The sequence below is a fragment of the Nelumbo nucifera genome, chromosome 1, assembly GCF_055504915.1.
Source record: "Nelumbo nucifera cultivar China Antique chromosome 1, China Antique-T2T, whole genome shotgun sequence".
NCBI lineage: Eukaryota > Viridiplantae > Streptophyta > Magnoliopsida > Proteales > Nelumbonaceae > Nelumbo > Nelumbo nucifera.
Genome location: NC_142649.1, coordinates 68,823,532 through 68,895,620, shown reverse-complemented (window position 1 = coordinate 68,895,620; position 72,089 = coordinate 68,823,532). Strand labels below are relative to the sequence as shown.

General features: G+C 38.8%; 2 protein-coding genes across 7 annotated transcripts; one reads left to right on the top strand and one right to left on the bottom strand.

Moving 5' to 3' along the window:
* Positions 1-36,163: 36,163 nt before the first annotated feature.
* Positions 36,164-42,661, top strand: LOC104594079 (coiled-coil protein). Of its 4 annotated transcripts, XM_088902356.1 has the most exons (7): positions 36,282-36,706; positions 37,443-37,564; positions 38,287-38,378; positions 41,138-41,298; positions 41,595-41,709; positions 42,098-42,217; positions 42,339-42,661. In XM_088902356.1, the coding sequence occupies exons 1-4, from the start codon at positions 36,354-36,356 to the stop codon at positions 41,156-41,158; spliced, it is 588 nt and encodes a 195-aa protein (XP_088758482.1). In that variant the 5' UTR covers positions 36,282-36,353; the 3' UTR covers positions 41,159-41,298; positions 41,595-41,709; positions 42,098-42,217; positions 42,339-42,661. The 4 variants fall into 4 exon arrangements, with proteins under 4 accessions (XP_010252511.1, XP_010252510.1, XP_088758482.1 ...); XM_010254209.3 differs by lacking the exon at positions 41,138-41,298 and having other exon boundaries at positions 36,164-36,706; XM_010254208.3 differs by lacking the exon at positions 41,138-41,298 and having other exon boundaries at positions 36,238-36,706; positions 41,595-41,681; positions 41,767-42,217.
* A 1,818-nt stretch (positions 42,662-44,479) lies between these two features.
* On the bottom strand, positions 44,480-66,835 carry LOC104594080 (serine/threonine protein phosphatase 2A 59 kDa regulatory subunit B' gamma isoform-like). Of its 3 annotated transcripts, XM_010254212.3 has the most exons (4): positions 66,787-66,835; positions 66,348-66,545; positions 64,664-66,166; positions 44,480-45,240 (listed from the first exon to the last, which is right to left on the bottom strand). In XM_010254212.3, the coding sequence occupies exons 3-4, from the start codon at positions 65,933-65,935 to the stop codon at positions 44,851-44,853; spliced, it is 1,662 nt and encodes a 553-aa protein (XP_010252514.1). In that variant the 5' UTR covers positions 65,936-66,166; positions 66,348-66,545; positions 66,787-66,835; the 3' UTR covers positions 44,480-44,850. The 3 variants fall into 3 exon arrangements, with proteins under 3 accessions (XP_010252514.1, XP_019052739.1, XP_088758479.1); XM_019197194.2 differs by lacking the exon at positions 66,787-66,835 and having other exon boundaries at positions 64,664-66,064; positions 66,348-66,778; XM_088902353.1 differs by lacking the exon at positions 66,787-66,835 and having other exon boundaries at positions 66,348-66,739.
* Between the last annotated feature and the right edge of the window lie 5,254 nt (positions 66,836-72,089).

The window sequence follows — 72,089 nt, the reverse complement described above, 5'->3', positions numbered from 1 at the left end:
AGCTTCGGGAAAGGCTGGTCGAGGTAGGGACAGCGGGTTACTGCAAGGGATTCAAACTCCACAAGTGGTTGACCCGACATGAATTTTCCCAATTCGACCTCAGCCCCATAACCACATCGAAGATCACCAAGGAGATGGCCATTGAAGCTGCCAAAGATCAGGACTCAGAAGCGGAGAGTGATGATGACCTGCTTGACGAGGAGGAGGAGACCGGTACTGGTGAGGATCGTATGGAGACAGATCCTCCTATCGATGACTCCAGTAGGGATGGAGAGCCCCGAAGTGATTGAGTGCCTCTTTTCTTGGACCCCCCTACATACAATGTATATCCCGGGCCTCCGAGCTCGGTTGTAGTTTTTGTTTTTGTACTTGAACCTCTATATCAATGAAATACAAGTGTTTTACAATATGTGTGCAAATTTTTCTAAGTGTAGATTACTTCTGAGCTGGCAAACTAAACCGAATGGGAGAGAATTTTTTCTAAGTATAGGTTGCTGCCGAGTTGGTGAGCTCGACACTAGTAGGAATGATCTAAATGCCATTGTATGCTAGGGCGATCAGACACTGTAGGTTACATACCCGATCTGTCTATGCCTGGGTCGCTTATTTGCCTAAATGTTGGTTATACCTAAGTGCCGAGCTAATGAACTGACTCCATGTGGAATTAACCTTATGTTGTTGTACACCGAGGTGAATTAGACACCGTAGGGTTTGCACCCGAGCTGTTTATGCCCCAAGTGATTAAGAATTGTCTGCCTATGCCGAAGAGGCGGCTAGGACTTGTCATAGTGCCAAGGTCTTTGGTCAGCTCGACGCCATAGCCCTTTGGCTTCTGGGAGTGACTCGCAATCCTCTCTCCAGTCAGTCATCTTTTTCGACCTGTTCGGTGGTCACATAGACTTGAGGAAATTTTGCCTTTGAGTTGTAGGTTCATAAGTAGTACCTTCTTAGGTTATCAATATTTCATGCTTGTTGTACCTGATTCCCTTCCAAATTCTCGAGCTCATACGTGCCTTCCCCAAATACCCGCTTTTCTCGGTATGGACCTTCCCAATTCGGTCCAAGCTTGCCAACGTCGGGCTCAGGTACCATAACCTTCCGAAGAACCAGGCCGTCGACCTGGGCGTTATAGTACCAAGCTACTCTTTGTTGGTAAGCTGCGGTTCAAATGTAAGCCAGGTCTCGTACCTCCTCTATTAAGTCTAGGTTGGTACGAAGCTCGTCATCGTTCGCCTTGTCATCGTAAGCCTCTAACCGTAATGTGGGTACCTTGATTTCCACCAGGATCCCCACTTCTGTGCCATACATGATGTTGAAAGGGGTTTCACCTGTGGCGATCTTAATAGTAGTTCGGTAGGCCCAAAGGACATTGGGCAGTTCGACCACCCACAATCCCTTGGCTCGGGCTAAGCAAGCTTTCAACCCGCGAAGTATCGCTCTGTTAGTCACTTCTGCTTGCTCGTTCGCCTAGGGGTGTGCCACCGAGGTAAAATTTTGTTGAATCCCCATTTCGGCACACCAGTTTTGAAACTTAATATCTTCGAACTGCTTCTCATTGTCGGATATCAGCACTCGAGGTAGTCCAAAGTGACATACTATGCTTTTCTATAAGAAATTCTGTATGTTGCGAGTTGTGATCGTTACCAAGGGTTCGACTTCCACCCACTTCGTAAAGTAATCTACTGTTACCACCAAGAACCTCCTCTGCCCTGTTGCTAGCAGGAAAGGACCAAGGATGTCGATTCCCCACCGCGCAAAGGGCCACGGGCTAGTGAGGTATTTCAATCAGTAGTAGGTTGATGGTGAATGTTGGCATGCCTCTGACACCTGTCACACTTTTTGACGAGCTCGAGTGCATCTATCTTCAACGTGGGACAATAATAGCCTTGCCTTAACACTTTCTGTGCGAAAGCTCTGCCCCCCAAGTGTCCGCCGCACAAGCCTTCATGGGTGTCGCAAAGTACATGCTCAACTTCCGAGGGTCGCAAGTAGCGCAGGTAAAGGAGCGTGAAAGATCTTCTATACAATTGTCCGTCTATAAGGATGTACTTAGCTGACTGGAGCTCTACCCTTCGGGCCGTGTTGTGTTCTGCAGGTAGGGTCTCGTGGAGCAGATAACTCACGAGCGGGTTGGTCCAACTCGGTTCCGCTTGTGATACGGAAGTGACCTCTTTTGCCCCCCCGAATGCTGGGCCAAGGTAAGTCCTCTATGTACATAGTTTGCATGGTGTTGTTGCTCGTGCTAGCTAGTCGTGACAAGGCATCGCCTTAGTGTTCTCGAACCTCGGAATTCGTCTCATGAAATAGGAGATGAAGCTGCATAGGATTTCTCTGACTTTGGCCAAATAAGCTGTCATAGTGGGGTCAAGGGATTCGTATTCACCAATGACTTGGTTAACAACTAGTTGTGAGTCACTACATACGATGAGGTGCTTTACTTACATTTCCTTTGCTAAGGTTAATCCGACGACCAATGCTTCATATTCTGCCTCATTGTTTGATGCCTCGAATCCGAATCGGAGAGCATATTCCAGCTTCACCTCGCTTGGGCCGTATAGTATTAGTCCTGCACTGCTTCCCTGGTGGTTGGATGAGCCATCGACGTTTAGGGTCCAGGGCTCCTCGTCCCAGGTCGGCTCCACTCTGACCAGGACTAGCGCCGCACTAGTTGAAGATCCCGTCGTGTGATTGAGCTCGGTCAGCTCGGGGGTTGTTGTGCTGAACGTGCATTCTGCTACAAAATCAGCCAAGACTTGAGCTTTGATTGCTGGCCGAGGCTCATACCGGATATCGTATTTGCTCAGTTCGATGGATCACTTCGTTAATCTCCCAGATACCTCGGGTTTGCATAGAATCTGCCTTAGGGATTTGTTGGTGAGAACGATGATAGTGTGGGCCTGGAACTACGAGCGAAGCTTTCGGGCTGCTATGATTAATGACTTTTATTTACGGGCTGCTAGAATCTGCCTCTGAACCTCTTTTATTTTGCGGGGTGGCCTCATAGTTAGAATAACTTTTATTTTATCTAGGTTGGCCTCAATGTCACATCGGTTGACTATATAGCCTAGAAATTTGTCCGAGTGACTCCGAAGACGCACTTATTTGGATTTAACTTCATGTTATATTTTCATAAAATTTGAAAAATATTCTTTAAATCATTCAACAAAGAATTTGAAAACTGGGTCTTCATGACCATGTCATCAACATAACACTCTACTTTATTGCCGATTAACGACTAAAAAATCTTATTTACAAGGCGCTGGAATGTTGCCCTAACATTTTTTAATCCGAAGGGCAAGACCTTGTAACAGTATAACCCGAGCTCAGTTATGAAGGCGGTCTTCTCTTTGTCAACAGGATCCATCCTAATCTAGTTGCAACCAGAATAGGTGTCCAGGAAGCTCAGCAACTCATGCCCTGAAGTTGCGTCCACTAGGCGGTCGATCTTGGGTAGCGGGAAGCAATCTTTCTGGCAGGCTTTATTCAGGTCAGTGTAATCGACGCATATGCGCCACTTGCCATTGGCTTTTTTTCACCAGAACCGGGTTGGCCACCCAACTCGGGTAATGGACTTCCCTGATGAAGTCTGCCATAAGGAGCTTCCCAATATCTTCATCGACTATCCTCCAACGTTCCGGGGTGAGGTTGCGCTTCTTTTGCCTTATTGGCCTGACTAAAGGGTTGGTATTAAGTTTGTGAGTTATAATTTTTGAATCAATTTTGGGCATTTATGTCGCAGACCAAGCAAAAATGTCTAAATTTTCAAGTAAAAAACTTACTAGCTAGGAGCAAAGTGGTTCGTTGATCGAGACACCGATTTGGAGAGTCTTGGTCGGTTCGTCAGCAGAGACTGGTATCTGGACCTTCTCCTCTTTTGGGGCAGCTCACTCGTCAGTATACTCCGCTGGTTGCTTGAGATCGACATCCTCTTCTAGTTTTGCTTTTCCTTTTAGAGTAGCCACGTAGCACTTGCGTGATTCGAGATGGTCACCTCGCACGACTCCCACTCTGTAATCAGTCGGGAACTTCATCGCCAAATAGTAAGTGGATACTATCACACGTAGAACATGCGTGATGGGTCGACCTACTATGCCATTGTAGGGGGAGGGAGTCGCAACTACCAGGAACGTGTGCTCAAATCGCACGATGTTTGGCCACGTGCCAGCTTCCACGGGTATTGTGATTCAACCAAGAGGTTTGACCTCCTCGCCGTTGAACCCTACCAAAGGAGTATCTGTTGGTTTCAGGTCGCTCTGTTGTAATTGTAGTTTGTCGAAGGTCTCCTTGAAGAGTATATCTGCCGAGCTGCCTGAGTCTACCAAGATGCGCTTTACCTCGAAGTCATTAATTCGTAGCTTCACCACTAGGGTATCATCGTGAGTGTACTGGATCCCGCGTGCATCATCCTCAGTGAAGTATATTGGTTCTTTGAGCCAAGGTCACTTTGGCGGGTTTTCTTCTTCGTTCTCTAACTTGTGAACTGAGGTCCTTTCGGCTGCTGACGTACATCCAGCGATGATGGACCCGCCGGTGATCATGTTAATTACCCCATGGATTGGTCTTTCCTTTGGCAACTATCGCGGTGGTTGCTCATTCTGCCTGCTGACCTCGGGGCCATTCCTCCTTTGGTCCCCCTGTCGATCCACCTGCCGATCTGCTTGTTCCCTTTCTTCTCGCAAAATAAAGTTCTTAAGGTATCCGTGGCAAATAAGTTCCTCGATCTCATCACGGAGATTCCTGCAATTCTCTATGTTGTGTCCATGATCTCGGTGGAAATGGCAGTAAACATTTAGGTTTCTTGTTGCTGGGTCTCCCCTTAGCCTGGGAAGCCATTTGATGAAGGAGGAGTCCTTGATAGCCATTAGGATCTCTCATCTCTTAGCGTTCAAAGGTGTGTAGCTCGTCCTCTCCACAGATGGGGTCCTGGAGCGCCGACCTGACTTGCGAGTTCACGAGGGGGACCGGCTTCTTGAGTTGCTTCTTCCCTTGCTCGGGGACTTGCTTTTCTTCTTTTTCTGTCCACCATTGCCCGTTCCTTCATTCTCTCTCTTCCTCTTTTCCTGCGGTGGGTTGTCGATCTTTTGATTGATCTTCTCCTCGGTACCGATGAATTGATCTGCTAACTTAAGAAATTCGGTGATGTCCTTTGGTTTGTTAGCTACCACATACCACTTAAACTCTTTGTGGGTGATTCCTTTCTTGCTGCAGTGAGTCGCACTGCCGGGTCGAGGTCTGGTATCTGCAGGAAAGTGTCGTTGAAGAGCTTAATATAGCTTATGATCGATTCTCCTTCCCTATGAACCACATTTAGAAGGCTTTCCTGCGATTTCGGACACTTCTTGCTAGTAATGAAGTGCGTGGTAAACAAGTCGACAAACTATGACCAACTTTTGATGGAGCCCAGCGCGAGATTTCGGTACCAAGTTTGAACTACCCCCTTAAACGTAGTAGAGAAGGCCATCAGCCCCAACTAGGTGCATCTGAGACTGGAAAGATTCCACATGGTTATAGGAGTCAAACGACCCGTCATACTTGTCTAATGGGGGCATTTTAAAATCTTTTGGCATTGGAGTTGCCAAGAGCTTGGGAGACAGAGGGGATGACCGACAAAGTAGTGGAGGCGTAGTCTTTGTAGCCACCGAGCTTGCTTCTTCCTTTCCTTTGGTTTGCTCTTCTCATGGCCTGACTTCGCTGGCGGGTTTTTCTTGGCCAAGGGGCGGCGTTGTCACTGCTGCTTCTTTACCGGCTCGGCATTGGTGCTGTTGACTTCAGTCTGGTCTGGTACTTCAGCCTTGTCGCGAGGTAGATCCTGGTTCCTTGTTGGATTCTGTAGGTTGTGGGGCTCTAACTAGCTATCACGAGGGACGAAGAGGCCCTATCTCGAGTTCGCACCTCGAACCCCAAACTAGTTATCTGCTCACGATCCATCATTTTCTTGTTGTGAGTATTGTGGCGGATTGGGTTGACTATCACCGGACCTGTTTCTGAGATTTCCTTGCATGGCTGGAGGAGTGTGCTGGCCGTCTCTCCTCCCACGGGGCAAAACCTGACTCCTGAGAGGAATCGGTACTTGTGAGGTCTCTTCGCCCCGATGAGGAGATCAGCTGATGTTCTGGTTAGTTCCAAGCCGATTCGGGTTCTAGCCCTGATGGGGCCCTGGGTGTCGAGGTAGAACCGGCTACTGGTTTGGCTGTAGTGGAGGGAACTGGTGTTGATATTGCTGGTACAAATAGTACTATTGGTATTGCTGGAACTGTTGGACCTGCTACATCTGGATCTGAATAGCCCGGATGCACTGGAGGAGATCATGAAATTGTGAATGCCCAATTCTGGTGGGAACCACGGATGGCTCAGAGAAAGTTGCGCCTACCATTGGGGGAAGTGGGATGCTCGCTTGTGTGGTGCTCGGTGATGAGGACAGTGATGGGACTCCGGACGCTGTGAGCGGAATAGTGAACTGGTCGATGCATACTATAGGACCTTGGGGAAAGGTTGATTGCTGGGATTTTCCGCCGGTGACATTCATCTCGACACTTTTTTCGGTGTGGATAGAAGATACCATTGAGGTTGAGATTAAGTTTGAAACTATAAAGAGATAGGGATGACCTTTCGATCGTATTCCCATAGACGACACCAATTGATGGTGTGCGATCTGACTTCTCCTAGCTGGAGGGCGATCCGAACTCTAATTGACGGTAAGTTGGATCAATCTGCAAAACACTGGATCAGGGAACCCGGGGTAGCTAACCTGGCGAGGTCGCTCCGATGCTTAAGTCAGTATTTATGCTATGAATGCGAGCTGAGTGCTTGAGAGCTTGAGTGCTAGTGAGTAGAGTAATCACGCGTACATTTGCCTTGAGGTTTCATGTCTTTATATACTAGAGTAGTCGTGGGCCTTACGAAAGAGCTCCGCGATCTCTGGGTTGTGGAGATAAGGTTTGTTCCATTTTTTAAGGAGAGCAATGTGTTGATAAGGTTTATCGTCTTCCTCCGATTCAGGCGGAGCCGAGACGAGTTCTTATCGTGATCTCAGAAAATTCAGGATTTGTTGGCTCATTGTGATCTCGAGAGATTCGGGATCCGTTGGGGGAGGCCTTTGGAGTCGGTTATGTAGCATTTTGGCTCATTAGCTCTGAGCTGGAACTTTGATTGGGTGTCAAGGTGCCTCTACATCGAGGTGGGTTTTGGGCCGAGGTGGCTGAATACCTGAACTTTGAATATTGCAAACTGAGCTTGCTTGGCTGAGTTGTCATCATTCGATCAGATCGTGCCTATGTGTCCCCTTTTTACTAGGTCGTGCCAAATCACCCCTCATCAGAAATCAATAAAATGACATTTTTACTCTTTATTATCTTTATAAAATTACTAGACTGTAACATACGGGGAAAATGAGATGGGATGTTCTATGAAGTTCTCCCTTCATTGAAGCAAGATATCCATGATTCCCCTCCAATCCTACTTCTACTTTGTTGTCCAATGAGACATTGTCATTGTGAAGGCACTTGACCTAGAAGGAAACAATAAAGTTGTAAGTTTTAATTATTTACAAAAGGTGCAAGAGTCTTGGTTATTCAATTTCAAGGTTTTAAGTTCAATACTAGCCATTGGACCGACTGTGGAAGTTCTCACTCATCCAATAAAAGCCCATCAGATTTTTAAATCTAGAAAGAAATAAATCTTGGCAAAGTACTTATGGAGAACTCATCGGTGGTGAAGTGGGTTGGCATTGCTTGGGATTGTTCTCTTCTGTTATGTAGAGCACACCCACTCTTTCTTCTGTAGCCATATTTATCAAATCTCCTGTAGTGGAAACTACTAGAGGTGCTTTTGGTTTTCCTCTATATCTTGACTCTTGAGGTATTAGGAATATTCTTGGGTCTTCTCAGAAATTAAAGAAAAATTTATGTTCTATACAAGTGAAACAAGAGAAATTACAATTACTATCTAATGTAAAACATGCATACATACAAACACACACAATGCATATACCATAATGTATAATTAGGTAAAATGCTTTGTATCAGAAATTGCAATTCCCATTATGTGATTCTCCCCTTCTCATAATATTGCATGCAGGCACAGAGGGATGAGAGATGAGAAAAGAAAATTCAATAAACAAAATTAAGGGAAAAGAAAGAAAACGAGAGAGCACACAGATTACGATTGGGGTTTGGTTTAGAATTAGAGGCAAAGTTGGATTTTTTTTTCTAAAAAATTTATCAACACATTTATCATGGTCAAAAGGTTCTTCAAATAATTGAGGGGAGGTGTTTGTATGATGACATCACCCGTGAAGGAGCCCTTAGGCCGTGTTTGGGAGTGCTTAAATTAAAAAAAAAAGTGCTTAATTATTCGAATAAGCACTTATTTGCATTGGGCACTCAACTTTTTCAAGTGCTTATTTTTTATTTTATATTGGTTGTTTGGTAGTTTCTTCTCTAATAAGCACTTAAATAAACATTTGTGACTATTTTGTCTTTCATTTTCTTTCAAAATATACCACTTGAAAGCACTTGTATAAAGGTACTTTTACAAAAGCACTTTTAAGAAAGTACCCTTACGAAAGCACTTTTATGAACACTTATAAAATTAATTTTGTAAAAATATTATTATTTTAAAATACTTTTGTAAAAGTATTTTTATAAAGTACTTTCATAAAAGTGATTTAATAAAAGTGCTTTCATAAAAGTGCTTTCGTAAAAGCACTTTCATAAAAGTGCTTTGATAAAAGTGTTTTCATAAAAGTACTTTTATAAAGTTCAACTAGGGATAATTTTACAAGTGGTATTTTAAAATTCAACTAGGTATAGCTTTGGAAGAAAAAATTGAATAAGTGCTTAGACAATAAGCATTTATAAAAAGATGAAAATTTAGGCATAAAAAATTAGGCCTTATTTTTAAAATAAGAACTTATTCCGGGCTTATTTTTCAAATACTAATAAGTGTTTAATGGCCCAAATAAGCATTTATTTTAAATAAGCACTTATTTTTAAGCACTCTCCAGCATGGCCTTAGTCCTTTTTGAAAATGGAGAGGTTTCATTATATAGGGAGGTTTAATTCTTTTGTCCTTAGAATTAAAAGCCAATGGTGCCTTTTTTTCAATGTTCCGTCAAGGTTACCCAACCAACCTCATCTGGTTTGTTGGGATAGGGTAAACTCTGGGCCTCTTACTTATTCTGGGCTATAGAACGGAAGAATGACGGTTCAGCCCAAAGTACAGTTGGAGTAGGTGCTAGCTCGGAATTGATGTCAAATCACGAGTAGGCATTGGTATATAGCATAGGGGTTTTTGATATTTTGAATGTTTATAGGTCTGTAGTGGAATTCAATAATCTACATTGGATCTGTCCGTACTTTTCTGCTATAGAATACATTCACTACCACATCGGTTGAATTTATAAAATATATATTAGTTGGGTGGCATGCATGTAAAATTTACACGCAAATAGGAGAGAGAAAAATAAATAGAATAAAATTTTGGGATGATATTATAGCTGTTTATAATTATGGGGAAATAAGAAAGAAACATAAAGTTGAGGAAAAGCTCTTATTCTGTTCTTGTTTTTTTGACAAAACCAAGCAGCAAATGGCTCATTGTCAACGTCTTTCTCAAATAATAGAGCCAATGGCTCATTGTCCCAAGGCATCAAACCAAGCCCAAACCAAAGCCTAATCTGGCTAATCAGTGATGTTGTTATACATGATTACATAGCACAAGTAACAGAAGATGGCTTTAATTGGTTTAACCTCTTAATACTGTTTGGATTTGTTGTTATTTATTTATTTAATAAATATTTAATATGACATTCATCTTGAAAATAAGAAAAATAGTTGAAAAATGTACTTTGATGTTTTATGAAGATTAAGAGACATTAGACACGATTAGGCATTACATAAGCTGAATAGTGAAAAAAAAAATGTCTTGGTGATGGGGAAAACATTAAAAAAGAATTCTCAACAAATGATTTCGCACAAATCAAGACAAATGTATATTTGATAAATGATTTAACTAGACAATATTTGAAGGGAAACACCTATGTGGCACTAAGTTGGCACCATTTTTCAGATAAACAGTAATGGAACCAAACAACATCTAAATAAACAAGATCCTTTTAAGAAAATAAAATGGAACTAAGTCTATGGCCTGGTTTGTTTTTTCTGCAATTTCATTTGCATTGGTGCAAAAGTATAGCATTGCAAATTCAATTATTTTTTGTTTCAGCTTTTGGATTCTTTTGTTTGTTTGCAATGCAGATACACTGAAATAAAATTTGAATCAAAATGAAAGTGAACCAGAACTTGCATTCTTCTCATTTGCACTTTGAGCCGTTTGGTTCGTAAGAATAGAGGTCTGGAATCAGAATTAGAACAAGTCATTCCAATTCTAACTATTTGGTTGGGTGGAATTGGAATCTCATTCCCATTCCAAGTGAAATGACATTCCCCCATTTGAGAGAATTGCCATTCCCTCCCCCTCCCTTGGGAATAAAATCTAATTCCAGCTGATTTCAATTCCCAGTCCGATTCCTGTCTGAATCAAACAGACTATGGGAAAAAACCATTTTGATCCAATTTCAAGAGATGTCAATTCTGATCCCAACTGTAAACCAAACAGACCTTTTTATTTGTTTGCTTAGATTTTCATTTGCATGCATTCTCATGCATTTGTCCATGTGTATGTGAATTGTGAAGTAGAACTGAAAACATAAATGGCCTATGGATCAAAACTTAAATGCACTTGAGTCCAAGGTACAAATAAAACATAAAAAAATAAAAAGAAAAAAGAAAGAAAAGAAAGATGAACTGATATGCATTCAATGAGAATCTTTTTTGAATGTTATTTGCTTTATTTAACAAATTATCAAACCAGCGAAGAAAATCATGTTTTTGAAACTAGAATTCAATTACACATTTTTTGTTCCAAATTTGTAAAAAATAAAGAACACTATACAACCAAAGCCATGTATATATATATATATATATAGATATTAATCATTGATTGTACCCAATTTTACTGAAATCACAATAAAGAAAACAATTCATTATTCATGTTTCTTTGCCATCAATCCTTTAATTTTGAAAACTAAAATTCATATTTTATATGTTTTTTTAAATAAACATATAAATATCTTTATTTCTTCTCCCTTACACACAAGGCATGATCATATGCTTTTTTCAGAGCAAGTTGGTAGGACCCAAAGTTTGAGCTAAGAAGTGGGCTTACTTTGATTCATCTTAAGGCCCAAGGTATCTTATTTCATAAATCATACAATAACACGGTTTTCATCACACTTCACCACAATTTAACACTTAGCTGCGAGCGAGCAACCACTCATGTCTTTATACTGCAAAATCCAAACTATATCTACAATCTATTAAGTGCTTAGGTCCAAGTTTAGTTTTAATAAGAGATTTCTTTAAAAGTCGGACTGATTTTAGTTGGAAATATTGGTTTGCATGCTTAAATGTGGAATCCGTTACTGAATTGGAAACAGTAATAAAAGTGGAGTTGTGGGAGGAGGGTTGCTTAGCTTGTTCTGAACCTGATTCCTGATAGCTGATACTGACGATCAAACCAATTCAGGAAACCACCCATCAGCTTCAGATCAAACGACTTCTCTCTATTAAATTAAGGGCCCATTTGGTTTGCTCAGAATGGGCTATTCGGATTCTAACTGTTTGGTTGGGCAGGATCAAAATTTCATTCCTATTTCTGGTGGAATGATATTCCCCCATTTGAGATGGCCATTCCTTCCCCTTTCAGCTTATTCTAATTCTCATTCCGAGTCATGTCTGAACCAAACAGCCTATGGGAATAGACCATTCTAATTTTAATTCAAAAAGATTTCGATTCTAGTTCTAACTGCAAACCAAACATACCTTAAACTAAATAAACTCAATAGCAAGCAACACAGCTGCATTTGGAAATCAAAAGGGTGTGAGAAGGATGGATTATCAGATCTACCACTTTACACTTTTGAAGTGCAGGCCATTCCGAGTTTCCAAGAGGTGGTGGGTCTCGAGCTCTCAAGTGCTCTCTTTCGTCGCCCACAATTCTGTCTCAAGTATTTCGAACACGGGGCCATAATGGAGGTCTCTGAGTCATATTTAGATTCATGCCACTTTGCAGTGGCGATCGAGTCCTGCTGCTCTCATCCACCTTCCACCGGCACCGTACTCACCCCATTCATGATCACTTCAGATGCTTAGTCGTTGCTGCTTTGGATTGTGCTTCATGATCTGCTCTGTGTTTTCATTAAAACCTTTCATCAAATTAAACAACCCAACTCTGTGCTTTGATTTGATGATGTATGTACTTCTGATGACTTCTCTATTTCAACTCTCGTTTTATCTTGTGTGTGTGTTGTTATGAAATTTGTCGAGGTAAATTGCTAGTGAGAATTAATGCAGAGATCGATTAGTTCTCTCTCTCTCTCTCCACATTTTATATATGCAGAGAGCCGTCCAGCGCCTCACGCGAGAGTTCCTTTTCCTTGAATGATGAAGAAAAGGAGAGGCTCTCAACTCTGCAACTCAAAGTCAGTGATGAAAGAGATTTTTTGACTTTTTTTAGGATGAAAGTTAAAACTTTATATGTATTAATATTGTCTTTCTAATTTTACTTGGAAGGAACAAAAACCGTGTGAAGCTGGATGTGATTCCTATTTTATAATACGAGGGCCAAAATCTTTGACCTTTCGGGATTGACCAAAATGCCCTTACTAGTGGAGGAAGCGGATTCACGGTTTCCATTGGCATTTCGCATCTTTCTTAGTTTGTTTTGGTCACTCTAGAAAGAAATTCAAGGTCGTTGTAATAAGCCTTTAACTTCGAGTCTAAGGTCACCGCCATTACAGAAGTGGGATCTCCGCCAAACAACCCCCCCTCCCTCCCTTCCAACTGTTACTGCAGGACGGTGATCCAACGTTTCACTCAATTCTTTCTCTCTCTCTCTCTCTCTCTCCAACTGTAGCCATTTATAATAACCATATGAAGCACCAACCCTCTCCTCTCCGTTTACATAAGACCACCACCAACACCAAGGCCCCCTTAAACCCTTCTGCTTCCTCTCTCTCTCTCTCTCTCTCTCTCTCTCTCTCTATTTTCATCAAACACACAAACACACAAATCAGATATGAATCGCTTTCATCTATATCTCCTTGTTACCTTTCTCATCCTCTCCATCTCTCCCTCAATTCATGTCCTTCGGACGAGCTTCACAAATCTCCACACTGGGAATGGCAAGCAACAAAAGGTCTTCGATTATTCTTCAGTAAAACCTCCGGCCTCTTCTCACCAAGCCAGAGATATGGAGTCGGAGAAGCGAAAGGTGCCAACGGGATCAAATCCGTTGCACAACAGGCGATAGTTTTTCAAGTAGTCTCAGAAGATAGAAGAACCCATCTTCATAATCTCTTCTTCTTCTTCGTCTTCTTACATGATCGATTCACCGCCGAGGGTCGACGTAGAGAATAATGGGACGAGCTAGAACACGTATCTCGTCCCATCATTCTCTATGTATAGTAGGAGGCAACGATTCAGACAATATATAGAGATGACAGCATGATACACCCATAGAGACGTTGTACAGAAGGTACTTCTACTTCGAAGATATATATATATATATATATATTGTTTCTCTGGTCCGACCCAAGTAGTTTGATTTTGTTGTAGGACTGTGCACCAATCGTGATCAATTTGGTTGCAGTTGTAAGAGTTGTTAAAGAAATTAAGAGCCGTGTATACTACTTCATTCTGTTAGAAATTTCGATCCAGTAGATAAATTAGATCCCTAGTTATTGATGGGTGCTTGGAATTTAATCTGATTAATTAGCTAGTCATGATATCATGAATCATTTTATTGATCGACATATTTTCTTTCTTCTTTTCATCAAGTTGGTTGGGGTTGGGGATAGGATAGGAGGAGTAATAAAGGGTTTTCCTTTTCCTATTCCCCATAAGAGTTAATTGAATCATCCCTTAGCCTTAGTTGGGTCTTCAATTCTCCATGTTGTATGTTGTGGTAATTAAGAAACCGAGTTCATAGACACACATACACACACACGCAGAGCCCGAATTATTAAACCGAGTTGGCCATGGATGAATAAGCTATCTATAGCGTCCAGAGGCCAAAAGGAAGTTGAGAGTTGAAAGGAATAGCAGGCCTAGGCCGTGTTAATTCCCATAATTTCTCACAACAACCAAAGAGTTAAGGCTCTTATACGAAAGAAAAATGCATTGGCTGTCAAGGTGGCCCACAGTTGTATCTTCCTTTGGCTTGGGCTCTCATCAGACTCTCTATCTCTTCAGTAGTCTCAGGCAGTGAAATGCAATCAATTCCTTGAATGTTGTATCCTGCATGCATGAACCATTTTCCTGTAGCCAGCCATACCTAAAATATGAAAAAAAAAAAAAGAAAGGTCTCATCCAATGGAAGCCGACTGGCCGGGCTGGTGGAAAAACAGGGAGGGGTCCTTATCAGATCTGAAGGGGGCCGGGGATCGGTTTCCCATGAGAACAGAGTTTTGCCAGTCAGACTGATTAGTCGAGATCATAATGGACACATCGAGGCCGACCCAGTACAGAGCCTTTAAAGGGATACTTCTGACTCAGAGAGCACTGGATGAAATTCCTGCCCACACATTTATGCCAAGAATGCAAAAGTAGAACCCCCCGGGACCCGGAGTAAATTGGTTTGGTCGTCCTTTCCCGACCCTCTCGTCTGAGCTCCCACCGGTGGCCACTCGGTGAAAAAACTTTTGCTCTTTTTTTTTTTTTTGCGGAAGCTAGATGACAATTTGTTTTTCAAAAAATTTGGATCATGAGGTGGCTTTGTCATCCATCGTGGGAAAGAATCAGGCCCTTGAGCCAAAGTCAACTGGTGTACTGACGATAAACAGTGAGTGAGAGAGAGAGGGAGAGGATCAACGTCGAAGCATCAGCCAACTGAGAAGAAATTAAATCAGCTACTCCACTTGAAATAGCCAAATAAGGTTGGGTTATAGCCGTGAAATCACAGCTTTAGTACATTGTTGTGACTCCACTTTACGTCAATTCATCCAATTTAAGGTGGGGTTACATCAATACATTGGAAGGCCATGATTCACAGTTTTAGCCAGCGATACTCCACCAGGAGTAGCTGATTTTAGACGCAGCCAACTCCACTCTCAAAAGCCTCTCTTTACAAAATGTTTAATACGTGGGATGATGATGAATAAATACATTAAAAACATGCAGAAGGTTTGGATAAAAAGTTTTAGGTTTTTTTCTTTTTTCCCCAACGTGAATTGGTTTCCCCACAAGAGGTTTAGGTTTGGATAAACATTATTTTGGCAAAACAAATACACAACACATTCTTGATTCTTGTTAGTGCAGTGTTTTTGATGTATTCAGATGGGGATTGTGATAGAATAACCCATCCATCTTTCTTATTTATACATCTCCCTTTGATAAAAGCTTATTGTTTTGCCTTTTAATAAGCCTATCCTAATTAAGGAGGTTGTGGGCTCTTTCTCTCTCTCTCTCAATAGTTGCATAGATTATTTGGTTAGTTAGTAGACAAAATTCTTCAATTCACAGAACTTAGAATGAAGTCGGTGGATGTTGAGACAAAGGCGTTCCAAACTTGAAAGATAAGCTTGAACAAATCTTTCAGCGGGAATGTAGCTGTTATTGTCGGTGTGAAGCATAAGAGACAACAGCCTCCTTCAATTTTCCTCCCCGGGCCAGTGGCCACAGAGCACAGACTAATGTTGATTGTTGAGGATTTGACTAGGGCTAAGGCCGACCCATCATCACAGACAACTTGTTTATATTCTTGTCCTCTTGTCTTCTTGTGATTCAAGCTGCAGGTTAAGGCCCGTGACGCAAGCATTGCTTTGAAGAGAAACTAAAGCACAATTAGTGGGTGTCTGGTTTAAGCCTCAACATACCAATAATTCAACTCATTATTTATTGCAAATAATAACAAGTGAGATATTTTGGGACAAAACACACAGTATATATCATCATGTTGTTATATATTCGTATATATAGTTTCAAATAGGGAGATACCATACAACAAATGTGGGAAGTGGGAAGTGGGAACGCTCCCAAATAATTAATGAAAACGCGTTTTGATATATCTCCCAATGAATATAGTACAAACAACGCGTATTCGTATTTTATTTAGGGGTCTTCCATGGGGGCAGAGCCAGGGGATTCTGGGAGCCTTTGTCCTTCTATGGCCCTAAAAAAAGTCCCCACTTGCATTACCTTTTAATAAGGTCTTTAAAACCGAATTCCGGTTGGAATCAAATAGATGGCCCGTTTCTGATAAAAAAATAAAAAATTTTAAAAAACAGTCAAAACTGTCAAATGGTTCAAACGTCCGGGTCAGCGGTTTGTTCATCAAATCAAGGTTTAAAATTTTGATACGATATGCCCGATACAAGGTATATCGTATTGTATCTTTTAAAAACTGATACAGGATACGTGTGGAAATCGGACGTTTCATCTTTTTTCATGTGTATCCGGAGTGTATTAGGGCATATCGGGGGCATATTGGAGGTGTATCGGTAGCGTATTGACGAAAAAGATACGGCCAAAAACTAAAAAAAAAAAATTAAAGGAAAAAGTGAGCTTCTTTTCCCCGAAATAAGCCTTTTTTTTCACCCCCAAATGACTCTAAAACTCCAAACTTCATTCCTAGAGTGCTAGATTTGCAAAATTTTGCAAGAAACAAGTGTGAATCATTAATTTTTTTAAAGATTTTTCAAATTTTGAAAAAATATGGCAAAAATAGGTAAATTTTTTCAATCTTTTATAACATCTTGTGATTTCTTTTTTTTTTCTTGAATGTTTAAATTTATGTTGATCTACATTTATTACATTCAAAATCATAATTTTTTGTGTTATCAGTAGATTTATGGAAATTTCATGAAAATATTTGGGGAAAATATAAATTAACAACTAATTTGAAAATGTAAGTTTTTTCTTTTCCTATAAAGACTAAATATGTTTTAGATCTATGGATTTATCTATCATATCCATAGAGCAATTGAAATTTCTTTTTTAATATTTTTAGAATTAAAAAGCTCAATAGTAATTAATTATATTTTATCATTTGATCATAACAATTGAATATATTATAATTCTATGGATGATCTATCATATCTATAGACAAATTGAAATTTCTTCTTTAATAATTATTTTTTTTTTCATTTTTTTAGAATTAAAAAATAAATAATTTATTTATTTTATTTTATCAGTTGATCACAATAATTTAATATATTATAATTCTATGGATGATCTATCATATCAACAATTTAAATTTCTTCTTTAATAACTATTTTTTGAATATATTATATAATGTTTATTTATTTTGTATAATTTTTGGAAATGAATAATAAATAATAATTATTTAAACAATAAATAATTATTAATTATATTTTCACATAGAAGTTGTGCCCATGCATGTTTTATGGTTGGATAGGAGAGTTGGATTTTTCTCATCCCATAAAACATTAAAACATAAGAATTATAATTTATAAATTATAGTTAAGCATAGGATTTTTAATGAAATTATAATTAGCTATAATATATTTTTCATAAAACCATTAAAATATATTAATTTAATGTATATATACCTCATTGAGGTCTTATATTTAGTGTTGTTGATGTATTTTTATGATTTATTAAAGTATTTATAGTGTTCCCAAGCGTATCTCTGTGTATCTTAATTTTTCTCCCATACACATGCGTATCTAAGGCGTATCCCGATACGTATCTTGAAGTTGCCTTTTCGATACACTTGGAATTTCTGATACTTTGAACCTTGGACCAAATCAACGTTTTTTGGCAAAGTTCCAGTTTTGGGGAAAAACTGAATCAATCATCTAATCGGTTCTCAGTTTTTCCGGTCCGACCGTCCGGTCCAATCCGATTTTGAAAACCTTGCCTTTTACCCATGTTTAGGGATCGGGTTTTGGGTTCAACTTTACACTATTTCAAGTTCAGGCTTTAGGCCAGATTTGTTCAAATTTTAGCAAAATTTAGGCCTGAGCTCAATTCATGAACAGGTCTACCCTCTCATGGGTATGTTGTCTTTTAACCTATGCTTTGATCACTTGAATTTTCTTTGTTTGTTAATTCAAAAAAAAAAATTGTTTTCAACTTGCGGTTGAACCAAAGAGTTGAATTTATTAGTTTGTCACTTAGACATATTTTTTGAGTATGTTTTAACGTAAATGACTTTTTAAAAAAAAAAAAAAAAAACATTGACTTGGTTAACAACCAAATGACCTTATTGGTTGAACCACTAACCTATATGACCAGTTCAATGGACTATTGTTAAGACATTAATTCATTTTTTATTTATTTTTAGTCATTTCCATCTTTATTAAAAATAATTCTCATTTTTCAAATATATTTTTATTTAATATGAAGAATATATAATATTAATGGCATGTTCAAAATTTTATATAAATTATAAATAATTTCTATGTTTTTATTTTTTATTATTTAATTTATGACACAATAAAAAGTTACTTATTTACTAGGAGGAAAGGCAATTCTAATTGTTTGAATATTGGTTTTTAATATTGTGGTCAAATCAATTGAATAGATTGATTATATCACCAAATTTAGGAATGTAGGTCCATTTACCTCCAAACCACTTGCCTACAGTGAGCCTAAGTAATTAAACCATTGAAGCATTTGACATGGTTAGTGGCCCATGTGTTAGACATTAATGCTCTTTATTTTGTTCCTAATTTTTATCCCATTTCCATCATTAAAGAAAATAATTCTCATTTATTACACTTACTTTTTATATGATGAATATATAATATTATAGAATGTGCCCAAATTTCTCTACAAATTTCTACATTTTTTTAGAACTTTATGTATTTTATTATTTAATTAAAACACCATGTATTGACCCATTTGACATGGAAGGTTGAAATACTAACCAACCACGTGAATGGGAAAAACTATTTTACTTTTTTGTTGATTTTAAATATTGTATTCCATTTCCATCATTAATAAAATTAATACTCATTTTCGCATTTATTTTTATTTATATGATGAATATATAACATTAGAAATGTATCAAAATGCTTTATACAAATAACTCTTGTTTATCACACTTATTTTTTATATGATTAATATATAATATTATAGAGGTGCCCAAAATTGTTCCATTGTATTATTCTATTTTAAAAATGTACTTTTTTAATTATATATCATGGGTTGACCTATTTGACTTGAAAGGTCGAACCACTAAACCGCATGCTAGATGGGAAAATGGTTTCATTTCTCATCAGTTTTAAATTGTATATTCCAAGTCCATCATTAATAAAATTATGTCTATTTTATCATACTTATCTTTTTTTTTTAATATGACAAATATATAATAATAAAAACATGTCAAATTTTGTTTACGAAATTTCTTTATTTTCTATATTTTATGTATTTTTATGTTTCTAAATTTTTATTAAATTTATGACATCATGGAGTTATCTATTTGACCAAAATGGTTTAACTACTCACCCACCACCTAGATTGAAAATATGGTTTAATTTCTAGGTTTATTTTAAAAATATAAAATATCATTTTACTAATATTATTGTGTATTAATGGAATTTAATGATGAGAAACAAAAGTTACTTCAATGTTGAATTAAATGAGAGAGAGAACGAGATTTATTTAATTCCTTAAATATGAGACCTAATGAGAGGTAATTGAATGTACTTGATAGTATTATTTTAATTACATTTCAACCCTCTCAATGAAGATTAACCAAATTCAAGAGGAGGGATATTTTAGTCAATAAAAATTCTAGAAACTCAATGCCTCATTCATACTTTTATAATATAAAAGTGTGAATGGGTCTTATTTTCTGGAATTTTCGTTGGACAAAATTTACCCCTTGATCTTGAGTTATTATGGGGGCAAATTTCTATTTTAATAAAAAAACTTTAATTGAGATAGTAAACCAACTGAACAACATTTATGAATAGAAAATTTAAGACCCCATTTATACTACTATTAAAAGTGTGAATGAAAGTGTGAAATTTTTTGTTTGACTAAACTACCCCAATTTTTTAATTTGGTCCCTCTCTCATTGTAAGGACAGAAACATAATTTGAACAACTACTCTTCTCCTCATTCAAATCCTTGTCATTAAGTCTTATATTTAAGATATTAACTCCCAATATAACATTCATTGAATCCTATTCTTCACTATAATACCCCCTATTTTTTAATTTTCTCTCCAATTGTAGGGCAAAAAATGTAATTTGAACTACTACATTTTTCCTCATTCAATTGCCTCTCATTAAGTCTTATATTTAGGGTATTAACTCCCATTCCATTGACTCTTGTATTAATTGACCATATTAAAAAAAAATAAGTGTGCCAAAGAATAATTGTTTTTATTGATGATAGAAATAAAATACAAATTTAAAATCAACCCAAAACGGATGTTGTTTTCCTATTTGGTAGCAATTCAATAATTCAACCTTTTAGGTTAAATTGTAAAACCCTTGATGTCATAATTAAATAATAATAAAATTAAAAAATTATGAAAATGAACAAAACTATAAAAATACAAAAAAAAAATTGTAGAAGACATTTGGGCACATCTCTAATATCGTATATTTATCATATTAAACAAAAATAAGTGTTATAAATAAGAATAAAAATGTAGAAAATTTTGGAAACATATTATTTATTATCATCATCATAAAAAATTGTCACGTGCAAAGCATGTGCACACTTACTATTATACCATATATACATATATGCTATATATACATGTCATATATACCATATTTATATGGATATATATTTGGTAAAATACTTTGCCATATATGAAAGATATTATATAATTACCATCAAAGAGTAATATATTATACAAATAAATAAGACATTATACTAATAATATAGTCTATATATTATAAATATACACACAACTTTCGGGATGGGTCAAGTTTATCAGACATAGGGCTTGCTCGGTTTTGGCCCAATCTGTATTCTGTCTGAGCTTGATGTGGGTTTGAGTTGGACTAGGCTTGAAAAAAATTTGACAACCTTAGCCTAAGAATTTGTAGGTTGGGCAAGTCGGGCCAGGCTGAGCTAGATTATAAATGACCATCCCTACCCACCAACATCCTTAATCCCATGTTTGTAAAGCTAAACACATCTCTAACATTAGAGTGAATAGTGCTAGCTCATAGAAACAAATAAGCATTAAAATGGATCATTGTAATGTATCTTATATAGAAAATGGATGATTTTTTTAAAGCTTAAAAATGGGTGATCGGAACAATTCTATAAGCTTTAACATAATTTTCCAATTTGGCACAATCACTTATATATTTTTGGCCCTTTAAGAAGGTGGAAAACCAAGTAGGGGTGGATTTGAGCCGAATATCTAGCTATTCAAGTTCGGCTTGCCCAAAAAAATTGAGCTCAAATTCGACTCATCTCAAAAGCTTCTATGTTTGAGCTCGACTATGAGACAAGCTTCCTATAAAAAATAACAATTATATTTTTTATTTTACATACAAAAAATTAAGAATAATAAAAAGTATTTATTGTTATACATAAAAATATTACTATAGATATAATAAAAATTATATGTATGTATATACGTATGTATTAGGCTCGTGAACCTCACGAACTGAGCTTCACTGGTTTCAAGCTTGGCTCAATTAGCAAATGAGCCTATATATTGGGCACAAGCTCGGCTTGAAGTTCAATGTAAATCAACTTCATGAAAAGCTCGATTTGTTTCCACCCCTAGGTATTTTGAACATTTTTATATCGCTTATTAGAGGATTCTAACAAGGGTTGGGGGTCTACTTGCAACTATGTCGAAGGCGATTTCAATTACTAAACTTCAGGGTAGGTTTCATCAATTTACCCTAAATAAGCATTCAATGCAGCAATCAATTGAAAACACTTGGGTTTGGATGACAATTTAGGGAAATTATACATGTGTAAGACATCATTTACTAATAGTGATAATGGAATGAAATATTAAATATACTTTGGTCTTTGGGCACTTTCAATTACCATTCATGTTGATAAATTATGGTCATTAATTTCAGTCTTTAAATAGGTTTTATCAAGCACGTTATAAGATACTTGTTTTCTCCTTATTTACGCTTTAAAATGTCACACATAAAAGTGAAATTCATAACCAAGCACATGAAATACTTGTTTTGCCCTTATTTATATTCAAATAATGTTAAATTAAAGGTTAATTTTTGTCCAACCAAAATTCTAATACTGTGAGACCATTGGTACATTTTATAGTAACTAGTAAGTATGCACGTGCTTTGCACATAGCAATTTTTATGATGATAATAGTGAATGATATATTTCTACAAGTTTTTTTATATTTCTATCTATAAAATTATTCTTTTTTGTCATGTTTTTTATTTAATATGATGAACATACAAGGTTAGAGATTTATCCAAATGTTTATTTATGATTTTTTGTATTTTTTTATACGTTTGTGTATTTTTCATCTTTGTAATAATTTATTATTATTATTCAGCGATGACATCAAGGATTGACACATTTTCACCCAAAATGTTGAATTGTTGGCCCACCACCAAATAGGAAAAGAACTCCATTATTGGGTTGGTTTTATGTTTGTATTTTATTTATATCATCAATAAAATCAGTTAATGCTTTGTCACTTATTTTTCTTTAATATTATTAATTATAATGAAAGAATGGGAGTTAATACCCTAAATATAAGACTTTATGAGAGGGAATTGAATTAGGAGAGTTCAAACTACCTCACCGAATTAAAAAAATATGGGTATTCTAGTAAAAAACATGATTTAATAAATATTAATGGGAATAATTGCCTTAAATATAAGACTTAATGAGGGGGTTTGAATAAGGCAACAAGTGGTTGCTCAAATTATATGTCTATCCTTACAATTAGAGAGGGTTAAAATAAAAAAATTAAGGTATTTTAATCAAATAAAAGTTGCACTCCGATTTACACTTTTAATAGTAATATAGATAATATAGAAATATAGATATACATAATGTTAAGGGTGTCAATGGACCGGTTTTGGATTGGACCCCGTCCAGTCCAAAATCAATTTGGACGGATTGGACGAACCAACAAAACATATTGGATTGGACCAATTCGGTCCAAAATATTTATTAGATTGGATTGGACCTGGTCCGTTTGTAATAAATTTATATTGGATTGGGTTGGATTAAGCCAATATCTAATACATTGATATAAGATAAAAATATAGGTGTCAATGGACCAGGTTTGAGTTGAAACCAAAATAAATCAAAACAAATTTGAACAAATTGGATGGTCCAGACATTGAATTGGACCAGTCCAAAATATTCATTGGATTTGATTGGACCTGGTCCATTTATAATGGACTCACATTGGAAATGGATCATATTGGACCAAATCCAGTCCAATTGACACCCCTACATAGTATATCTTAAATCTGTTCAATCAAATATATTTTTTATACATGAAAGCCAAGTGGGTGTTTGGCATCAGTGCTACCACATAAGTGTTTTCTGAGAAGACAACACTGGTTTTGTTTAATACCAATGCTAGCAGCAATATTGTGAACATTGATCTATACTATCCAATGTCCAAGATGATGCTACATCATTTCACCGTTGGCAACAAGACATTGTTTTCTCAGAAAACAGGGAATTTGGCATTGCTCCAAACCACACTTTCCTGATTTCCAAAGCATGGGCTGGAGCAACGCTTTTTTTTTCTGGAAAAACAGTACCAAACAAAAGGGTGTTATTTAAAGCATTGCTTTCTCTAATGTAGTGCCTCCATGGCACCGTTTTCTCAGAAAATGACATCAATGCCAATCATCACCCAAATTATCCATGTGGTATTTGGTCAAAAGGGGAATGCAACACCACCGTTCAAACATGGTTCAACTTTGGTCAATTTCTTTTAGGATCTCAATTATGGTTCCTTGGTCCAAATCATGGCACTATAAAACCAGCACAAGCTAAGACCAAATTTATATAAACATTGCATTGGGTCTGATGAGGGGTAATTTGGTCCCCAATGATATGATGACACGTGGCATTGTAGAACAACAAAATGACACCTCAACACCACGTAAGCAGACCCTAGGAGCACTTTGGACACTTCACAACTACATCAGTGACCTCGACTCCACCCCGGTAGGTTGAACTACGAACAGCTAGGTAATACCTCAGGTCGGCGTAAGAGGTGACCTGCTTCCATTGATCTAACCTATTTCCGGTTAGCGACCTGCTTGACGTGTCGAGCAACCTCCCCCTTAAGTGGATTATCACCTCCGAATTCCCCAAAATCATGACGCCACGTAGGAAGAGCTAGTTATCACCTCGCCCACTTCGGGCGGGAATAGATAGACATTACCTGCTTACACAGAGTCCACTTCCATGCATGAAACCACCTCCTAAGCATACAGGCCGGAGATCTTGGATGTGTTTTGTGAGGCTCACGACAACTACCTATATTAGGGCCTCACCTCCAACCTCATAAGTTACACGCGATTTAGCACTCAAGCTCTCTAGCTCTCTCTTGCTTTCTAGCTCTCAAAAAACTCATGTTCACTAACTTAAGCATCGGAATGCCCACACCGGGTAAAGTAGCCCGGGTACTCTAATCCTCTCTCTTTCTTTACAACTCGACGAAGTGTAGGAATGGCAATTTTCCCCATCCCCAACGGGACCTGATGGGGTCAGGGATGGGGATTGAGGTCCCTGCCCCGCCCCAACCTCGATTATGTATGTATGTATGTGTGTGTGTATATATATATATATATTAAATATATATTACTATATAATTTATATTATATATATCAAAATATATTTAAAAAATTACTTATAATTTAAATTTTTATTTATTTAAGTAAATTTAATTTTCAAATAAATATTGTTATCTAAAAAAAATTCGAGGATTCGGGTCCCTATGGGGAACCCATCCCTGTTAGGGATCGGGGGTGGAGGACAAATTTTATCCTCGGTGGGGATTGGGGACAGAGATAGGGGTTATTTTCATAATCAGGGTCGGGGATGGGGAACATGATCCCCGCCCCGTTTCCATTCCTAACCAAGCAACCTAGACAGTCCGACGTCCGATCTGTCCTCCAATAGGGAGCTTCCAAATCGTGCAGCATCAATTAGCACCATCTAAGGGAACACACTACAAAAAGCTAAGCTCTCACCCTTTCTCTAAGCCTCAATTAATGGCATCCTCAAGAAACAATAACAACGCCTGGATTGAAGGAATCCCCGTAGGGGGGCAGACACAGAATGATCAACTCGGACAGAGCCCAGATGAGCCTCATCAGTCCTGATCGCGAGGTCGCCTCCACAAGTCGAGACCTCCGCGGCTCGCATGGGAGTCAGCAGCCAATGGACTGTGGAGTCGCCCTCATGAGTCAAGCCCTTCAAAGCTCCCGTGTGAGTTGGCGACCTACAGATAGTGGAGTTGCCCTCACAGGTTGAGCCTCCTGTGGCTCTCATAGGAGTAGACCACCAGCATCTCCGAGAGCTGATGCAGGGTAGTCGCGACACCAACCTGAAAACACAAAAATATGATAACCCACTATCTCGTAGCGTGATTAACATGATCACTGAAGAGTTGGAGATAGCAATTCCATCGCCCCCTCTAGTTGAGGCTTAGTTTGCAGGCTTGATTGTGAGGGGGAGAACCCGATACGCATAGGATCCGTTACCCTCATAATGAGGCCCTCGTAGTCAAGCTCATGATCCATGATTACGAGGTAAAAAGGGTACTCATTGATTCTGACAACTTAGCAGACATCCTATTCCTTGGAGCTTTTGAGCAAATGGGACTACGGAGGGAAGCGATTCCCCCTGGTCGGTTTCGACGACGAAGCGAGTCGAGCTCTTGGACGGATCAACATGTCCGTGACAACAAGAATCGCGTCGAACAGGATGAGGTTCTAGCATGACTTTCTGGTGTTGGCAACGACGTCACCATACAACGCCATTCTAGGCCGCCCAATTCTATATGCCCTCAGAGTAGTAGTGTCGACCTACTACTTATCAATGAAGTTTTTGACAGATTATGGAATAGCAGTGGTGCGAGGTGATCAACTTGAGTCTCACAAGTGCTACGAGGCCGCACTGAAGGGGAAGGGAAAGTAGGCCATCAACATTGACTTGGAGCCACCTCCGAAGAACGACGACGAGAGAACTCGTCCCATGGAGGACACCGTCTTGGTGTCGGTCTCGGATATCGACCCTAAGAAGACGGTGTAGATCTGAGCTCGCTTCATAGAACCACTATGCTCTAAGCTAGTAAGTTTTTTAATTAAAAATATAGATGTTTTTGCTTGGTTGGCAGTGGAAATGCCCAACATAGACCCCTCTGTCATAACTTATAGGCTAAATGTTGGCTCTTTAGTCAGATCAATCTGATAGAGGAAAGGGAACCTCACCCAGGAGAGGTGGAGGATAGTAGATGAGGAAGTTAGGAAGTTCCTCGTAGCAGACTTTGTTAGAGAGGTCTAATAACTCAGCTACATTCCCAACCTAGTTCTCGTGAAGAAGGCCAATAGGAAGTGGTGCATGTGCATCAACTATACAACCTCAATAGAGTCTACCTCCCTAGGATAGACCGTCTAGTATATGCGACCTTAGGGTTTGAGTTATTAAGCTTCATGGATGCATAGTCTAGTTATAACCAGATCCAGATGGATCCTACCGACCAAAAGAAAATGGCCTTTGTGACTGAGATCGGCCTATATTGTTACAAGGTCATGCCCTTTTAGCCTAAAGAACACTGGGGTGGCCTATCAGCGCCTTGTGAATAAAATTTTTGCCCCTTTAATTGGCGACAAAGTAGAGGTGTACGTAGACAACAAGGTCGCAAAGAGCAAATCCCATGAAACTCTAATTGCTGACTTAACCAATGTCTTCAACATACTTAGAAAATTTAATCTAAAGCCCAATCTAAATAAGTGTGTTTTCGGTGTCACATCGGGTACATAGTAAACTGAAGAGGTATCAAGGACAATCTAGACAAAATTCAAGCCGTCCTAGATATGCGACCTCCTACAACAATAAAAGAGGTACAAAGGATAACAGGTCGGATAGCCGCCCCGGACCAGTTTATGTCTAAGTCGGCTTGGTGGTGCCTTCCATTCTTTAAAGCCATCAAGAAGAACCAAGACTTCGAGTGGACTTAAGAGTGTTAGCCGACATTTGATGAGCTCAAGAGGTACCTCAGTTCGCCACCTTTGTTAATCAGGCCAGAACCCAGGGATGACCTCAAACTCTACCTCTCGACGAGTGACGAGGTAGTTAGCTCGGTCCTAATATGCAAGGTAGACAGGGTGCAGTGACTTGTCTATTATGTAAGTAAAGTCTTGAATGTTGTCGAGATGAGGTACCTGAATATCAAGAAGCAAGCCTTCTCGTTGCTATTAGCAGCCCACAAACTACGCCCTTACTTTCAGGACCACACCATAGTAGTCCTAACAGATCGACCTCTGAGGCAACTCCTTCAGAAGCCTGAGGACTTGGGAAGGTTGACAAAATGAGGAATTGAGCTCAATGAGTACGACATCCAGTTTGAGTCGTGTGAAGGGATGAGATATCCATCTTATGGACGCCCAAATCTTACGGAATAAGGTGGGCGAATTTCAAAAAAAATTCTCTCCCTTCAACTGGGAATCGCATTCCCTATTTAGAAAATCATATTTTCAAGGATCAATCTTAAACCATAAACTAAACCAGATCTGAACAAAAACAGTAGGAGAGGATTATACCTGATACGGAGAAATAATATCTCCCAACGAATGTGTTCACGCCCAAGGAAGGATCCAAAGACTGCTCCCACTAAAGATGGCGCAGTGTAGGATGGAGTAGAATCAGCAGTGTTCTTCTCCAAGAACCTAGTCCTTCGCAAGAAATAGCAGGATGGCACGTGAGCACAGCTTCCTATAAGTCCCTTCACAAGGAACTGATATCAAGATTGAATCTTGATTTCTCCCACTGAAAAGGAGGTCGAACTGGCAGGTGAGGCGGCGACAGGAAGGAGGCGGCAAGAGAGAATTTTCGCAGGTATGCTGAATTCTCTCTCCTGTGATTTCATCTCTAAAGACTTGCAGTGATCTGATGATCTTGTGATATCTAAAGGCTGCCGCCCCTTCCTTCTTTTGTAACTTTAAAGGATCAGCTCCTAATCCCATTAGGAGTTGCTGATCCAAATCATATTTGGATCAGACATCCCTTTAGGTGATAAGGATAACCCTTATCTTATCTACATATTAGATCAGCCTTCTCCTAATCTCATTAGGAGGTTTCCAGATCTGAATCGCATTCAGATATGGACTCTCTGAGTGGATACGGTTATGACCCTATCCTATCTGCTAATCCATTCCCAGAATTCACCCCATATTTAACTACTTAAATTAGCCCAGTTCGAAATGGGCTCTAGGCCCATTAAGGTTATGTGCTCACTTAGCCTTTCTAACCGCTGCCCAGTTAGGCTTCCTTGTATGGCGTGGGACCCAAGCATTGATCTACACATCAGCCACATGGGTTCAACCCAGCCTTTGTTACAAGGCCTGGCCGAATACACTATTATGGACAGTGCACCCCCTGAAACCCATCACATGGGCTCTATGGGCCCAACACTTACCCTAAGTGGTCCCTGGGTCAAGCCACCTTGTAACACCCAGGGACTGTGGGCAAATACAAGATTAGCCCATCAGGTATTACCCTCTTTGGTCTTAAACTCAACCTCTCAGCCCATAATGATCAAACACTGACCGACAAGAGAGGACCTCTCCCTCGGCTGCAAGGAACAGTGTTGCACTCTCTACTTATATGGATCCCGGGAATTAAAACCTTCTTGCAAACATTTTGGAAAGCATAATATATATATATATATATATATATATATATATATATATATACTTTGATATCTCATATAAAATATATTTTGCAAAACAAATCTCAATGATTGAAATCGGCTGCCAGCAGTCTTGGTTTCCAGTAGTGAGAGTGCATCCCCGATCATTACCTTTGTCTGACAAAGGGGCTAATCCTGTCACTATGATCACCCACTCAAATGAATTCTCAGACTGCCCCAACATACCTAGGTTTTGACCCCCACTAAGGATCTCACTGATTGGTACATCAAAGACAACCCAATCCGACACCTAGTGTAGTATCATAATCGAGTCTAGGGTCGGGTGTAACTTTCCAGTTTTGCCCATTAATCTACAAGGTCTAGGGCAATACTAGAAATCCGGTCTGGTTCAAAGATTCAATTAATCCTACACTGCATGTGCCTAGGGTCTCACCCTGGCGGCTGAGACAGGCCACCCCAACCAACTTGGTGGCACATCAGTGTCAGCCTTATCAAGATAGGTCTCCCCAGACCGACCCACTGGCTGTGAACTTTCTAAATTAACACAAGTCTCATTAAGTGTCTAGTTTAAGGGGATTTCACAGAAACACACCAAAGGAACATGAATCAAATATGTACTTTATTTATTTACAATAAACTCATAATGTACATCATTCTGATTGAAGCTAAGGACATACAAAAACTGTCTAACATCGTGCCCAATAATCAAGGCACAGGTCCTGGCTGACTTCGTCATCGAATGCATGTTCAGTACACCAATCCTTGAAGTTGCCGAGCTCGTAACCACATCGAAGACATCAACCAGTGCGACTCTCGATCTGACTTGGGACGAGGAGCCCTAGATCCTCCATTTGGATGGCTCATCCAACCAACGTGGAAGCAGAGCTGTGCTTATACTCTATGCACCTAGCAAGGTGAAGCTAGAGTATGCTCTCTGGTTCACGTTCTGAGCATCAAACAATGAAGTTGAGTATAGGGCATTGATAGCAGCACTGCCCCTAGCATAGAACAATAAGGTCGGCACAAAACACCTCGTCGTTTGCAGCGATTCACAACTGGAAGTCAACCAAGTGAATGGGTAATATGAGGCTTGGGAGCCCGCCACGTTGGCCTACCTGGCCAAGGTTAGAAAACTCCTACCTAACTTCCACTCTTGGTACGTCCAACAAGTTTCGAGGTCCGAGAACACCAAGACCGACGCGCTCTTGAAGCTGGCCAATGCAACAAATGTCATGAAGAGAATGGGTCTACATTGAAGACCTACCACGACCTAGCATAGAATGGGTGGCAAAAGAGGTTGCTCCTATCTAGCTTGCAGAGTTAAGCTGGATGGATTCGCTCGTTGACTATCTGCGCCATGGGACCCAACCTACAGAGCGCAATACAACTCCCCTCATTGGCGAGCAACTGTATCGCAAGTCGTTCACTCTCCCCTACTTGTGTTGCTTGCGCCCAAGTAAAGCCAATCAGGTGCTACGCGAGATCCACGAAGGTCTTTGTAGAGGACATTTGGGAGGTAGGGCACTCTCCCAAAAAGCACTATGACAAGGCTACTACTGATCACGATGAAGGCAGATGCACTGGAATTAGTTCAGAAGTGCAACAAGTTCCAATGGCATGCAAACATACTTCATCAGCCCATTGTTGATCTGAGGTTGCTTACCAGCCCGTGGCCTTTTGCACAATGGGGGATAGATATCCTCACTCCCTTTCCACTTGCGACCGGGTAGAGGAGGTTCTTGGTCGTTGTGGTTGACTACTTTACGAAGTGGGTAGAAGCCAAGTCGTTGGTATCCATCACAGCATGGAATGTGAAAAACTTTTTCTAGAAGAGCATGATTTGTAGATTTAGACTCCCTAAGGTGTTGATATCAGACAATGAGAAGCAATTCCAAGACATAAAATTTTAGAATTGGTGCGCCGAAATGGGAATCCAGCAAAATTTCATTATGGTGTCTCACCCTCAGGCAAATGGTCAGGTAGAATTAACAAATAGGGCGATACTCCCTAGACTCAAAGTTCAACTCTCCCGAGCTAAGGGTTTGTTGGTGGATGAGCTGTCTAGTGTCCTTTGGGCTTACCAAACTACAATCAAGATGACGGCTGGCAAGACTCCTTTCAACCTAATGTACGGGACAGAGGTTGTCATCCCAACCGAGATCAAGGTGCCAACCTTGCAGTCTTAGATGTATGATGAGGAGGCTAATGCCCGAGTTAAGAGACACCAATTTTGAGTTGGCAACCTGGTACTCAGGAAGATTATGGTACCTGAGACCGATGTGGGAAAGCTTGATCCGAACTGGGAAGGCCCCTACAAAAATTATCAAGGTGATCGGTGAAGGTATGTACGAGCTTGAAACGTTAGAGGGGAGGCAAGTACCTCGTGCATGGAACGTCGACAACCTAAGGAGATATTATCTATTAAAAGTCCGAAAGTTTTGAGCTATGTCTGCAAATACTACAAATTTCACTAAGTGTGAAAAATGAGACCTCCCGCCCTGGCGACCTGGCCTAGCCAATCTACCCTATGAGCACTTCGACTAAGTTGTACATAAGAGGAAGCCAAACCGCTTTCAACTCTAAGGCCCCTACGTCGACCTTAGAATACGTCGGTAGTTTGACAACTCGACATCATTTTGACACCTAGGCAACTAGTGCACCTCGTTACCCTAGCACTTTGGATTGCGTTTATAAGTCTTATCCTACTTTCTAAGGCAAAAAGATAAACACATAGGATGTGCAAAAAATCAATTCCGTTAAATAGAAGAAGGAAAGAGTACATCGCTACTAAAAAAATTAAGGAAGCCGAGCTCAAAGGCTCGTTATACAATGTATATACATAGGGTCCAAGAAAAGAGGCAAGAAAGTCAAACATTATGGGGCTCGTCTACCCCCACATCGGCACCTTCCATGACAGCATTAGATCCGTGGACCACATCGACCTCCTCCTCCTCTTCGTAGTCAGGCTCTTGGTCGACCTAACCCATCATCTCGTTTGTGCACACCGAGGACTTTAATTTGTTGAGGTCGAACTCCGAGCACACCGAGGCCACTAGCATCCAATACAACTTGAATCCCTAATGAAAAGTGCCAGACCCGAACTCCTCCCTTTCCTTCAAGAAGTCAAGCAAAGTCTTGAATTCTTCAACTGCATGGACCTTGGCATCATGGGCGTCATCGAGAAACTTTGACAATTGCTCTCTCGACTTCTTTCTCCTACAACTTCTGGTCCTTGAGCCCAAGCTCCTCGATCAACTTCTCAACCTCCCTTATCAAGTCCACAGTGCAGCTCCCCTTCTCCATGAGCTCGTCCTTCAGGTCACCGATGAGAGAGATAGCCCGTTCAATTCAAGACCTATACTCCACTGCTTCCTTCTCGACAACTCTGACAACGCCGAGCTCTACCATCTCATCGAAACTCCAAAGATAGGGATGAGAGAAATGGGCCCCTGAGGGTCATATTTTTAAATAGATCAACCGAACTATGGACGGTTGAGATTGGTTGGATCCAATGGCTCACAAGGGTGCGATGGTTCATATTCCGAGGTGAAATTAGTTTAGCATGTTTTTTATGTCCGCACGACCTAATGGTTGTGTAGTGTCCTCACGTCCCCGATACGCTACCTTGTGCCTAGGCCAAACCGACCAAACCAACTTGATCCCGAGCCCTTGGTCGGACCACAAATGAGGACGGAAATCACACCAAATCACCTCTGGTTAAGACTACTCCCCTCGTCAGACTGATCACGTCAGATTTGGGAGTAGGGGGCAATTGATGAGGGGTAAAATGATATGACAACACAAGGCATTGCAAAACAACAGAATAACACCTTGGCACCACGTAAACAGACCCCATGAGCATTTTAGACACTTCACAACTACATTAGCGACCTTGGCACCACCCGGTAGGCCGAACTCCGAGCGACCTCCCCTTTATGTGGGTTATGGCCTCCGAATTCCCTGGGATCACGACGCCACATAGGAAGAGATGGTTATCACCCCGCCCGCTTCGGTGGAATTGGATAGACATTACCTACTTACATGAAGTCCATTTCCAAGCGTAACCACCTCCAAACCAGACGAGTCAGAGATCCTAGACACATTTCGTAAGGCTCATGACAATTCACCTATATAAGGGCCTCACCTCCAATCTCATAAGATACATACAATTTAGCATTCAAGCTCTCTACTTCTCTCTTACTTTCTTTCTCTTAAAAAACTCTAATTCACTAACTTAAACATAAAAATGTCTATAGCAAATAAAGTAGCCCGAGTACTGAACTACATAATCCAATGTCCGAGTTGTAATTCATCGAGGAGCTTTCCAGATAGCGTACCATCAGGGTTCATATTGTTCCGGCCATGCGCAACCCTTAGCTTCTGAATACAACCAAATTAATTTAGTATTTCACAGTAATAACAGAATTGCAGTTTGCACCGGAAGTCTCCACAATCTTCTTGTACATAAACGGGAAAAAAAGGGTAAAATTTCACTGTTCACCCAACAACTCTGGCTCGGAGCAAAAGAAAGACAAAAACAAATCATCCAACATAACCAAATCGACCGAAAAGAATCGAGGAATTGAAGTCCAGTAATAATGTAAGTGACGAACAAATCACGATTTCATGATAACATGCTGTAATGGCCGACAAGATGTCGCGTCTGTCTGTCTGTCTCCCTCTCTCTCTCTGTGCAATGCAGTAATCCTCCAGGGAGTAGGGGTGGTGTTAACACTCATTGTGACAAGTTCATGCGATCATGGTGTTTTAATGCAACAGGTTTCTGTCAGTCTCAACCTTCAACCTTTAAATTGTGATCTCGTCTTCGGTTTGGATAAATCAATTGATGGGTTTCTTACTGCTAAGTGCTAACATCTTTTTGGTGTAACACAAAGACTTTCCATCTAATAATCACCCATAATCCTAGTATTAAGATAGGATTCAGTACTGTATCAGTGCTGATAAAAACATTTCTATGATTGGAATTAGAAAACTAAAATTTAGAGCGGCCATGTTTTGGTCAGAGTCTCATCTGCCCAGTCTAGAGTGTACCCAAGCTTGAAGCAGTTCTGACAGGTCCAGCTTTGTGCTAAGCCTCCATTAATTTATTTTGTTGCTAACTTCTTGGATTTGTCAACATATGACTTGACTACATACATACACAAGAAAATGCATAATCTTCTCAATTAGGATATGTTTCTTAATGTTTGCTTGTCCCCCAAGAATAAAATTCCAAAATTCCACAAATAATAAATTAAAAAGCTGTCAAAGTTCAGTTTTTAAAGGAGAAAGTGTGAAAGCTGTAGATTAATGTAGAATATATAATATAGCCAATTAGCCATTACAATTGACTGTTTTGGTATGTATTAACTTGACCATCAAGCCATCCTCTCTTAAACCAGCCACGAGTGAGCATGCTAGTATTCTGTTATACATTGTTATACATGGGTCCATATTTCATTCTCCTCCCTATATAATTTTAATTTACGGTTTATGGTTTGATCCGGTTTATAAAATATAAAAAACTAAATCAAAACCGAAATCTCAATTTAACAAAATATGAAACTGAACCAAATCGTTACAATGAGCATCCCTACACAAGAGCTTCTAACACCCTGGCCCATTGCTTAGCCCAAGTAGTAAAAGTGTTAAACAGTTTGTATGTAGGAGGTACCAATGGAAAAGCTTTTAACGGCTCCAAACTGTTTAAGCAATGGGTAACTCTATCATCTCGAAAAGTTATCTAAAAAAAATCATCTTAATTGGAAATAAGAGTGCAAAGTTATGATTTATGACCTCCTAATAGGAAATCAGAGTGCAAAGTTATGATTTATGACCTCCTAAAGTTTGCATACATAGTTGGTATATAACCTGCGATTCAGTCACTAGGTTGAACGGACCAACAGTCCAATCATTTGGGTCAAACGACTTTTACCAAGTCAATAATTTTTTAACTTTCTTCGGGTTTTATTCAAATCAAACCTAGAATCTTGATCACGTGATGATTCTAACGGTTCAACCATCCAAGTTAACGGTAGATTGAAAATACTGACTTAAACAGTTTGTATCCATAGTTCTCGACTTATATAATTTATTTATTCAGAAAAAGAAAATATATATTTCAGTTTAGGGTCAGAATTGTAGGCCTAAAGTACTGTTGGGATAGGCTCAAAATTGATGTCAATACACGGGCAGGCATTAGTGCATAAAATGTGGGTTGTTGACATTTTGAATGTTTATAACTCTCCAGTGGAAATAAAAAATCTACATTGGACCGTACTTTTCCGAAAAATATATATGCAGAAGGTCCCAATCCAAAAGCTTTGGTTGGTGCATGTCCATAACCTGTGAGGTAGAAGAATAATTGTCCCCAATCTTCTTTAGACAAAAAGGCAAGAAACTCTGGAAGGATTGACATGTAATGTGGAAGAGATCACATCTGCACCCCACATGGCGCGTCCCATAGACGCCCTACATACACATATAAGCAACGCATTTGAAAATTCGATGTTCCCAATGCACGGTTGGGATGTATTGTGAGATGCACCTGTAGCTGTGGGGCACCATTGTGAACTCGGTTGAGGAGCAAATCCAATTTCCCATTGATCAACACTGATCTACGATCACCTTATTTGCAGTGGATGATCAGGAGACCAGATCTGTTCCTCACATAGGGCCTCACAATGACTTCATAGGCACATCCCGTCATGCATTGAGAACATCTTCAGTAGTTATGTGTTATTATTTACGGGAGATTTTCTCAATATACAGTGGGATGGAGACCACATCTCCGTCCCACAATGCCCTATAGTACATTCCTGCTGTGTATTTAGAACATTTCCCGATGATGTCATCATCGAGAGATGCTCTCAATACACGGTGGGGATGTGCTGTGGGGCGAGACGTTGTGGGGTGGAGATGTTAACTCCATTGTTTTCAAAACCGGCCAGATGGTCAGACCAGAAAAACCGGGAACCGATCAGGTCCGTTTCCCCTCAAAATTGGATTTTCTCAAAAAAAAACGTTAATTTTGGTCAACAAACCGCTGAATCGGGCAATTAACCGTTCAAACGATTTTGACCATTTTTTAATTTTTTTTGTTAGAACGGGTCGACCGTTCGAATCGGACCATTCAACCTAGTAACCGGACCCTAACCGGTTCGATCTCCACGTCGGCTTTAAAAACCATGGTTAACTCAGTGGGATGTGCATGTAGAGTCATTGTAAGGCGCCCTGTGGGAGGAGAAGATCCCAATTCGATGATCGGATACATCATTCAGCCCACGTAGCAAAATTATTTCTTGCACAGCAGGCTTTCCAATCATCTTGGTCCCAAGCTTGGAGACGAGGCTGAAGTTCTATAAATAGCATGCAAATTAAGTATCAAATATGTGAACCAAAGCCCAATTAACATCTGCTGTAAAACACAAACAAACAAACAAACAAAAATGAGTTTTCTTGCAGGGAGATTAGCAGGTACTGAGGGTGCTTATTTCTTACAGGAATCCAAATATGCCGTCGGCCGTCTGGTTCAGAAGAAGAAGCTCCCTTCTTCTCCTTCGGAAGCTCACCCGAAATCTTCTCCATTGGAGGACGAAGCCCAAGCTGACGTTCTTCCCGAGGTTCTCAGACACTCTCTCCCTTCAAAGATCTTCGAACAGCCCTTGGATTCTTCTCTTTCCACAGCTTCTAAATGGGTTCTTCCTGCTGATCCTAATAAGGCTGCTTCTGTCTCTGCCGATGCTATGAACCCTCTACGAGCTTACCTTTCTATGCCTCAGGTCACTTTTGGCGCCAAAAGGTCGGTAGTTTTTGTTCCTTCTTATACTTTTTGTCTCTCTTCTTTCTCCCTATGTATGTATTTGTTTTGCTTGTGAGTTGTAACGCCTACTGGTAGGAGTTGCTTCACAATTGGCCCTTAAAGGTTTGGTTTTGCTTCCGTTCTTTATGAGAGTCCCGGTTTGAATTTTGATTACCAAGTCGTTTCCTACTTGCTTTGAATTAGTGTTGTTGCCCTAGGCATGTATTGGAATTGGGCATGTTTGTTATTTTGGGGATTTGAAATGCTGCGTTCATGTAGAGATTTCGGTAGAATTTGTTGTTTTTTCAGGATTAAATACAGTAGTCCGAATTTCGTGATAATTTCGCGTGGCAAATGAAGAAGCAAGCATTAAAACTATCTGTTTGGAATTCGGCTTATTGCGTACATAGAAAGATTTCTGTAAAATTTTCTTTTCCCTTTGGAATGTGCTTGCAGAGTTGACATGCTAGTAAACGTGGATAAATTATCCTTTTATTCTAAATTCTGTTTTATTTTCATTTGGTAAGGAAGAAGGTTGGAACTGAAGCATCTATTGGATTGTCTTCAGTGTCTTATAGTCTGCAGCTTTTTATTTTGATTTTACCTGTAAATTTCATTATGCGAAAAAAGAAAGACAGATTGAACAATGTATCCCGAAAGAAGAGTAGAAGACTTCCCAATGACTGTGCCATTAAATGTCTGTTCGTTAACATAAGCAATCTTCTATTGAATGCAGGTGGGAGTTGCCCAATGTGGAACATTCAGTTTTAGCCTCTACGGCAAATGAATTGAGGCATGATAGGTACGCCCATGTTAACCCTGAGAAGTTGAAGGCTGCAGCTGAAGGGCTTTCACAAGGTAAGTTACTTTTTGCTTTTCAAATTATCTCCAGTGTTTCTTTGGTCATGTAATGGGAGCTCTGCTCCGTGTTTTGTTTTTTAATCGACAGATATCTATTTTTTAGCATTTCCTAGTTTATTTTCTATATTTAGATCAGTCCGCATTTATGTTTTGTTCGTTATAAGTTTATCTGTCCATATAACATTTATAATCTGAAAATCCTAATTGCTAAGCCACTTGAAGATTCCAGAAAGAGAATTTGGAAGGGGAGTGGTAGCAAAACAAACCCCAAGGCAGTAGGATCTAAACATGAAATTGAAATCCTCCAACAATTCTAGGCAAGGGGAAATGATTCAAAGTGGGGAAAATATGTGAAGACGCTAGAGTATCAAAAAAGAAAGAAGTTTTAACAAAGAGGTTATAATTGCATTCTGGGGTAAGTAGGTTTTTCTTGGTCTTTTGGCTAAGATCAAGTAATATTAATAATGCTAGTTCTGTATATGGTTTTCTGTAGTTTCCATCAGTAACCTCTTGTGACTTGACAAAAATGTCAGAGTCAGTTACTTGGGTTGTTATGCTGATAGACATGCTGATGCTGTCTATTCCTTCATGCAGCTTCCCATATTCTCCTTTGTTATTGCAGACTAAACTCCTAATGTAATCAAAATTCATGAGTCATTTTTTGACTCTTATCATAGCATTCCATAAGGCATCTTATAACTCATGGTTTTGTCCCATAGTTGGAAAGGCACTTGCTATTGCTACTACAATTGTCTTTGGTGGAGCCACTTTGGCATTTGGACTAACAGCTTCCAAGCTAGAGTTGCACAATGTAAGTTAAAGTTTTCTGGCTAGTATGCTTTCAACTCTGAATCCATCCACTGCCATATGAACGACTGCCTGTTGGTAATGAAGGAGCAATTCTTGTGCATATAGAATAGAAACTGTGAAATGTTGTTTGTTCTGTATCTGTTTGTTTTAGGATCTAAATGTACATTTGTATCTCCTACATCAAGGTTCATTTCCTTGTACTTGCTCAAGTGTGATTATTTATTTGAGAAAAAAATTCAGTCAACACTGTTTCACTGATATTAATGTTCTTCAATATTCTTGTGACTTTTTTGAGAAAGTGAAAAGTATTTTTAAATATGCAAAAATTATGGTATGATCTCTGCACAATAAGGCACTATGCAACATAGCCACCCTTGAAACAAAAAGTGTATTAGAATAAAAAAGGAATTATAAGGAATACACTTGAAACAATTCTTAGTAGCTACCCAATCCTCATCATAATATTTTCTGGACTAGCCTTGCCCTCAAAAGGGTCCAATGTTTCTTTCTTACCGTATGGTCCATACCGTTGCCAATGGGATATCCCTCTAAACTCCCTCTTGTGCGCAACCCTTTCGGTTGCCAACTAGTAGGCCTTCCAAAGTTGTAGGAAAATAGTCCCGTACTTGGAATAGGCTCAAAATCTGACTCCATAGCCTGCTAGCAAACCTGCAGTGTATATACAGGTGATCCACTGATTCTGCTGCTTCCCCACACATGGAGCACCTAATGTTCACCACCATTCTTCTTCTGTTTGGGTTATCCACAGTTGGACACTTACCCCGTGTGGCTGTGTTGTAGTCCATAGTAAAAAGGTCACCCTATGAGGGTTCTGTATACGAAATTCTTCAAGATGGAAATTTACTGGTCTCAGAGCAGGTTAGCTGATTGTAGAAAGAGTTACATGGCTGTAACCAACGGTATTCAGACCTGTTTTAGCAAAAAAAAAGAGAAAAGTAAGTCGAAGAAGAGGACAAAAGAATGAAAAAGGGGGTGCAGAAAAAGTAAGTCTATTCTGTCGCCCCAAAGACTATTTATATGCATCACTTAAAAAAAGCTGTATACAGAAATACCCCTGAAGCCCAGTAAGAAAGAAAGACAAGAAACAATCTAATAAAAAATAACAAGACACTGAAAAATAATAGCCAATGGGACCACAAACTAATTTTACTTTATCTCTACAGATTTCACTATAAATCTTGCTGATCTCTCCCATGATCAATTTCTACTATCTACTTTGGATCTTTTAGGTTTAATCAAATTTATTGTCTGCAGAAGCTCCAACCGTAATTCCACCTCCCAGTCATTTAAATTCCTCCTGAAAGTGGGATTCCATTCACTTGTTCCCCATTAAAAGAGTACACATCTGAAATTAAGCATTCCTTGTTCTGTGCAATTTTAAATAAGGTTGGGTGTATCTCCTTTTATGACTGCTTTTCTTCCAAAACCTTATTCTTACCCCCTTTCCTACCTCATATTTGACCCCTTTATTGAATTCAAGGTAAGATCTCTGAATGCCACTCCACACTTGACAGCCGTAAGCAGCACTGGTTTCACCCAGATCCCAGTCCCTGTTAGTCAATCAAATGTTACTTGAATAATCCTCCTCCATTGACTATTAGGCTGTGCTCATTCCACCTCTAGAACCACATTCCTAAGAAGGCCTCAGTGAATCTTGTTCTGCCATTCCTTTTTGTTCAGTGCCATATCCGTTGTTAATAGATGGTTAATCTAGAATAACAAATAGTTTCATCATCATCATTAAAAAGCAAAACAAGCAAAACATAGAAATGCAAGAGTGGTGCCAAAACATAAGGTGATGAAGAAGAAAAAAAATTAGGCAATTACAATGGATGGACCTTATGTCTTAAGATCATCTTTTTCCAGGGAAAATGTGGAAAGTTGTTGTTGTTGTTCTTGTGCTATTTCTGTTCCTATTCCTACTACAATTATTGAGTCATGGTGTTGTTTCGATCAACAACAAAACATAAAATAGTACAATCATATGACACTGCTACTGTTGTTGCTGTTGCTTTTGTTGTTATTGCTTTTTTTATCAGCATTGTTATTGCTTGTTGTTTGAGTTATTGATGAAATTTTTTTGGTTAACTTTTTAAAAAAAAAGAATGTAGAAGAGGAAGATAGGGACACAGAAGTAAGAGCAGCATAAACAACAAACTACAGAAAAGGAAATAAATCCCAATTAGACTATTACTGGTCAATCTTAAATCTCCATGTGCTCATTCTTTGGAGAAGATATCAACTTCTTAGCTGAACTAGGAATCCTAGAGAATGAGGTTTTCATTTGAGATTCCACCACTAACATGTCCTGAAAATTCTGAAACATTGTCAAAAGGTGTTCCATCTAACCGAATAACTAAATAAGCCATTAAAGTTTAAGTCCCTCTATGGTGCTATTTGGAAAGTGTATTATTTAAAAAAAGCTACCAAAGGCAACCAAATAGATCATTTTATAACTTAGGGGAGGAAAACAAATCTAGGAATGTTTGTCCCTATCAGGAAATCAATGTGGTAAAGTGCAGTTTAATGAGATGGATGGAGGACCCTTGGGAAATGTTGCAAACTGTCAAGCTAGGCTGAGGAAAAGGTGAGCATTGAGAGAAGTAGAACTTAGCAATTTCTTAAGTTATTTCTATTGAACATGGTAACTAGCAACAAGGATCAATTGGGATGTTACAGCTGCATTGGACCTGACAAATTTGACATCATTAATGAGCATTCAATTTTGTATCACTTTAGATGCCAGTGGTGGAGCGGTAGTTGAGGTGCAAAAGCTGGGAGATTGTGGAAAGCCAGAATGACAAGAAACACATAAATTGCATGTGCGAGAGTTAGACTGCATATACAAATATAGCCCATGTACTTAGTACACTTGGACAAAAGGACCTCCAAGTATACAGGTTATGTGTACTCTGTTAAACAAAATGTGATACTCATATTCTACTAATTTCAGATTGATTTCAGCCATCATTGTCTTGTACATTTGTTTGATCTATTTTTTAATATCCACATGTTGTACTGATTCTTGAAATAAGATTATTATAACTTTCATAATTGTTACGTTTATTTTATTCCTCCCAAAAACATGTATTCCACAGTGCAAATTGCTGTTCTTTCAATTCTACCTTCTTCAGCTATTTGCTTTGAAAATCAATAAGGGATAATTCTAAACTGAAATTTTACATTCTTTTGACAGAGTGATGATATCAGAACCAAAGGAAGAGACCTTGTTCAACCCAAATTTGAGATGGTTAGGGAGCAATTGTTACCTGTTCGAGTCTGGGTATGGAGAATTTGTGATATATGAACAGGTTAGCTTTTGGCTTTGGAGTCTATGTCATGAAGCTAACTCAAGCTTCTGATTCCAGGTGGAAAACATGTCACAAAAATGGCATTTCAAAAAGGAGGAAGAAATTAAAGAGAAGCCTTTTATCAAAGAACTTTCTAGGATACTGGGTGCAAAGTCATCAAATTAATTTGCATGGGGATGAATTATACATGTTTTCTGAAAGAACTTAGGCTATGTTTGTTTTGAAGGAAAAGGTAGGGAAAGGTAGGAAAACCTATACAAGGTTTGTAAAGGTTTCTTTAACTTCCCCTTCCTTTCCCTATTCCTTCAAACCGAACACAGCTTTAGTGTAATATATATGTAGTATGAGAAACTGTATTTTTCCCTTATTGTTTTTTTTTTTTTTTCAGAGTGATCATTATATACCTTTATCAGGATATTGTATATATGAAAATAGCAAGGCCACGAGGACATCACCGTGGAAAAAATTTGGCAGTCTACCTTTAACAGCCTGTGTATTCCATTTTCAGGTACATTGTATTTTCAGAATTGGGATTTGCTACTCACACCAACCTCACAGCCACATTCCACCATGCACCATCTCTTAATGAATAATAATATATAACTACGGGAAATGTTCTAAATGTGCAGCTTGGACATGTTGTGAGGTCGATGTAAGGAGCGCCGTGTGAGGAGAAGATCCAAACTTGTATTTTCAGGGGCTGTGGTGTCAGTCAACCATTGAGTTGAGTCATGGCTCATTGCAATGGAAACTCATGATTTATGTGCAATGCAAATGAGTCAAGGTTTAAAAGTATAAGAAAGGGTATGAAAGGCAACTTCAAGAAACATCAAGAGAGTGCGCTTAGAACACATGTAGATATGGTGGGAAAATTAAGATATGCATGGATATATTGGGAAAATTCAAACGATCTCAAAAGTTAAATCAATGGCACTAAATTTTAGTGTTAGATGAGATTATAAATGAGTTGTATAATTGTAAAATTTGATAGCTTATGTGAATTATTAGGGGTGAATATGGGTTGGTTTGGTTCGGTTTTATGGCAAAACCTGGAACCTACTTTGTAGGGTTGGTTTTAGGTTTTTAGAATCGGAACCTATCTTATAAAGGTTAGCTCTAGGGTTAGTTCTAGCCTTGGTGGTTCTGAGATCAATTTCAAGGTTTACTCATAGGACTTGTTTTTTCTTTACTCTCTCCCTTCAATAAAAAAAGAAGCAGGTTCTTTAAAAACTTGATTTTCAATAAATATAGGGCCCATTTGGTTCACAATCAGAACTGGAATTGGAATTGGAATGTCTTATTCACATAGTCTGTTTGGTTCAAATAGGAATCAAAATGGGAATTGAAATCAGCTGGAATGGGATTTCATTCCCAAGGGATGGGGAGGGAATGGCCATTCCCTAAAATGGGGGAATGCCATTCCACCAAGAATGGGAATGGAATTCCAATAACACCCAACCAAACAGTTGGTCATTCTGATTCCGATTCCAAACCCTTATTCTTGTGAACCAAACGGGACCATAATATATAATTTAAAACTTATATTATCTTTGGGAAAATCTATGATACAGAAAAGAGATGATATAGAAACAGTTTTGACCAATCAAAACCCACCCATGAATTTTGATAAATAACACCATGTTCTCTACCACGTCTATGATTTTGGCTTATTTGTCAATTATTTTTCTTACCATATCTTTTCCATGTCATAGTCGAACTCATTATCTTTATTGATTAAATTGAGTAACTTAATATATAGAGTATCATTATATGGTTCAAAATTTATAATTTAAATTTAAATTTTTTAAATATTACCCTTTACATTACTTATTGTAGGCATTCAAATATTAAAATGAAAACAAATATTCAAATCACTTAAATAACTCAATGGTCAAGTGAAACCATGACCTTTGTAACCATGAGTGTTTGGTTTCAAATCTTTACACCGACAAATGTATTTTGGAGTTTATTTCAAGGCAAATTTGGTTCTAAGGCACATTTCACCAAGATCGGTTCATCAAGTCAACCCCTAGACTTTGGAATTGGCCTAAGTGGGAGTTGGTAACAAGAATTTGGAACTAGAGCCTAATCTATAACAGATTTGATAGAATTGATTCAAGGCCGATTCAAAGTCGATTCCATTCGGTTCCAAGTCAAACCTACCCATTTACTCACCCCTATGGAGTACGACTACGAATTATCGGTAAATAAGTAGGAAATGCTGAGTAACGAGAAAATTGATAATAATTAAGATATGCATGTTTATGAAACAATATACTTATAATTTGTTATGACTTTATACATTGTAATAATCAATCATTCAACTATTTGAAATTTGTTTAAAGGCTTGCACTAAGTTAACTCGTATGGTTATAAGTGGTTGGAGTATGATGGTAGATTCGCTCTTATTCATTCAACTATTTGAAATTCCAAATCCCAATCTGAAATCCCTTTACCAAATAGATCAGGTTTTAATATTCAAATTCGAATTCGAGACAATCAGAACGGATGCCCATTCAGGTATCAAATTTTTTTTGGAGTCCAATGCAGCAGCCCTAACCACAAAGAATACAAGACAAAGATGCCATTCCGGCATCAAGACAGCCCATCTTTATGCCAGTTCAGAAGCTTAGTTCCTGCCCGTGCCTCCAGGTTGACATGTTTATTGGACTAACCATGCCATTGAGCCAGATGAACCAAAACAAAAAAACGGAACATGGACGAACATGAGAGAGATTGTATAATGCGTTTCTTTCTAAAAAAATCACGGTGACAAATGGAAAGGGGTAACTTTGAATTACCAATGGGCAGAAGCACAAAAGGATACAATCTTTGCACTATTACATGAAATAAAGATCATTAAGTAGGAAATCCGCAGAATTACTACTACCTCTATAACCAAATCCCTTATGATACACACACTTAACGCTTTTGATGGCTGAGACCATTGAAAGGAGAAAGGGATTAATAGGACCCAAAAAAAGAACTGCCCCCAATAGCCAAGGACCCCCCCCCCCACCTTCAATTCTGCAGGTGTGATTATAATATATGCAAAATAACAGAGGGGCCAACCTTACACTCCTCCCCCCTGGGTCCCTGAATCATCAAGAAAACACATACAAACCTCAAAGCTCACAGCTCTCAACTACCCACAGTGGCTCGTGGAGTTGTGCTGGTAGCAATGGCCAGGGAAGAGGCAAACCTGGAGACAAGCACAGCTTCATTGCTTATAGCCTTGGAGGCTGCAACATCTTCCAAGCGCTTCCATGTAGATTCCCGCTTCTCCTGTGTCTCCTTCTCCTTCAATTCATCTTCCTTGAATCTGATCGAGCATTCCTCAAAGAGCTCTGGATCAGCGTCCGTGAAGATCTTCCTCACATTCAATGTCAGGCTCTGGACAGCCTGGTTCCAGTGACTTCTGGTGTTCCTTTCCAAGGCTGGAAAGATTATTGGAAATATCACCTTACGGTTCTGTGTTATCAAATTCCTTATGTGGTCATTGTTCCAAAGGAACAAAGCTCGCTCTGCTACCTGCAACACAAAGTATTGTATCTTGAGCAATGAAAACATGATAAAATTTCAGTGACAAGATGGCTATCACGAAAACTAGTACTGGAATTTCATCATGCAAATTTACAAGGTAAAATGAGATGTTTGAATGTTCTTCCAGTTCAAGCAATAGGACTTGATAACCATAATTCCTAGCAGAGGGGGAGAGAGAGAGAGAGAGAGAGAGAGAGAGTGTAAAAGATGCCCCGTCAAACTGTCCCTTGAAAACAAGACGAATATTTACTCAAATAATTAAGAAATTGACGTCAACAAAAAAATATTAAAAAGCATGCATGAGAAGATCAAGGGGAACACCAAAGAAAATGTGGTAAGAAATAATTTGATAGAAAAAGATGGCTCTTTATAGAGCATAATGGTGGGACAGGATTCGTGTGGCCAACCTCAAATAGTTAGGATGTAGTTGAGTTGTATGTGGTAAGAGCCAACTCTTTTGGTTTCACAAAGGAAGATGAAGAATAGAAACAAAAGGAACAAGGAGATGGGAGTACCTTTCAAAAAAGGAGTCAAAAGGATAAATAATAGAAACAAAGATTATCCAGTCTTTTGGTTCTACCATGAATGATCAGTTCATCAAGTCAAAGATAAAAGCTGCATTCAGTGAAATATCAATTTTGAACTCTTTTTTTATAAATTCTCATTTAATTCTAACTAGGAGCTTGATTTGATGATTCTTGTGCCACTGGAAAGGAGGAAATGAAGTGCAGTAATCTCATCCTTTTCCTGCTTTTTTCCCTACTAAGTTTTCTGTTTTTACAATATTTTCACTCTTTTTCTCCTTTTTTACTTTGATCAGCTTCCATTCTCTTTCTTATTATACTATTGGGGGTGGGGGTTGATCTGGGCACATCTTGTCTTGTTAAGTCCAGATCTCTTGTTCACATTCATCTGTTAAGATTTAAGAATTGCTGCTTATCCAATCAATAAATGGATAAGCAGCAATGATGGAGGAGGGCATGCAAAGCGCAAAGGACTTGAATGTGAACAAATTGATCATTGAAGGGGACTCGCAATTGGTGATAGGGTGGCTGCAGAATAGTGAGAATACTTTGTGGCCTCGTGGGTGTACAGGAATGAGTTAAAAAAGTTTAAGTGGCTAACTAAAGATAATGGATGTAAGGTTTCAATGGGTGCAAGGGCCAGCTAATAGCATGGTTGATTCCTTAGGTGGTAATTATTGGGTGGATCATGGATGAGCTGGGAATGTCTATGGATACCCCACCATTTAATCAAAGAGGCAAAATCTTTAGCTTCTAGATTGAATACTTCTTAGATGGGAGCAGTGTAGAGATAATGGGCCAAATGGGCCTTAGTTTCTTTGTTTTTCTTATGTTTTGACTTGTGTTAGTAGGTAGTGGGCCTTAGTTATGGGCCTGTTTTCTCTTTTTTTATTGTTTTTTATTGTTGTCCTTAGTGATAGACACCCTACTAAGAGCATTCATGTAATTGTCTTTATTTTTTTACAACAAAATAATAAAAGAGATCATTGGGGGCTGAAGAGAGGTTTTGAACTACTCTCTTTTCTTCTTCCTTTTTTTCCATCTTCTTCCTCCATCACTTTTCTCTCTTCAATCTTCTTCTTTTCTCCTAATTCTTTTCTTTTAATTCAGATTATTGCAGGTGTTATTTACAACTTGGTATTAGAGCAGGTTCTCACCTTCTTTTCTTTCTTCTCTCTTTCCCATACATAGTGGGCATGGAGAATTGATTGGCTGATTAGGGAGCAGCTTATGTAGCCCAATGGGAGGGTTTTTGGGGAGGTTTTGTGAAGTTTTTCATCCCCAATTGAAGCCCAAGATAGGTTCTTGGAATTTTTTTCCCGAAAACCCTAAACAACAGGAGAAAACTAGTTACAAGTCCTAGAGACACTTTGAAGCTGGAGCTTGTAGATCAAAGGGTAGTCTTTTGATTTTAATTAAGGGTGACTTGAGTTGGACATGGTTCTAGAACCTCTGGTAGGAGCGGTTTAACTTTCTCCTCCTCTCATTCGGGTGGGTCCTATGAAACTCTAGATTTGGTTGTTTGAAGAGTAGCTTTTTGTTTGTATAGCAATTCTAGCTTAGTTGAGACTTATTTTGATCTTTGTTTCACTCAATGGAGCAAACTGGAGGAGAAACCAAATATCCCATAGATTTCGAGTTTGGACATGGAGGGGTCAATGGAGAATCTTTTTGGGGTAGTGACCACTATAAGGCTAGATGGGACCAATTATTTAGCTTGGGGTTACATCACTGGGAGCAAGAAGAAACCGGGAGAGGATGACCCTACCTATGAGAGGTGGATGCAGGAGAATTACACAGTAGTGGGTTGGTTAATGAATTCTATGCAGCCACATATTAGCCAGCACTACTTGTGGATGAAAATTGCAGATGTATGGGATAGTATCACAGAGACCTATTCCCAAAAATTAAATGTTGCTCGGGCTTACAAATTGAAGAATGATGTAAATAATCTAAGACAAGGGAGAAGCCCTTAGCTATTTACTTCCCCATGCTAAGATCTCTTTGGCATGAGATTGATTTGATGGAGACTGTGGTTTGGGGGTGTACAAAGGATGCTGAAACCATTGTTTTAAAAGGCAAGGCGCACAGATTTTGCCTCAAGGCTTCTTTGTCAAAATGAGGTGTAAGCCACAAGCCTCAAGGCATGAGGCGTAGCCTAAGGCGTAAAAAGGTGTAAGCCTCAAGTGTTAATGATTAATTAGTGATTTAATGCAAAAAAAAAATGTATTTTTGTACTTTAAAACAATAGGAAAAAACTTCAACAATTATGAGCCAAATAAAAAAAATAAAAATGAAAAACCAATAAGGCAAATCAAATTCTGTTATCTTCTCTTAGCATTTTAATAGAGTTCAATGCAAAAAGGACTAATCAAGTTCCTAGTTTCTTTTGGATAAATCAAGTGAGATTTTTCTTATTATTCTAAATGTAATGTCCCAATAACAATAACAATTACAATAACAATAATAATAATAATAATAATAATAATAATAATAATAATAATAATTTCCTTTCTTTTTAACTATTGGATGGCCATAAATCTAATATCAATTATGTGGATTATTCTTCATATGTTTCTTTCCTAATAAATTGGTTTGGTTTTTTACATGAAATGTAAAATGTTTATAATTGTTAGTTGATTAGTTACTATTTTATTTAATGATTAAACTCCAAAATTCATTGCTTATAAACTTTTATTTTATGGATGTGTGACTTCTATCATTTTAATTTGGTATACTATATGTTATTTTCATTGATTTACAAAGTTTAATTAATTTTTTCCTTAAACTTTGAAGCTTACGCTTCACCTTTTTGGGCCATTCCGCCTCAACTACACCTTTAGCCTTTTAAAACCTTCGTTGAAACACATAGGAAACTGGTGGAAAGAAATCGGGTTTTACTGGACTCAACCCGGAGTATGATATTGTGAGACAAAATGTTTTGGCAAAGGATGAGGTGACTTTATCTCAAGCTTATGCTATGGTGAGTGGTGAGGTGATAAGGAGATAGGTTCAATCTGTAGAGCCATAGATGGATCACTATGCTAATGTCGAAATGAAGTCGAAAGTTAGCACTGGGAAGAAAGATGTTTGTGAATACTGTAAGAAGCCTAAACATGCTAAAGACACCTGTTGGAAGTTGCATCCAGAGCTTATACATGCCAGACTCAAAAATGCAAACTGTGGAAAAATGAATGAGAATGGGAAAGATGGAAATGCAAATGTAGCCACCTCCTCACAGAGTGAACAGGAGCATGGTGGTGAGAAGTCAGTGGGAGAGCAACCAGCAGCCACCAGGGCTGAGTATGAGAAGTATAGCCAAATGATTAGTCACCTAGAGTCTTACTGCTACAACACCTACTTCATCAGAGCCAGTTCCCTCTTCATACGCATATACCCATTCAGGTATTCGTGCTACTACGAATCATGCTTCTATCTCAAGTAATCGTAGGAACCCTTGGATAATTGATTCTGGTACCTCTGACCATATGACTAGTGTGTCCCATTTATTTTCTACTTACCGGCTTTTATCTAGGCAAGATAAGATCACCCTTGTTGATGACTCTTGCTCCTATCTCTAGCAAAGGAAACATCAGAGTTTCAGACACCATCACCTTATCCTCAGTTCATGTTCCTAAATTAAACACTAATTTGCTTTCAGTTAGTAATTTGACAAAATCTTTGAATTGTAGTGTGACCTTTTTCCCTTCTTACTATGTTTTTCAGGACATAGACTCTCAGAAAGTGATTGGGAGTGGCCATGAGGCAAAAGGGATATACCTGTTGGACATGCCTGGACAAAGTCAAGTATCACCTCCAAGAGCAGCTTTTGGTTCAAATGTGTCCGAGTCTCAGCCAGTCATATTATGTTATGTCATTATCGACTAGGTCATATTTCTTTTTCTAAATTGAGTCTTTTGTTTCCTGTTTTGTTTAAAGAAACTAAGTTGTCAAGTCTACATTGTGAGTCATGCGAGTTGTCAAAGCATTGTAGAAACTCTTATTCTACAAGAAATAAAAGATCTACAGTTCCTTTTCATATTGGTCATTTTGATGTGTGGGGGTCATGCCATTTACTTTGCATGGGTGGTTATAAATATTTTATTTTGTTTATTGATGATTTTTCTCGTTATACCTAGCTTTATTATCTTATGTGTTCCCGTGCTAAAGTACTTAAATTTGTAAAACAGTTTCATGAATTTGTGCTTACCTATTTGATACATGCATCAAAGTTCTTGTCCTCGTACTCCAAAACAGAATGGGGTAGCACAGAGAAAGAATCAACATGTTAAAGTAGCCAAGAACATCCTTTTTGCCTCCCATGTTCCAGTGAGATTTTGGGGTGATGCAGTGATGACAGCTACCTACCTTATTAATCGCATGCCTTCTCGAGTCTTGGAGTTCAACTCTCCCTTTGCCGTCCTGTTTCCTCTTCCATTGCATGTCTTTGGGTGCACATGCTATGTTCATGTCCCTATTTCTCATAGATATAAGTTTGAACCCAAGGCCCAGAAGTGCATTTTCTTAGGGTGTGCCTCCACACAAAAGGGTTATGGTTATTTTAATCCCACTAGTGGAACTCGTTTTGTCTCCATAGATGTTACCTTTGTAAAGTCACTTCCATTTTATGGTCATTATTCTAAGGGGGAGCATTTCGTTAAACTGTTTTCTTCACCACTTCCTCTGCCTTCTCCTTTTTTTTTTATCAACAACACTTTCATTAATTCATCAGTAGAAAATTTACAAGTGGAAGACAAACACACTTATCTTCCAAGAGTCACAAAGAGCTTCAAGAAAGGAAAAAAGAAAAAGACACTAATGTTACAACTTAGCCCAAAACAATGAATTCCTTTCTGCCCCTTGTTTAGCTAAACCGTCAGCTAGGGAATTAGCCGATCTTTTAATCCAACATGTCTTAACTTCCATCTCCCGCACCAGCCACTTGAATTTCCTCCTCTCATTATTGTACTTCCATAAATCGTTTTGATCTTTAGTCAGCCACCCTATCACCACCTCTGAATCCCCTTCAATTATGAGTTTCTTAATGTTCAATTCCTTAGCTTTTCGGGCTCCTTCCATAATTGCAAAGATCTCAACTCTAAGGGAGTCACCCACTCCAATTGGACCTAAGAACATAGCAGAGATAACCCCATTTTCATCCCTAAAAACACCCATCAAAGTTTAATTTCAAGAATCCACTAGGTGGGGGGGTCCAAGCCACACTCATTACTGACTTGGTCTACGTGCAATTTGCAATTTCACCCCACTTCCTCAACATGTCATCCACAATGTAATCTGTGAATAGTTCCAAAGATTTCAGCCATTTTACCGCCCTAATATGTATGATAGACCTCAGATCTGCTGCTCCTCTCTGAGTTTCTGAGAATATCCTGGAGTTTCTTTCTTCCCACAGTGTCCAACATACTGCAGCCCTTAGTCCTCTCCACATTGTCCTTCCCCTTTTTATCTGCCACTTGAAAAAGGAAGGGGAGAAAAGGCCCTGCAAGTCTGATGGGGGATTCCAACTGCATCCAAATAAGGAGAAAGCCCAATCCCAAATTGACCTCGCAAAGTGGCAAGACACCAGTAGGTGAAAACCAGTCTCTCCATCCGCTTTACACAGAACACACCATTGAGGTGACAAGCAAGTGTTGGGTCTCTTCTTTTGAAGTAGATCACCAGTGTTGATTCTTTCTAGATAGGCTTCCCAACAAAAACTACCAACCCTAGGGGGTATAGCTCTGCACCAAACCTCACCAACAGGGAAAGGGGGAAGGGTAGGACTGGTGGACTGACTTAAGACTTTGAAGAACGAAGCACAAGAGAAAATACCATTGGGGGTAGGTGTCCAAATTCTAGAATCCGCCCTAGTGGGGTCTAAGACAATGTTATCAATAAGTGCAATAAGGCTTGAAATACTGTTGAAGTCTGAGTCCCTCAAATCCCTTCTTAGACCCAAGTTCCACCCAATCCCAGAAGTGGAAGAGGACGGGGTGGTGAAAGACGAGATCGGCTCATTTTTCAAATCAGAAAGAGCATACAAAAACGGAAACTGATCCTTGAGGTCCAATCTCCTGTTGTTCCTTTTTTTCTAGTGGCAGAGCCTTTGTCTCCTAGTTCTACCATTCCTACTCCTACTAGTCCTCCAATTTTCATTACTCATCCTATTGTTCAAAGGTGGTATCAGAGACAAAGGCTACGACATGATCAGGTTGTTCCCTCATCTACAGTTGAGCCTCAGAGACTCTCAACTCCTTAAGAGAGGACAAGTCCTTCACCGCCTGCTTCCCAGGCTTGGACCTACCTATTGCTGTGAAAAAAGGTAAGAGGAAATGTTCAACACATTGAATTTCCAAAATCTAAACACCTATCTTACAGCCTATTATCCTCGTCTTATTATTCTTTCTTAACCTCCATTTCTTCTCAGCCTATACCCAAGTCAAATTACAAGGGCCTTGTCTAAACCATAATGGAGGGAGGCTATGAGAACTGAAAGAGAAGCACTTTGTAAAAATTGTACCTAGGATATTATAGATTTGCCTCATGGGAAGGAACCAGTGGGATGTAAGTGGGTGTTTACTATCAAGTATCATGTTGATGGCACCATTGAGAGGTATAAGTCCCGGCTAGTAGCCAAGGGTTATACTCAGGTATATGGAGTTGATTATATGGAGGCTTTTTCATCAGTTGCAAAAATGACCACAGTGAGAGTTCTGTTATCCTTGGCAGTGAGTTTTGATTGGCCTTTATATCAATTTGATGTGAAGAATGCTTTCTTAAATGGAGACTTGACTAAAGAGGTTTATATGTCACTTCCACCAGGTATGTATGGTAAGGAAATGCAAGGCAAGGTATGCAAGTTGAAGAAATCTCTTTATGGCCTCAAGCAATCCCCACGAACTTTGTTTGATAGATTCGGAGCTACACTTGTTGAGTTTGGCTATACACAAACACAGTCTGACCATACCTTGTTTGTGAAGAGGAAAGGCACTCAGGTTACCTTCCTCATTGTTTATGTTGATGATGTTGATATTATAGGGAGTGATATAGAGGAAGTTCAGGCAGGCACTCAAGATATTCCCTAACTCAAAATTTGAAATTAAGGATATAAGGGAGTTGAGATACTTCATGGGAATTGAAGTTGCTAGGTCTAAAGATGGCATTGTCATCTCCCAATGGAAGTATGTATTAAATCTTATCACAGAGACTGGGAAACTTGGTGCGAAACCTATTTCTACACCTATTAATGCTAAAACCATAAACTCTTAGCTAATGATGATGAGCTTTTGGCAAACATAGGAGTGTTCTAGAGATTTTTGGGGAAATTGCTATACCTTTGCATGAAATGACTAGATATCTCTTATGCTGTTAGTGTGATCAGTCAGTTTATGCATGCCCCTAAAGACGCACATATGGCTGCCTTAGAACAAGTTCCTTGTTACTTAAAGAGAACTCTAGGAAAGGGTATCCTCTTCTCTAGGCATGGACACATGAAGCTAGAGGCTTACACAGATGCCAATTGGGTTGGTAGTATTGATGATAGATCTACATCGAGTTATTGTGCCTTGGTCGCAAAGAACATTGCCTCCTAGAGGAGTAAGAAACAATCAATAGTAGCCAGGTCTTCAGCTGAGGCAAAGTATAGGGCAATGACACATGGAGTTTTAGAGTTGTTATGGCTCAGGTCACTTCTAGAGGAGATGGGTATTATAGATGATAAGCCCTTAATGCTTTATTGTGATAAACAGGTTGTGATCAACATAGCTCACAACCTAGTTCAGCATGATAGGACAAAACATATTGAAGTTTATTGGCATTGTATAAGAGAAAGGGTAGCTTCAAGAGAAGTTTGCCTTCCATTTATTGCCTCAGAGCAACAGTTAGCAGTTGTTCTAATAAAGGGTATCCCCAAGGCAAAGTTACAACATTGTGTAAGCAAGCTGGGCATGATTGATATCTATGCTCAGCTTAAGGGGGAGTGTAGAGATAACAGGCCAAATGAGCCTTAGTTTCTTTGTTTTTCTTTAAGTTATGTTTATGACTTGTGTTAGTAGGTAGTGGGCTTTAGTTATGGGCCTGTTTTCTCTTTTTTTATTGTTTTTTATTGTTGTCTTTAGTGATGGACGCCCTACTAAGGGCACTCATGTAATTGTCCTTATTTTTTACAATAAAAGAATAAAAGAGACCATTGGGAGCTGAAGAGAGGTTTTGAACTACTCTCTCTTCTTCCCTTTTTTCCATCTTCTTCTTCCATCACTTCTCTCTCTTCAATCTCGCTCTTTTCTCCTGTTTCTTTTCTTTTAATTCAGATTATTGCAGGTGTGATTTACTACTAGCAGATTGCCAGTGACTGAGTCACTCGGTATCCTTCACAACATGGAGGTATGGGATCAAACCATGTAACTATAGGCTCTCCTCACGTGCACCTTGTTCTACCCCCACCCCTTAATCCCCTGTAATGTATAATATAATACCGAGAAAACAGATCTAGTAGATTCTCTTGCAAGGGGAGGTCAGTGGACAATAATTCTGCTTTACTGGGCAAATGGCTTAACTATTATCTCTAGAAGCTAATAGGCTATGGAATAGTACAAGGTTTTTGTAATTTTCTTTTTGGATGAGTAAGGTTCTTTCATGCACCCATGGTATGACAAATGGGTCATATGCAAGGGTTCTGCTAGAACTTCCTTAGCCTCTCCTTGTGTAAGGGCATGGACATATAAAAGAGAATAGACCTGGTTAACCTGACTTGAACCCAAACCCGACCAGCCCAATCCAACCCAGATCATAAAATGGTAGACTAAGCCATGCTTTTATTGGGTTAGTGGCTAACAACTGGCTAACTATGCTAAGGTGGCAAATTTATTAGAAGATTCCGAAAAGATCATTTAAGCGAAAAAAGGAAGAAAATATATTTTGGGTACCCATTTCCGAATGAGCAAGACCCGAATATTCTCTCTCCCTCCCCCTGCTCTCTCTCTCTCTCTAGGCAAAGTTCAAAATTTCAATAGGATACACCCCATATCGGACGTATCTTATCGTATCTTTTGGGTCCCGATATACCTGTTTACAGGTGTTTCGGGACCCCAAATACTTGAATTTAACTCCCCAAAACCAAATTTTGAAAAAAAAAAGAATGTTTTTGTGTGTATCTAAGCACTGATACGCCTTTGCCGGTACACAGAGGTGTATCAATATTTTGAACCTTGTCTCTAGGCTCCCTCTCTTCCAACAGTCTTCCTCCATCAACTTTGTCAGTTGTCACCTTCATCTGAAATCCCATCGCTGGAGAACTACAACGGCCTGATCCCTCACTGGGGGATACATAGTGCAGCCCCTCCTAGGATCCAATCATTCTCCACTCCTATATTTCCCCTATGGTTCCTCCTCGTTGCCATTTCCCCAAACCTTCGAATGTTTGACCACCACCTCTGCGAAGTCCACGCGCTTACACTTTGGAAAGTCATTTCCCAACTACTTACAAACTTTTTTGCAATGTCCGCCATGATGTTTGTATGGAAAACAAAACTAAATTCGGGGAAGGTCTCTAGTGGGGAAACTATTAGCAAAAGAGCGGAGACACAAGTAAGAAGAGAAGAGAGAAGAGAAGAGAAAGGGTTTGGAGTCTTCAAAACTGGCTGGTGGCGCCAGCTTACATTATCATATATAGGGCAACCATAATTAAAAGGGAAAAGACCCTTATGCCCCCACTATAGTTAGAGTACATAAACAATGATAAAAAAAACTACTTTAACTAGACCAAACAGACCCTAACTCAGCAGAATACAAACAAAGAAAAACAAAGTAAACATTCCAACAGAAATAAACACTTAAAAGACTTCTTTCCCTTCGTCTATTCTATCTCTTCATACAAGCAAGAATCCATTTCAAAATTTGTTTCTTGTTCTGTTTCAAGAATCTCTTTGAACTTGGGGCTCATGAGGGATTTAAGGGAATCCAAAACTTCTAAAGCATTGAATTTGATCCCTACAGTTTAAGAAATTTTTTCTTTGACTTTTCCAAACCTAGCACCTACATTTAGACCCTTAATTCCTTAAGAGTCTAGTCCTATACATCCCTTTTTAGGATTCTCACTAGTTAAACTAGGGTGCTGTTTGGCAAGTCTTCCTAGAAAGATCTTCCAGCAGCCCAAATGGCCAAAAGACGTATTGAGGCTTTTGGGGTCCTGTCTTTAAAGACAAAGACCATGTGGCTCAGTCTACCGGGCTTTTAAAAATGCATTTAGAGGCTATTTACCACACAGAAAGACCAGAAAGCTTCATTTGAAGCTTCCCAAAATTCGACGTTTTCAGCCTTTTCGGGTCTTTCTGCACATGCGTCTTCTGGTCTTATTAGCTTTTGGTTACCAAATGGAAAAGGACTGATTTTTGGTCTTTCGAGCTTGCCAAAGCCCAAAAGACTGCAAGGAAAGACTTGCCAAATGCCACCTAGATCTTAGCAAGTTTTTCCAGCAAGGACTATTTTGAACAGCCCAATCCCATCAAAATTTTGGGCATTCTATTGGGAGGTATTTCATTTTAAGATTAACATTTATGCAGCTTTCCAAAACAGAAGTTCGACTTTCTGTCACTCCACAAGAGTTTTCTTTGCAATGCAAGTTATTAAGTATAAACCTACTTCCTATTTGCTAATCTCCTACCTGTTTGTCTCTAGTACTTGAGATCAAGGTTCAAATTTTTGATACGGTACGTCATATCAGTGTCTGTCCAATCATAGCTGTCAAGGTGGCACACTTTTTAGTGTTCGGCTTGCCCAAATGCCATGACACTTATATATAAGTTCTTCAAGTTTCTTATATTTTTTATATTTTGAGCTTATAATATTAAGATAAGTAAGATACACTGAATCATTTATTTTATTTCTTTGATTCTTTCATAAAATCATATATTTTTTGTTAGTTTCTTATTTCGTTAGGGTTCTCTGATAGCTATTCGATGTTCGAAGACTAAAGAAACGAGGAAAGCTGTTTGAAGTCTTTGAAGAGACAAGGAAAATCAACAATCATAGGAGGAATGGTCCACCCCTTCTCTTTTGGAGCAATTTTTCTTTTTTTTGAACAAAAACAGGGGCTCCGCCCCCTTTTTTCTTTTTTTTTTTGGAAAAAAAATAAGGGCTCCGCCCCTTCTTTTTCTTTTTTTTTTCCGAACAAAAACAGGGACTCCGTCCCTTCTTTTCTTCTAGAGCAAAAATAGAGGCTCGGCTCCATCCCTGGAACAAAAACATGGCCTCTACCCTTTCTTCTCCATCATTTCTAAGGATTTTATTCATGCTTTCTTTTTTTCTATGACAAGAATAGGGGCTACACCCCTTCTTTTACTAATATTTCTATGACAAAAACAGGGGCTCAGGCCCTTATTTTTCTGTCATTTTTTGAACATTAAGCAACGTCTATGCAGGTGCCTAGGAAACTAGGCGACTAAGCGCTCTCATCACCTAGGTTTGCCTTGTCACCTTGAAAACTATGACTTGAAACACAGGGAAAATGGCCTTTTGACCCATTTTAGGGGGTAGCAGGCCTAAGACATACCCCCTAACCTATTTTTGAAAAAAAAAACTAAAAAAAAAAAGCCTCAAGTTAGGTACAAAGTACTGATACACCCCTTCCAGCATATCAGGGTGTATTGATACTTTGAACCTTGCTTGAGATTAGTTCTTTTCTCTATTTAGTTGCAAATGGACACCCCATAAGAATATGAAATTATGAGAAGTTAATTTGGGATAGCTTTCTTCACTTTCCCCAAGAAAAGAGGGAAGATAGTGTGGCAATGCAGAAGGACAACAATCCTACAACCAGTGTGGAAAGAAAGGAATGTGAGAAGACACAATCAAAAGACAGAATCAAAGAAAGACTCAAAGTAGGCCTCATTGAAACTGTCATGCTAAGAGCGGTGCAATGGTAAAAACTATATATGACTTCGCCCCATTCTCCTTGGACCCATAGGCGTCGAAGACTCCACAAGAACTGAATTGCTAGCCAATTACAAGGGCTGAAAGTGGGAAAGACTCAATCTAAGAAACCTAATTGTGGAAGGAGACTATAAAACTGTAAAGAGAGAAATCAAAAACCTTGCAAGACAATTGATTATCACATTTACATGTGTACAATGATAAATAATGTGGACAACTCAATGGCTAAAATAGGGGTGAACAGGTCACAATTATATTGGGTATCATAGTGAAGAAAACAAAGAATAGCAAAGAAATCAAGAAAAAGAAGAGAAATACAGACAAAGATTTGCATGCTTCAATGTATACATCCATAGAGTATCCCTGTGAAATTCCACTACTTCATTGAATTGTTAGTCCTAGCGAAAGCTGGTCTTTTCAATCAATCGTTACAATATTTGTACCGTTCAACTACAGTGCGAACCAAGTGGATTTACCAAAATGCCTGCTGCATCAAATCTCCAAACTACATTCCTCACTTTAAATGCATTTATGTAACAATGGTCCAACCATTTGCACTGTCCACTAAGGAGCTCTAGTATTGGTATTTTACCACTTTAAATTTAACTTTTGACTTATTGTTTGTTGAACCTTTTTCCAATTAACATTGAAATTAGGAAAACAATGAAAAACAGATAATGTGGCCCAAGTAGCAAGTAGGCAAAAGCCATGAGTTTAGTTTATCAATTGTAAATTGTAATTTAACTGTTAACTATTTAAGTTGTTATACTTATATTGATCTATGAATTTTAAGAATAAATATTAAATCATAATATTTAATATATAATAAAATTTTGTTTACTTTTTTTAGTTCACCAAATTGGACTTCTGGATACATGTCAGATTCTGATTTCTATGTCAAGCAACACTGCTTTATAGACACTAAGAGGCATGGATGTAATATTTTACAAGGATAACTTTCTCAAGCATAATTTGGCATTCCCATTAGTTACTTTTTTTTATCAATTTTTTTAGAAAACTTTCATTTCAAGGAAAAAAAGGGGGAGGGGATGTACATGAGAAAATGTACAATCAAAATAGCACAAAGCCAAGAAACCACCCAGAAAATGCATAGGCAAAGAATTAAGAATTAGCACCATATAACGAGACATTTTTTTATAAGTATATAAAGAGGCATTATCCACCCCAGATTTAGATAATGCATCAGCCCTTGAGTTCATCTCCCTGGGAATCCATCTAAACAAGCAAATGAAGGAAGCTAAAATGTGATGGATCTCATGTAAAAGGTGAGCAAGCCTTCAAGGACTCAAATCCTTATCGGAAGCCCATCCTATAGCATTCTTTGAATCTCCTTCAACAACAAGAACTGGAAAAAAAAAATGGATTTGGTTATTCTTAAACCAACCAGGGGGACCCTGCCTTCCACTTCATTAGCATACGCAAATCATCTTTAACAATTGAGCCACCAATACCAACTGACCCCAAGTGACCAGTACCAGATCTGCAAGTGCCAGCAAACATCAAGATGAAATCTACACCCGGCCTTGGATAAGCATAGGGCTGAGACCTGAGATGAGGATCAACAAAAGATGAGTGCCCAACTTCAAAAAGATTTCTATCCAAGCCACCATAATTAAGTCCTTTGAACTGCTTTCAAGACAACATCAATGAAAAGATCTGAGATATAATCTCACCAGTCACCCCTAAGACCTTCCCAAGGGGTTGAAGTGTTCTCAAAATTCTTCTATTGTGCTCCTCCCAAATACACCACCTGATGATATGAATTGAAGCCTTCCAAAAAGTTTTTCCCCTTGAACCTAGCTTGCAAGAAGGCCATTACAACTGCCACCATAAACAAGGCCCAGGAAGAATTGCCATAAATGTCAGGCTACCATATGGTTAATAAGGAGATGGCCAATGGATTCACCATCCCTTATGCACATTATGCACTCTACAGGCGTAGGAAACACATAGAGCTGGCCTCTTCTTTTCCTTTGAATATCATCCCCTGTATTAATGTGCCCCCAAACAGCCTCCCAAATACATAAGGAAAGTTTTAGGGGAGCCAAGGAAAGCCAAATTCTACTATATGGAAGAGCAAGGAGCAAGAAACCAGCAATAAGATGATGGAAGAAGATTTAATGGAGAAGGTGCTATGGGGAGTTAGAGACCAAATGTGTTTGACAGAATGGGAGGGGGAGAGGAAGAATTCATTGAGAGAAGATAAAAGGGCAGAGACCTCATGAGATTCTGAATCACTAAGAACATGTTTAACACATATACCATGCTCCCTTCTAGTTACTTGTGCAGCCTAATGCATCATATTAATTTCCCCCCTTTGCTCCAGATGATGTACTTCAGCTAAAATGTATATATAGTTTTTTTTTTTATCAATAACTTTGAAAGAATTTCATTAATTAAAATGTTTTAGGATACAACAAGAAGTTGCAAAAGAAATCAGCTTAGTAAGCTGACCCAGAACAGAATTACAAATGTGCCCAAAACATATATGTTCTTTGAAGCCCTTGCTTTTCTAAGCTATCACTGTTGGCAGACCTCCTAACCCATCCCACCTGGATTGACATGTTCCTTGACATCCATTTAAATCTTCTAAAATCATTCTTCAACTGCCATGTCACCCCTTCCCCTTTCTTCCAACCATTTTATCACAGTTTTTGAGTCTCCCTCAATGATCAGTCTATTAATCCCCAACTCTTTAGCCTTCTCAACCCCATATGCTGCAGCTAGAAACTCTGCCCTTGCCACATCACCCTCCTCCACAGGACTGGAGTACAGAGCAATAATGAATCCATTTTCATCTCTAATGGCTCCCCCAATACCTGAAGGGCTTGGGTTACCCACACAACTCCCATCAAAGTTCAGCTTCTTCCAACCATCTGTTGGAGGGGACCAAGTCTCAAAAAACTGTCGTCTCATAGATGATGAAGCAGCAATAAGTCCCCAAACCCTGAAAAAGTCTTCGACCTTAAAAGCTGAAAACAGCTTCAAGCTTTTTACCCAATTGCCACCCTCAATGTTATTATTTCAACTAAAGCTTCCTTGCATTTTTCTTTACTTTCAAATATTCTATCATTTCTTTCCTCCCAAATGGTCCAAAGTATTGGTGCTCTAATACACCTCCAAAGAATCCTTCCCCTCCTTGTCTTACCACTGATACCATTAGGGTTGAATAAACCTTCCACCCTATCAGGAGAGGACCACCTCACCCAAGAAGGTGAGTAAACCAATTCCAACCAAAACTGACAAAAGGGCAAGATATTAGAAGGTGGAAAGCAGTCTCACCACTCAATTTACACAGGACACACCAGTTAGGGGACAAGCACCAATTTGGTCTTTTCCTTTGAAGTACATCAAAGGTATTAATACAACCATGAAAAACTTCCCAATAAAAAGCACTAATTTTAGGGGGAATGGGAGGGCAGGGCACCAAATTTCTTTGACTGGAAAATGAAGAGGAGATTGTGTGGCAACCATCGAATGTAGAAAGAATTTACAAGAAAAAGATCCACCTTCCCCCAAGAAAACTGAACTCAGCAATCCTAACAGCTCGGACACTGCAAGAAGAAGTTCAGACTCTCTAAGGTTCTTGTTAAATCCAAAATTCCAGTTCAACCCTGGAAGGTGAGATGGTTGACTTAGGTTATCTGAAATAGGCTTACCCTTGAACCTGGACAGATCACAAAGAGAAGGAAATTTCTCACCTAAAGGAGTATCCCCAATCCACACATCCTCCCAAAATGTATATATAGTTATTTACATCACAAAATTTGCACTGTGAAAGCATGGTGTACTTTGCAAGCAATTGTTCAAGCTGCAGTCTAGTACTCTAGTTCTTATATATAAACATGACAATCTACCAAGGAAACTGATGTGGACGTGTATTGGGAGCAGCAGCAGCAATGATCCGGTGTTCTCATCCTATCCAATTCGGCAGCAACAGTCTTATCCATTCAGCAGATTAGATTAGACTATCTTGTTATTCTTATCTTATTAAGTTAGTAGATTAGATTATCTTATCTTATTAGATTAGGATTAAGAGAGATTATCTTATCTTATTAGATTAGGATTAAGAGAAACTTATCTTATCTTATCAATCTTATCTTATCAAGATAGAGTTGGAAGTCTCCCTATTCAGCAAGGAGTCTCCCTAAGAGCAGGACTCTTGTAATCTCCTATTTAAGGAGACACTATTATTGAATAAAGGCATCCAAGAATTTCATTCAAGAGAAGAGTTGAGGAGAGTTAGGGTGATCTCTTGGACAAATCACCCCTTAGGTCGCCACGATAGGGTCTGCACGCAAAGGGAGGGGCAAGGGGAAGCTAGAGGTTCTCCCCGTGGACCGATCCGTGACGAGATCCTACTCCCGGGCCCATAACATTTTGGTATCAGAGCTGGGCGTCATGGGAGATTTGGAGCAGCTACCATCCAGGGTCCACAACCTCGAGCACCAACTCGTGGAGACCCGTTCAGAAGTACGTGAGATCAAAGACGAAGTGAGGGAGTTGCGGCGTCTGATAGAGTTATTCCTTTCTAGCAAGGAAAGGAACACTGAAGGGGGGACAGCCACTAGCGACCGCCGACCAGATCTGTCGGAGTCTTCCGGCGAACAGCAGTTCGTTAGCCAAGGAGCTGCACTCATCCCCAAGTACAGTAGGTTAGAATTCCCGTCGTACAACGGCAACGAAGACCCCTTGGGCTGGCTGTACCGGTGCAAGCACCTTTTTCGGAATCAACGGACAGACGATCGGGATAAGGTAAGTCTAGCCGCCTTTCACTTAACAGAGGAAGCACAACTTTGGTTCTATTGGTTAGAACATGAGGAACCCGGGCTCAGTTGGCCCTAGTTTAAGTCCTACTGCCTTCTTAGGTTCGGACCCCCACTGACAAGCAACCCCTTAGGCGAGCTAATTAACCTTAAACAAACCAGCACGATGGCAGAATACCACCGCCAGTTCCAGACCCTCCTCGCGAGGGCATCTTCAGTGCGACTGGACCAGCAGGTAGACATGTTCACCGCTGGGTTAGCAGAACCCCTGCGGGTGGACGTGGAGATGCAGAATCCCCCCAACCTGGTCACAGCCATGAATATAGCTCGCGCCTTCGAACGCAAGCTACAACTCAGCCGAAACCTTCAGTATGGGGCGGACTCCATCAGCATGGCCATCCCCAGAACCACTCAGAATGGCTCCATATTCAGCAGCCAGCCAAGAACGGAAGCCACTGACGAGCAACAATTCCAGATCAGCATCCAGTGTGGGGAGCAGCGTCGTTGCACCCCCTATTAAACACTTGTCCAGGGCTGAGATGGCAGAACGCAGGGCAAGGGGACAATGTTTTAATTGCGATGAACTCTACTAAGCAGGGCACAAGTGCAAGAGACTTTTCTGCCTCCTGGAGAAACAAGAGGAAGAGGAGGATGAACCCCCTTCATTGGAACCCAATCCAAGAGGGCAAAGTCCTTCCACCTATCCGGGATTCCTTTGACTGTGTTCCAAGACACCCATCCTGAATTCGAGCTTGAGGACAAGCTCGTAGTCCAAGAGAGGAGTAATGATGTGGACATGTATTGGGAGCAGCAGCAGCAATGATCTGGTGTTCTCATCCTATCCAATTCGGCAGCAACAGTCTTATCCATTCAGCATATTAGATTAGACTATCTTGTTATTCTTATCTTATTAAGTTAGTAGATTAGATTATCTTATCTTATTAGATTAGGATTAAGAGAGATTATCTTATCTTATTAGATTAGGATTAAGAGAAACTTATCTTATCTTATCAGTCTTATCTTATCAAGATAGAGTTGGAGGTCTCCCTATTCAGCAAGGAGTCTCCCTAAGAGCAAGACTCTTGTAATCTCCTATTTAAGGAGACACTATTATTGAATAAAGGCATCCAAGAATTTCAGTCAAGAGAAGAGTTGAGGAGAGTTAGGGTGATCTCTTGGACAAATCACCCCTTAGGTCGCCACAATAGGGTCTGCACGCAAAGGGAGGGGCAAGGGGAAGCTAGAGGTTCTCCCCGTGGACCGACCCGTGATGAGATCCTACGCCTGGGCCCATAACAAAAACTGTTTGACTAAATAGAGTGAAAGGTTAAAAGCACATTACATTGACATGGGAACAGGACAAGTCTCTAAAATTCCTAAAAGAGAGTATTCATGGACATGCATGTAATATTTATTTTAACACAGTATAAATATTGTATTGGATTAAACAATAAAAAATTTAATGAGTTGTATAGTATGTCTACAGACAAAGGAATCAACAGAAATAACACTATCTTTAGCAACCAACAGCTTTCTAGTTTCCATGAGAAAAGAAATAATTTATTTCTGATCAGTAGAAAAGAATTCATAGTGCATACTAGATGCCTATATGTCCTGCAAGGAAAGAAAAAGAAAGGAATCACAAGGTGTCAAACTGGAATTCCTGAATAACAAAACTGGAATGATTCCAAAACTGGTATTTCACCCATTAAAAAGATTCCAAACAGCACAGAAGTGTAACCATCGAAAGAATTAGAATTTACTAAACCAAAAAATTAAAAACTTTCAAGAAGGATCTTTTAGCTTCCTAGAATCAAGAAAAAACTATATGGCATGGTTGTATAGAGCATACAGCTGTACATGGATTGAGACAAATTCTTCTTCCTCACATTGATATGATACTTGGTTGTTTACCTTACTTATTAAATAGGACAAAAACATGAACATAATGCATGTTGCTAAGCTAGGCCAATCAAAACAAACATCAAGAATAGTCTATCCAGAACTTGTTTCTCACTAAGGAACAGATTAAGTAAGTCTATACTAATTTATTCTCAAACTAAAACCTAATATAATGGAATAACTTACTCAATAAAGATAGAAAAGATCCAGCAATCACAACCATGACAAGCTAAAAAAGAGAATCAGAGCTTGCTAATCCAAATAGAGTACCTGGAAATGTGAGCTGTTGAGGCATCTGCCAACCTGCCTGAACAAAGGCACCATGCAGCGCTGGAATTCAGCTGCCTGAGTGGCCTCAAGAACTTCCTCCAACTCACCAAGGAACATAACCTCCTTTGAACTATTAGTGATAGGCCAGTATTTCAGAAGACCTCTGATTACCGTATCAGCCAGCTTGAAATCTTTCTCTACAAACTGAGTGATACAGTAAGAAAGCTGCTGATGATACATCGATACGCACTTGGGTTTGTGAAGAGGGATAAGTGCCCGGACAAGGAAAAGTTTGTGTTCTTCCTTCAGTGGTAAAGCAAAACCATTAATTATACTACCCAATATCTCAAGTAATTCTGCAATTCCATTGTGCTTCTCTGTCTCAAAGATGAAACGGTAGAATATGTTGTTAATAGCTTTCCTGATGAATGGGCGGTGAACCATGAATTTTCCATAGATGCGGTGGAGTATTGTCTTCAGATATTCCCTCTCTCTCTGGTCCTCAGAATCAAATAGGTCAAGTAACCTCAACACAAATGAATGATCAATGTACCTCTTTGCCAGCTTGGCATCTGTCTCAGATGAAGCCACAAATCTCAACAAAAACTCGTACACAATCTGAAGGTGGGGCCATGCAGGTTCCATGGTGGGTTCCTCGTCCTCTGGGTCATATGTTTCTGGGAGCTTGTTCTCGTGGTTTGATGATGGAAATGTCCGAAACAAGTTGGCAGCCACCATCTTAGTGATCTCCTGCATCACAATCTCATTGAACTTGGATGTGACTGAGGTAATATAGTCAACAAGCTCTAGCAAGGTTTGTCTCTTTATGTCTTTCTCTTTGAGGTTCTTGGAGGGATCAGTAAAGTCAAATACTATACAGCACATGTTCAGCTTTCTTATGAACAGATTTTGCTTCTCTGAGCTTGGAACTTCCCTAAAAGTGGGCAGTGCCTCATAGGTAGTAGAAGCTAACACTGGGCCTACTTGGGAGGCAGCAGGGACAGATTTCTTCCCTTGATTAGATTTACTCGTAGCCGATGAATGTGGCACGGAAGCCCCATTGTTACTGCGGGAGGCACCAGAACCTGAATTTGGAGCTTTTCCAGCAATGGAACCACCCTTTGAATTGTTATGACCAGAAGTAACAGGGTTTGCTCCATGCAAAGAGTTTATAGATGGTGCAGTAGCCCCCCCATCATTATGGTTACTGTCATTAGGTGAAGATTTTGATGAGGGCTTTCGAGGTAGCTTCCCAAGTATTTGCTTAATCATATTTTACAGGACCCTAACAAGGAATACTGTTCCTAACCTCCTTCAACAATCCGTGTTTTCAAGATGCCCCCTTCCAGACAGAGCGCGTATCCCAGTTTCCACCTTGAAACATCTCAGACCGTAGGCATTCTTATAATTCACCGAAGGATGCCGTTCAATAAGAACATGTATTCGAAAAGAAGCCCTAATCAGTTCCACCCAAAACAACGAAATCCAGAAACGAAAGACTTTCTGCTCATGGAAATTATTCAAATGTCCATAATTCAAATACTAATAGTCTCGCATAATCAATCAAGACTAAAATGTCCGAAATTGGAGAAATGAATATGTGTGTGGGAAGTTTAAGGCGAGGACCCAAGTAACACCTATAATAAATTTAAATAAATGACAAAAAAATGAAGAAATGACTTACATTTATAGCTCGATCGACGATCTGTGGTGAACAAGAAACCCTAGAAATCGAGCTGTAGATTCTTACTAGTTTCTGCAAGCATAAACCCTAAAAATCTATAGTTATAGCCTCTACGAACCAGCTCTCCTCCTCCAACGATGCGAATCGACGGGGAGAGAGAGTGAGCGAGAGGGAAACAACAGGACAGGAATTCTCCCGCTGTGCAAAGAGGAATTAAATATAATTATATAAATATAAAAGAAAAAATCTATATATAGTATAAAATATAAATAAATAAACAAAAAGGTTCTCTATCCTCGTATCTTAAACCAGAATTTAACAAGGAATGACCAAAATTATTTCAGGCTAAAAAAAATTTAATAAAAAAAAGGCATTAATCTGGCATACAAAAAAGGAAAATTTTTGAGGTTTGGAGCTTCATAGCTTTAGACTGTATTACCAAGAATCATTTTACGCGACGTGGATGGGATGTTGTTCTGTCCGCCTCAGCCTCAGTGCCTTAACACAACCACGTGTTCTATTTCGACTGAAACGCCGACGAACTTTCTCGGTTTCCCGTCAGTCAAACAAAGAGAGAAATGTGGCTCATTACCAAAAAAAAAGAAAGAAATGTGGCAAACCACCTCCCTTTGCCACGTGGAAAAGGCAATAACACAGCACTGGAAATAAGATGACGTGGAAAACTTGTAGAATGTCACAAGACAGCTTTCAAGGTGAATCCTCCAATCATTCAAACCCGGCAATATAGGGGTTAGGTTGGAAAATGCCATCTAGATATCTTTTTTTTTATACGAACCACCTAATCGCCAATTGATTGGCCTACCTGACCGAGTCAGGAGTCACCCCTAATGGCCAATTGAGATGAATTCACATCAGCGCCCCACAATGTCACATTTGAAATCACATCTCCGCCCCACAGCACATTCCGGTCGTATACTAGGAACATCTCCGAATGATGACATCTCCAGGACTGATGATATATCATTGGGAGATGTTCCCAATACGGAGATGTGCTGTGGGGCGGAGATGTGAATTCGCCACATCCCGACCTTGTATCGGGAGATGTTCCCAATGCAAGGTCGATTGAGATGGTGTTTGGTATGATGATGTTTTAACTTTTAATTCTCAATATTTTGTTTTTTATCACTCCATTGAAATTTTAAAAAGTGAAATGTTTGTCAAAAAAATGAGATAAATCTGTTTTTATATTGTTAAAATCGCCTATATGGAATTTGTGCCCAACCAAATATAATTTATTGTAAGATAAGATTAAAAATGCCAATATGATACTTAGATGATGGTTCCAAACACCACATGAAACTAGATGTGTAAATGGACCAAATTCAACTCAAATCAGACAAATATTTGAGTTGAATTCAATTAGATATATTGGATGTTCAAATATGAATTCAATTAAATATTTAAATATTTAAATTGAATTTGATTTATTAATTGTTTTAGATAGTTTTTATATAATTAAAATTATACATATATATATAATTTATTAGGATATTTATCGAATGAAATCAAGTTATATCTGAATAGGATGCAGTTGACACCCCCCTACATAAACCATCCATTATGTGGGGCAATCAATTGTAACATTCACCTTCACAATCTGATCCAGATTTTAAAAGGAAATGGGGTCCATCATATGTATTTTGATACTTGACAATAACAAGTAAAAAGAATAATGATATATAATTATTATTCATATATATATAAAAAAATAAAGTATTTTTGTAATTTTAAGTGCAAATCAAATAACCAATCATTACTTTTTTTATTTTTCTCTTAAACTCGTTATGAGTAAACTCAATTTTCATTGGGCTCAATTTGGAAAGAGGACAAATGCAAATATGTACAATGCAAATACATACGAAATAATACAAAACATAAGGTTTTGCACTCTATATATTTGCATTTGTACTCTTCCAAACTGAGCCTTAAGATTTTTATTAGTGACCATTAATAGAAGTTGTATATATAAGCATTTAAGTTTTTTTTTTGACAAAACTATCCTTGAATGGCCAGTAAAGTTTGTTAAATGTTTTTATGACAAAATTACCCCTAACCTAGGCCCAGACCCACACTATGCCTGCAAATTTTAGAACAGGGCCTAGACTTAATACTTCAAGCCCGACCTAGGCCTGACCCAACTTGCATATATTTAAAATATATACTCTAAAAATATGAGTAATTAGGGGTAATTTTGTTATAAAAATATTTAATAAGATTGATTGACCATTTAGTGATAGTTTGGTCATATAAAATACTTAAATGCTTATTTGGACAACTTCTATAGTTCTATTAATGGTCACCAACGGTGATTTAATGGAAATCTTTAACGGAATTTGAGTTTTGGATAATAAAACTGATCAATGACAAGGGGAGCTCTTGGAGGTTTAAAAAGTCATGATGAATTTTAAGAGAAATACAAAAAAGTCATGGTAAATTTTAGATAATATCTCTTTATTTTACTTTTAATCCAGAGTGTGATTGTCAAGACCATGTGGATTGTGGATTAAATAATTAACCAATCGGACCCAACAATTGGTTTGACCTATTTTCATCCTACTAATACCATTATATAAATACACACATATATGTAGCACATGGCAAAAATACCCAATGATGTATGCATATTTTTCTTCATTATTTCTCTATAGTAACTTGGTATGGGATGCCTAAAATAGTAATTTCACATAATATACATACTAGATATTTATGAGAAAAATAGAGCAAAGTGAATTAGCAGTACTGGTAAGGGACAAAGAAGAATACATTGACAATATTTTCGTGATGGGAAAACTCCAGACATCCCCATTGATATTATATCGCCATCACAATTATTAAATGCTCCTTATTTATTCTATCCCTTTTTATCTGATATGACTTTGTTTTGTATGTATATTCTTTGTCAAAGTAGCCACAATTTAAAGCGTAGTTACATCTACGTGGAATAACACGATGAAGAGATAGAATTAAAGAATGGAAGAGAGATTGAAGACGATAAGGTCAGCCTGCACTTTCGACTACTTTGTATCTTATCTCAATTCATAGATTGGACTCCTTTCTTTTCCAAAACCCAAAGAACTAGATTGGACTCATCTCTCACCACAGCAAGAAGATATTCTTTGTTCACCATTAGCAAGACAATCAGTTTGTTAAAATTTGAGTGATGGAACTTTCATTGAGGAAACTTACAGAACAGCATCAAGCTTCATATTATTTTCACATGTAAAGTATACAGCGGCTGTGAAGCAGAAGTAAAATTTAAAGGGAGCTGTAGATAAAAGTTAAAAATAAATAAAAAAGCTTTACTTTTTTCATATGGTCAGAAGGAACTTATGGTTCAGTTTGGAAAGAGTATAAATATAAATATATATAGTATATATACATATAAAATAATATAAAATACAAAATAATTAAAATTTTTCAGTAATGTTTTAGTGGAAAATTAATTTCAATAATATAAATTTATTTTTTTATATTTTTAGTAATTTTGATATTTACTATAATTTTTTAGCACTAATTAGTGACTTTGTTAATTTAGTGAAACTTAAATTATAAAACTTTCAATTTTTCAAATAAATAATTAGAAAATTTTAATAATTTTCATAAGTATTGGGTGCTACATTTATAATTACCATAATTAATGGAACTCTATTTATGGGTTTGGGGGTGTTATAGGTTTAGGGGATGACCCCCAGGGTAGGAATGGCAATGGGCAGGTTTGGGGTGGGGATCATACCTCTCATCCCAACCTCGAGTTTTAAATTAATCATTGTCAAAAATTTTAGCCTGCATCCCCGGTACTCGACAGAGAGGGCTTCCCCCATCGGGGACCTAAATCCTTAAATTTGTTAATTAAAAGTTTGTTTTTAGAAAGATGTTTATTTAAAAATAAAGGAAAATTTAAAATGCAAATAATATTTTAATATATAATATGAAAAATATTATAAATAACATAAATAAATATATATACATATATTTAATATATATAATCAGGGTTGGGGTGGGGTGTGGATTCCACTCCCCGTCCCCAATCAGGTATTCCTATTAATTCCATCCCCACCCTATCCCCGCTAAGGCAATCTTCATCCCATCCCCGCCTGATCGAGGAGGTCGGGTACTTGGCAGGGATGGAGAAAATTTCCATCCCTACCCCCGGGTTGTGTAGTATAAATATATGCAGTATAAAATGCATATAAAATAATACAAAACTAGCGAGGGGCGCCCGTGCTAAGCACGCACGGGCGATGAATATCGAATTGCTGCAATCGTAAAAAATTAAGAAGAAAAAAAACAAAGATAGTTTAAAAACAAACAGGATTTCGCTTATTACAAAAGAACACGTCATTGCATAACTTGATTAATGGCTTAAGTGCAAAGGTTTTATAGCGATTCAGTTGTGGATAATGCATCATGCTTGAACTACAAAAGCGAACTACGGTTTGCATTGTTTGAATAACAAGACAGAAATTAATTGTTTGAATTGTTAATAAAAATATGCAAAAAAGTTTTTGGTGTAACATAAGTATGGCACCCTAAAGCATAATCAAAGTATTTAAATTTTAAACTTGACTTTTCTTTATTTTGTTATTTTTTTTTCAGCAAGTGTTCGGATTCATGGAGCTGTCATTGCTAATCAATCAGCCCCTGTCATTGAAGAATTTGTAGATTCAAATTTCATTAAGGCAAATGATACGAATTCTGTCACTGAAGGAGACTTGGTTGTTGAAACCAGACAACCCATTTTGTTGGGTTCGGAATCTGGTGTTGTTGGAGACAAAGAGGAAATGATGGTTCTGAAGCTAAAATTGTAGAGCAACCGGCGGGTCCAGAATCTGGTGTTGTTGAAGATAAAGAGGAAAATGAGGCTTTTGAAACTGAAGTGGTGGAGCAACTGTTGGACTCAGAATCTCGTGTTGACGGACACACAGAAGAATACAAGGCTTCTGAAACTGAAGGGGAGGAGCGACTACTGGGTTCAGAATCTGGTGTTGTTGGATATAATGAGGAGTACAAGGCTTCTAAAACCGAAGAAGTGGAACAACCAGCAGAGAAAAGTGTCAGATTGGGTACTGGGTCTGATCAATCCAGTCATGTTGTTGTGTTGCAAAGATAGAGGAAGTCAATGCTGTTGAACATGAAGCAGCAGCCAACCCTGTTCATGAGGCCAAGGAACTGGGATCACTTGAACCAATAGCCAACAAGGCGGGAGTGGTGGAAGTTTATGTTTTGGACACCGGATCTACTTCTGTTGATACTGTAATGGTTGTATCTGCAGATGACCACAAAGGGGAAAGGGATGGTGCTGGTGTTAATGAAAGTATTTGTCTTAATGAAGATGAAAACACTGGGATATCTAAACTTGAAAGTGAGCAACAGACTGCTTCAGGAGCTGATGCAGATGAATCCACCCTGGACTCAGCTGTTAATGGAGTTGAATCAGAAGATAACAGATGGCAGAGATAAGATTCAGAGTGTAGATTCTACTATTAATTCCATGAGGCCTGTTGGGGAGGAGTCCAAGCATTTAGAAAATGGTGATGCCTTCATAGTTGTTCAAGGTTATGAATTGGAAGATGGGATCTCTAGCAAATTAAACAGACCTCAATCCATGTACCGGTTTCCATCCTAGACCCAGAAATAAAGCAGGAAGCTGAAGCTCAAGACCTAGAAGAAGGAGATGATGATGATGATAATGACGATGAAGGACCAGTTTCAGATGAAGAA

Coding starts and splice junctions, on each gene's coding strand:
- LOC104594079 (XM_010254208.3), top strand. CDS start 36,354: ATGAGTTTTCTTGCAGGGAGATTAGCAGGTACTGAGGGTGCTTATTTC. Junction 36,707..37,442: donor GTCACTTTTGGCGCCAAAAG/GTCGGTAGTTTT, acceptor TATTGAATGCAG/GTGGGAGTTGCCCAATGTGG. Junction 37,565..38,286: donor AGCTGAAGGGCTTTCACAAG/GTAAGTTACTTT, acceptor TTTGTCCCATAG/TTGGAAAGGCACTTGCTATT.
- LOC104594080 (XM_010254212.3), bottom strand. CDS start 65,935: ATGATTAAGCAAATACTTGGGAAGCTACCTCGAAAGCCCTCATCAAAA. Junction 45,241..64,663: donor TCAACAGCTCACATTTCCAG/GTACTCTATTTG, acceptor TTTGTGTTGCAG/GTAGCAGAGCGAGCTTTGTT.